We start from the raw sequence: 60,948 nt of genomic DNA on the forward strand, positions 1-60,948 counted from the left end.
GCAGCTCAGGGTTCACAAACTTTTGCACATACAACATTTGTCAAATAATTTGTTTTATCTATTTTAACAATTGATTTCTGGAAAAGAAAAATGTTGAATTGATAAACAAACATCTGTTATTTCATATAAAAAATACTGGTATTGAAAAAAATGAATTAATAATGGTTAAAATAAATAAAATTCCAAAAGGCTCAAGGGGTTCACAAACTTTCGCACGACACTGTATATGCTGCGGAAATAAATACTTGGAGATAATATTCATGAACATGGTGGCATTCTAAAAAGATTAAAACCGTTTCAACAATGTCACCATGGTAACACTGTGTTTTGGATTATTTTTTCCTGAATCAGGCAATGCAGCCTGCAGTCCACCAGATATAACCAATGCAGACATAAAAAACCCAAAGGCTTGGTATGATGACGGACAATTGATTTGGATAAAATGTGATGAAGGATATGAAGTGAAAAACTATGAAGCCACAGCCACATGTGTGAAGGGAACATGGTCCTCTGTGCCCGTCTGTGAGAGTAAGTCTGTCAGATGTTTATATTTAAAATGTAATTCTTGGATTCTCAGTAGCTACTGCAAAACAAATGTGCTTCTTTTTACAGAAAGTACAGATGCATGTGGTGAGCCCCCAAGAATCCCCAATGCAGTCATCATTGGTCTGGAGCACCAGGAATTGTATGCAGCAGATTCAGCAGTGCAGTATGAATGTGAAGATGGATATACTATAGAGTGGCCTTACAACAGCAAAGCCATACTTTGCATTGCTGGAAACTGGACTAAAGGCCCAACATGCAGTAAGTTGACATGGTGATAGAAATTAATGTCATCACGCTAAATTTATTTCCAAATGTTTTGAGAATGTCTACCAGACTCGGATGGTAAATCTGCCAGATGGAATTAGCACTGTGGAACAAGTTAATACAAGTCAACAGTTTATTAAGTAGAGGTTAACAAGCGGGACGATTATAACTTTATTATCTGTCACAGTTACAGACATTTTTCTTTGACAAGACTCAACAATGTACCAATAGTGATCAATATAATGAAAATATTCGAAAGAAGATGACGTGGAATAGAGAGATATTACCGTGGCCGAGTGGCCTTGATTCCACGACATTTGATACTAGGAGGACAGACTTTACCAGGCAAGGGAGACGCGGAGAGCAGAGGATCAGGTCTAAAACAGGTTTACTTTATTAAAGGTTGACATCAAGGTTACAAGCTAGTAGACACAGCTCCTACTATCTCACAGATGTTACCTATACATTACAAGAGATAGGCCCTTGTTTAGATCTTATCTTATCCTATATACCTAGCCTATCCTCAACTTGGGGAAAAGGGGAACCCCAACAGCAGCCATCTTTCTCGGGCGAGTGAGCGCGCCGTGAGGCCAGGCTCTATGCCTTTTATCAGGCAGTTGTGTGTGTGTGTGTCTGTGTGCGTGTGTCTACTAGTGTGTGAGTGAGAGTGTGCATGTGAGTGCATATGTATATGTGTGTGTGTGTAACAGATCTAGTGTCAGAGCTAGGCTATTTAATAATAATAATAATAATAATAATAATAATAATAATAATAATAATAATAATAATAATAATAATAATAATAATAATAATAATAATAATAATAATAATAATAATAATAATAATAATAATAATAATAATAATGGATTGGATTTATATAGCGCTTTTCAAGGCACTCAAAGACGCTTTACAGGGTTCCAGGTTCCATTCATTCACACACAGTCATACTGGTGGTGGTAAACTACCATAGTAGCCACAGCTGCCCTTATTTGCAGCAAGATGTTGCAAAGTGTCCCTATCTTCTGCTGTGTTCGCAACACCTGTTGTTATTGCTGTTTGTGTGCGGTGTGGCAACAAGGTTAACCTAAGGTTGCCTTGTGTTTCTGGTCAACACAGAGAGTTCTGTAAAATGACAATATATATATATGTTGGAAATTCCTACAAAGATTTAATAATAAATGATTGAAAATTAGATCTACCTTCCCAAATCATAGTCATTGATTTTCCAAAAACATAAGAAAGTGTTAAGGTATAACTCATCAGAAAGAAAAGGATGCAATAGATCTTGGAGCAGTGATCTGTGTTTCTCAAGTGCTATCATCTACTCTCTATTTTACAGGATCTTCCACCAACTCTGGATCAAATCATGGAGACAGTGGACCTGCATTGGCACAAAGTAAATCATTCAGATCCATTACTCCCTGTACATCACATGTCAGACTTGTTTAGTGTGTGTGTGTGTGTGTGTGTGTGTGTGTGTGTGTGTGTGTGTGTGTGTGTGTGTGTGTGTGTGTGTGTGTGTGTGTGTGTGTGTGTGTGTGTGTGTGTGTGTGTGTGTGTGTGTGTGTGTGTGTGTGTGTGTGTGTGTGTGTGTGTGTGTGTGTGTGTGTGTGTGTGTGTGTGTGTGTGTGGTGAGATACCATGACAATGTTTAATAGCCTATTTTTTCATTATTTCAGTCAGCCACTGTGGAGAACGTCCACATGTTCCAAATGGTTATGTTGTGCAAGCCGGGCGAACGTCTTTGAAATACAGATGCAATCCCAGTTACGAACTAAATGGTTCAGAAACTGTGGTGTGTTACAGCACTGGTGAATGGTCACAACTACCCACCTGCACTGGTATGAACAAGTCATTACAACTATATTTCATTATAAAAGTCTGTCAAAGATGTTACCCAAATAATTATGAGTGCAGTTTTTCTTTTCAGTTTGTAAAAAAAGTAAAAATAAGAATAGAAATCCATTTTAAAAAACACCCAAGGCCTCCATTCAGCAAACTGAGAAAGTCCAGCCCTGGCTCTGCAGAGCACATGATCCAGTCACATAATTTGCCTGCTGAAAGCACAGTCTGAATGTCGTCTCGTGCCGTCACATCCAGACAGTAGATTGCCGCTCCTTTGAAGAGGGCCCGTGAGGCAGACATACCCAGAGAATGCACAGATACCTGGTGGAGTGGTCAGGCACTCCACCAAGTATCTGTGCATTCTCACAAGCATAAGCACTTGAGACCACCCAACAAGAAAGGCGCTGCTTGGACAGTGCTTTTCCCTTCACAGAGCTGGCAAAACAGATAAACAACTGATCTGTCTGCCACATCTCCCATGTGCGGACAGTGTGGTCAATATATATGCGCGCACACAGGGCAAAGATTGTGTTGTTCAGCAGACACAAACGGGGGTGGAGAAGAAGATGACAAATTAAAGCTTCTGTCTGGCCCGCACCCAGCATTTGAATTTTCTCATCATTAGTAGGGGAAGGCGGGGCTCCACTGCCTGCTACAGTCTCATTGGCCTTGATAGGCGTGTTGATAAGGAACTGAAAGGGAACAACTGTTCCACAGTGCTACTAGTGGTAAATGTCCACAGGGATACTTTGTTTTGATTGACTCTCACTACCATCAGTGTTCAGATTAAAGCTCTGCTTAACACATCGTACATAACCTGCTTATCACCAAACTGCATACAGACTAAGTTAGCACCTGTCTGGTTGAGAAGTGGAGCATTTATGTGTCCCTCAAGGTATGGTAGGGAAGAAGAACAGCTAAAAAACAGAGTGAATATTGGAATTACATTCCTCAGGCTGTATATATAGGCTGTATCAGGCTTATGTTTGCAGTTTGCTTGTTCAGATGCCCCTGTGTGGTCTGAAAAATCATCAGTTAACGCAGGTTTACGTAGGCTTTTGACAACATAGAGATAATCCAGCACAGAATTTCTCCTGATGCCAAATAATGAGCTTTGTTCACAGAACACAACTTCCTTTTGTGATGCATTAAATGTAATGTATGTGTGATGGTTATTTTCTCTCAGGCACAGAACCAGGTGCTGGACATGGTGGAGGTAAGTCTTTGATCTGTATCAAATATTATATCTCAGAAAATGTAACTTTTACTGGGTTATTTGGAGGAGAATGTATGAGAAATTGTGTTATATTTCATCCCTTAGCCTACCGACCAGATCATTCCAAAGTTTAACCTTTAGCCATATGTCTCTTATCAATTATCTCATGGAGTGATTCAGGGATAGATTATTTGCGGTGAGGCAGAAAAAAATCTAACTGTGGGATGAAATTCGAAGTTCACTAAATCTGCTATGATAGCTTGAAATATTTGTTTCCAAAACCCATTTTGCTTTGACTTTATTTCAGTCAGCAACTGTGGTAAACCTTTATTTTTTGCAGATGCCTACTGCCGGATGGACACTAATGAACATCCAGAGTTAAAACCTGTTGGAGTAATACATATAAAAGAAGGCGAGACAGTGACGTTGGCCTGCACTGATGTGTGGATGATGGATAATTTTTCTGACGCCCAATGCACTAATCAAAGAATAAGCTTGACCAGATGTAAGTATCGCTGTTAGCTCCTTACAGTGCCTTTAAAATACCATCTGTCAGGTCACAATTTTTATTATTATTACAGTTATTGACATTCACATGCAATGCTCACTAATTAACATCTTCCATACAACATATGTGTTAACACTATCTGGACAATTTATTGGCTGTAGGTCCCTGTAAGTGTCCAAATGTTTACCATAACGTTTTAATAGGGACGTTTAGGCCAATTTTATTACCTTTGGATTGTGCCAGTTAGCTGTTTCCCTCGTTCCAGTTCTATGCTAAGCTAAGCCAAGCTAACCCTCTGGTAGTTACACATTTAACAAAGGCCTTAATACGTTGAGCATTGTGTCGGTCTTCTAGAAAGAAAATAGGTCCCAAAACGACTAACAACTCCTCTTTAAAGAGGACTCCACCTTTTTAGCATTGCACCCCTAACATTGTGGGACACAAGACCTATATGTTAAAAAATACCTTTCATCTTTGATGGTTTAAATATCATGATAGGTACATGGCTTTATGCTTTATAACTGCCACCCACATCACCCACAATGCAGTTCAACCACCACCTGTTCCTACCAGAATGCAATGAAAACAGTAAGAAGCCCTGCTCCTCATATTAACTGTTTCACCTCTTGCTGATTGTTTTCAGGTTGTAACAAGATTCAACGAAAAACTGTGAGTGTTACAGCTGATTATAATTCATATTTAACTTTTTTTATTATCATAATTTACTATAACTGTTTCTAAAACCTCTGTCTTGTAACTAGAATACTTGCTAAGGAAGGCTGCCTTTGGATTTGCTCATCACCAACTGAAAATAAATGCCAGTCTGGAAAATTTGGAGGGAAAACTGAATCATGATACCGGTTTGTTGGGATACCGGTTTGGTTTTTCAAACGTGCTTAAAGCTCAAAGCTAAAAGAAGAACTCAATCGATGAATATGGTGATAATTTGATGGACTGCTCTGAATAAAGTCTTCAAATGGAATTTCAAAATTAATCTTTGTAGAATTGTGTCTGCAATGTTTTGTGTCTAATTGTTCCCCAAAATAATTCCATCCATCCATTGGTTATTCGTACCCGCGGATCCTCTAAAGGGCCACAATAGTCCAGTTCACTATGTCCAAAAAAAGGGGTTTGTGGGAATTTTGGAAAACTATATATTTTTGATAACTTCACAAAGAAACAAATCAGAAAATACATGATTCCATTTGCATAGACACCAATATGGCGGCCACCTTGGCCTTTCAAGAATGGCGACCTTCAAACGCTTATTTCTTAATATCTTGCCTCCTAGATTACCTAGAATCATGATTCGAGTGGCTAAACATACATATACGGGGGTAAGGAATGCAATGATGTTAACTAGAAATTGGTACATTTGATCAGTTGCACACATATAGGTCAGTATCTTGGATTTTGAATGTGCATAATTGAAGATTATACGCTTACCTCCTCATCCTGATATCTAAGGGAAATAGGAACCTGAGCCAAGTAAATATCTCCACTCAAGTTGAATATACAGTGGCTTGCAAAAGTATTCATACCCCTTGAAATTTTCTACATTTTGTCACGCTACAACAACATACGTACATTTATTTTATTGGGATTTTATTTATGTGATACACCAACACTAGGCCAAAAACTTCATTTTGATCTCATCTGAACAGGGCCCCTTCCTCCAATGCATAGTCAGATAAGACCAAACGTGAAGTTTTTGGCCTGAATGCAAAATGCAATATGTGGCGGAAACTAACACTACAAACCACCCTATACACACCATCACCACAGTGAAACATGGTGGTGGCAGCATCATGCTATGGGGATGCTTTTCTTCAGCAGGTAGAGGGAAGCTGGTTAGAGTTGATGGGAAGATAGATGGAGCCAAATACAGGGCAGAAAACCTGTTAGAGTCCGCAAAAGACTTGAGACTGGGGCAGAGGTTCACCTTCCAGAAGGATAACTACCCTATACATACAACCAGATCTACTATGAAATGGTTTGAATCAAAGCATAGTCATGTGTTAGAATGGCCCAGTCAAAGTCCAGACCTAAAAACAATTGAGAATATAGAGCAAGACTTGAAAATTGCTGTTGACAGATGCTCTCCATCCAATCTGATGCTGAATCTGAACCTTGAGCTATTTTGCAAAGAAGAATGGACAAAATATATCAGTCTGTGGATGTGTAAAGCTGGTAGAGAAATACTCCAATAGATTTGCAGCTGTAATGGCAGCGATATGTGGTTCTACAAAGCATTGACTCAGGGGGCTGAATACTTACACGCCACACTTTTCAGTTTTTTATTTATAAAAAACATTTCTGTACGGCTCTGATCAATCCGAGTTTTTATACTCCACAGTATAAACAACAATTTTTATATGAATAAACCTGTGGATATTTATTAATCATGATAAACCAATTTATTGTTGAATCCCCAAAAAATGACATACAATGATTTATTCATTTATCATAATCATCAATTAAATTTCTACCAATCAACTTATCCCATAAAAGATGACTTCAGCTCTTTTAAACATGGGGTACAATAAAATTAACACTTTAAACTTAAAGAAAATAAGTAGATCAACAGTCACTGAAACCCTTTCTGTTTAAAACCATCCAGCATCTGCTTGTGTAGAGAAATTCATACAGTTAATTCCTTACACAGAAAAAAGTGTCAGACTTGGTTTTCAAAAACATTTCAAATTTGTTTGGTTTTTATAAGTTTTAATGATACTAATAAAACTTATATTAATTCACGTATTCGTTTCTTAAGAGGAAGTAGAGGATGCAAAAAAATGTTGAGGAGGCTAGGATGAAAGTTACAATGGATGGTTTAATGAAAAAGTGATGTCGGCAATTACAGCTTATGCAGGTTGTCAGGCAGACAAAACAGAAGTCAAAAAAAGCCTCGAATAACTACAGCAGTCCATATTTAACAACTTCAGTTATACATGTTATTGGATTACAATGATGTCATTCATCTTGTTCATCCAATCAGCTGGAATCTTCTTGATGGTGACCTGCCCAATGCGGAAGCGCCTACTCTGCTTGCTGATGTTCTCTAATGGCAACAGTGTTTCTAACCTATGCTCTAGTCTGCTGAGGACATTTTTACAGAGGGCCATTGTTGGAGGAAAAGTTACATCCATGGCCTGAAGGTTGTGGGAACTGCATAAGAATTTCTACAATACTGTGTTCTCTGTCTCTGCTCTATACATAACATGTTATCAATGTGCTTAATTGTTAGTTAGATTACATACGGTACATGGAGTAAATGTATTAAATGATGGGGGGTTATATTACGTCATTACACATCATTAATGTTTACTAATTAAAATTCTAACAATACCAAAAATGTTAGACCTGTCTTTTTCAGTTTTAGTCAATAATTTGACTAAATTGTAAAGACTTGTTACTTTTTCATATGAATGAATGTCGGTTAAATTCAAGTCATTGCTCAGTATGGCAGCGAACAAACTGGTGTCACCTCTTGACACTGACGCAGGAGCTCAGAAATATCCCAAGAACGCGCCCACAAAACGTTTTAGTTGTTGATTCTACTGCTAAGAAAAACAGCAGAAGGGATAAAACTCATGTGCGATCACCAAAGGATTACCTCATGAAGACGTGCCGACAGTGTTGTTGTAATTACTCAGAATTAATCATGGGAGCGACAGAAGGTACGCACTATAGCTAAAAAACTGAAAAAAATCTGTGAGTTTAGGCTATGAGGTCTTTAATTCAATCACTTTAGTTGTCAGACAATAATTGCCTTCTGTTGTGGTGGACACTGAATACTGTAGCTGCTGTACTTCTTATTACATTGTTTGGTAGATCTGTGACTTCAAGTCTGAAGAGCATCAGTGCGTGTGTTGGAGATGTTCTGCACAGGGTAAGCTGAATCCATCTGGGAGGAGAGAGACAAGGCCCTGTGAGCGCTCAATTGGCCTTGTGCTCCTCCCGTCATCTGAACAGGAACTAGAGTGACGGGCATGCACAAACTGCTAGGAAGGCTTGTGCTCTAACTAGGGAAAAACTCTACTGTGGTCATCACCTTTCCAAAAACTCAAGGGGAAAAGTGTAAGAAACTGATTAAAGTGTGTGTTTAACTGTTCTACTGTGAGCCTGCCTGTTAAAAGGGTTATGTAAGAACACATACAAATGTCTTTTGACGCATTTCTATTGGCTAATCAATTTCATCCTGCTATACACAAACATTGCTACTTCTTTATTTCCATGTTTTCTAAATGGACCGCATGTCGTAATGGTAGGAATACTGACTTTTTGCCTAAGAAATGCAGCTCTAAGCTCATGTTTTAACACTAACATTTACAGGCTACTTCTTTCAAACCCCACAGGTGGAGATTGAATTTTTAACCAACTTTGCATTAGCTTATGCCATCCAAGTGCAGCAGAAAAAATCTGCTCATCATTTCAGCTAAAAATGAAAGCTTACCTGTTGTTAACTTCTGTGTGAAATTGAAGACCAATTGTTTAATTAAGTGTAAAACAATTTTCCAGATAAATATGCTACCATTAGCACTATCTTTCCTTGTGACTAAAATATTTCCTAAGTAGGAGCAGCCATTCAGACATTTGGTGAATCAGTCCATAATAACAAAGGTTTGTGTGAAGTATACCTCCTGAAATATTCACTGCTGTGCTGATTATTGAATTAGTTTCAGGTTTCCATGAATATTACCGTATAGTAAGTGTTATTTTTGAATTTTCTTTCAAAGATTGCATTATTAAGTTGTTTTATTTATCTTATCCTTCCTCTCGTGTTAGGGTCGCCACCGACATGTTTTGGTTTTCAAATGCATAAAAGAACCACTTACATTTTGTTTATTGCATCAAGATTTCTTGACTTTGACAGGAACCTCTATTTCAACAAATTAAAAAAATTTAAAATGTTTCACTTAATTATAAAATGCTCTGGTGGAAATTATAACACTGATGGTGTTAGGGTTGTTTTCGACCCGGTTATAAAATAAGATTTAAAAAACAATAACCAGAGCCAAAACTGAAATCATAAGTGCACTGTCAGCCAACACAATGACAGTCAGCTCCTCTCCCAATCATGTGAGCTCTGGGGGGGTTCTCATTTTGACTTTTTTTGCCCTTATACCTGCATAAAAGCGAAACAAACAGACGGGCATATCCAGACATGTGGGGTCAATTCAGTATAGAGTTGGTGACTTGCAGAGTGCACATCTCCTATTTGCAGTATTCAAAAATGAGGAGCCAAGTTCTGGATAATTTTTTTGGTGAAAATGGCCACCTGATTCTAAAGATAAGAGGTGTCAGGTCTGCCGAAGCACTAAGGACAGAAAGATAAACGTATTGTGCTTTACCTGCAAGAAATATCTCTGCAAAGAACACTAAAAGTGTTACTTTTTATCACACATCTGTACACACACAAATACACATGCACACAGAGACTTTTACTCTTTTTTTTTTTTACTAGTTTTGGAACTAGTAATTGATTTCGATTGGTTTGATTTGTTGATTGGTTGTTGTTTATTTGACATTACAAATCTATATTTTGTGTTGTGACTTGTTCTGGTTTTCATTGTGTATTTGTATAATGCTGAAATAAAAGTTTTTTTGCTCTTTTCTGAAATAAATATTTATGGGTCGTAATTGGCCAGTAACACCATAGATGTTAAAAAAGTCAATAATATTAATATGAAAAAATAAATAAAACAAATTTAGTTAAGAAATGTGTTCTCATACCCCTCAGTAATAATCAGGTAACACAACAACCAAATTTCTATTTATATGATTCTCTTAAGGTTCATTTTACCATTTTTTTAATTGAAATTGAGGCGCATACTGAAAAAAAAAAGGCCCAGCCGCCTACACCAAAAATATTAAAAACAATATTTTCATGGATAAGGAAGCCTAACAAGGTAACCAAGAGATGAGAAACAAAAAGTATGATAGATAATAGTTTTTAGTGTTTTTTACAGCTGATTTCAAACACGGGTCAAAACCGACCCGCTAACACCATGGATAGTAACAGAAAGTTAACACAGGAGGAAGGTTATGTTGAATAACACTTTATTTCCAACCTAATTTTATCCAGAAGTTGCAGATTTGTTGGCAGTACAGTTGAATCTTCATGATTGTAACTCTTAATCCTGAATAATACTTCATACATGAAGTGTATTTACATTGATAAAATGTTCACTATAAATATCTAAACAGACATCCTTGCATTGCTTTGTCTATACATTATATAGAAGAGGCCTTCCACTATTACTGGATGAATCAGTAAGCATTAGTTATTCTATTGATAAACATGCTAAAGAAGTTTTTTGCCGTGAGAAGTGTCATCACACCATGGTTGGACAGGGAATTAAAGGAATATGTGGTTGAACGCAATCCAGCGAAATTAATATCAAACAGCTCTGGTTATAAATCAGATTGACAAATGTATTACAAACTAAGAAACCTTGTAACTAAGTTAAATAGAAAGAAAGGTATATTGTACCATAAAGCCAGCTGTCCTGTCTCACAAAGAAGAATAAACCCTCCATAACTTCATCAAAGGTGATTGTTTTCTCTCAACGGCTTTGCTCCAGTAATAAAGTCAGTCATGGCTGGGCATGATCCACTTTTTGTTCCGACTGACTGTTGTGATAACATAATAATCAGAATGGCTCCTTGTTGGTTTTGATTTATATTTATAAAATAAATAAATAAATTAGACTGAATTTACTTCAGTTTTAGCCTTTGGTCTGAGTGTGTTTGGTGTTTCATAATACTGACCTCTGATCAGAGCAGTGCGGGAAATCATTTTGAAATCTGGACTGTAAACAAATGAATCCTGTCCTTTGGCTTCTATTCTGTGTTAACAAACACTGACCAATGCTGCAATAGTTGTTGGAATGGAATAATGGAATAAAATATAAATTAAAGATGGGAGTTGAAACTAAAAAGCTTTAATGAACAAATGTAAAGAATGATCTTTGCTCAAGAAAGCAACAACTGTGCCAATGAGGATTAAAGCGGTAATATGTGTTTACTAAGCTACATAGTGTATATGGTTTGTAATACATCACAATGTGGAGTTTATGTTTATAATGATTACATAAGAGAACATTTATTTAGATTCATGACTGTTGTAACTGACTTTCACATGAATTTAAGAAACTTTGTGTTTTTCCATTTTCTGTATGTCAAATGTCTCTGAGATCATATATATATATATATATATATATATATATATATATATATATATATATATATATATATATATATATATATATATATATGTGTGTGTGTGTGAAAATGTATATATGTGAAAATGTTTACGATGTTTGATTGAGCAACGGCAGGATGAGTCACAATACCAATGTTTACTCCACGCTTCTAAACTTTCTGTGGAAATGCCCTCAACAATCATTAACTGGTTCTGATATGAACTGGCCTCTTTGCTCTGCTTTGACTTTAATTCCTGACAAGATGAGCACCAGATATCTTGGAATAATTCTCCTGGTTTGTCTTCCAGGAGTGCTACATGGTAAGAACGTTAGTATCATTTTACAATAAGGGTACATTAATTAGCTGATAGCTAACGTAATGCTTAATGCTAAATTAACATCATTAATGGTTAGTTAATGCATAGTTAATGCTTATAAAGCATTAAATTACTGTTAATGTTAAGTTATCAACGGATAGTTAATGTTTGGTTAATGAACTATGCTTAGTTAACTAATGGTTAGTTAACCATTAGCTAAGTTAATTCTACTGAAGCATTAACTAGCAGTTATTAACAGTTAGTTCATGCTTAATGTTTATTTAGCATTAGCTAAGCATTGATTAACAGCGTGTGCACCCTTATTGTACAGTGAATGGTAAAATATATCACCTCTCATTTAATTTGTTTGAAAAAAAAAACATTACAGTATTCTGCTAATCACTGTTTCAGCACAAAGTGCAGCTCAGTCCTGCAGTGCTCCCAGCCTGGATAGTGGGGATTTCTTTCCTAAGCAGCAATCATATTCTGATGGAGAAAGGCTTGCTTATGCCTGTGAAGAAGGACGTAAACCAGTGGTGGAGGGTGTGTTGGCAATAAGCACATGTCAAAATGGCAACTGGTTTCATGTACCACAATGTATAGGTAAGTGTTCCATTCCATGATATCTCTACTGCTTAGGTGAAAACATAGACTGAGAACCAGCACAAGTGTTTTTCACTTTAACCTGTATGTAATCTTTTTTAACTGCTTGTTTTGTTTATTATGATTTTCAAAGCCACTGGAAACTTTTTATAATAACTGATATCTATTAGATGTTTATATACAGTAAAATGTTCATACTGCTTCGATAGATTTGCAATACTTCTGGATGTAGTCTGGATGCAGTACTGGTATCCTTATGTGTGGTAAAAGAAGATGGCTGCCCATCCAGAGAGAGACAGGCTCTGTTCGAGTTATCTTTCAGTTAACATGTTAATACAAGTCAACAGTTTATTATATCTACAGGTTAACAATCGGAACAATTATAACTTCATTACTTCATTATCTGTCACAGTTACAGGCATTTTCCTTTGATAAGACTCAACAATGAACCAATCGTGATCAATATAATGAAAATAATATTTGAAAGGAAATGTTATCATAAAATATTGAAAATTAAATGTACTTTAAAATCAGTCATTGATTTTCAAAAAACACTAAAAAAAATTGTCAAGGCGTAACTCAGAATCAGAAACAAAGGATGATAGATCTTCGAAGCAGTTGGTCAGAACTACCCACCTGTACTGGTATGAACAACTCAATATATTTCATTACAAAAATCTATCAAAGTTGTTACCCAAATAATTATGAGTGCATTTTTTCTTTAACCCTCTACGTTATGCATTATGATGGCAGTTGGTAAAAAAAAACAGTAGGGGAGAACGGGGTAATCTGAGCAGTGTTGGGAGTAACGCGTTACAGGAAGTAATGCATTACTGTAATGCATTACGTTTTGCTGTAACGCAGTAATGTAAGGCATTACAGCAAAAAAAAATGGTAATATGTAACGCGGTACATAGCTCAGAAACGCGCGTTACAATGCATTTTAAACCCGAAATTGACTGGTTTGTTATTGTAGAAGCCAAATGTTATCTACAAGTGTCCGTCTGTTATGCACTGTGTGGCCATTAGGTGGCGGTCTAATCTTGCCCTATAAAGACATGACAGGAACAATGATTGACAGGTGTTTGACCTGGAAGGGCAAACGGTTTTTGACCGCAAATGTTTTGCATCGCTATGAAGCTGCACTTTGAATGTAAATATTGCACGGTGGAATAAACTTATTGTATGAAACGCAAGAAGAAGTTCGGATGAGATTATTTACAACTCAAGAAAGCAAATAGTGAAGAGAAAACTAGCGCGTCAGCCAGGTGATCTGGGTCGAACCATCTCAGTAGCTTGAAGCATCAGCTTAGCTGCTTTAATAGTTATTTTTATACAAATTGGCCAACACCGCGAGTTTCGCAGAGGAGAAAAAACCCACGCTAATGTTACTGCTAGAGGAGAAGAAAACTCGATTTGCTGCTACAATTGATTCCAAAGATGCGCTAGCCTACTGGCTTCAGTCTCACTGCCCAAGTTATTGAAAACTTTTGTAGTGTTTGGAGACTGTGCTCAACGAGCAGCGGGTGCTGCCGCGAGCCCCTCCCCGTCTAAGGGCACTCGGAGGCGGTCAGTCTCGGAGCAGCCCCTCGGAGCGAGTCCCAGCCTGCTGTCAGCGCAGAGAGGTGACACACCTCCGCGTCCAGGCTGCAAATGAATCGCGCTGTTGTTAGGTGCATCGGAGATAGTGTGCCACGAAGCTATTTATGCTGAAGCGGTATTGCTGGATTTAGGAGTTATTTAGAGATATGGCAAGCAAAATTGACGAGTAGGGAGTTGGTGTTCACTCTTTCTACGGTCACGGTGCGTCCATGCGCAGCAGTGGTGCAGCCATGCAACGCAGCATTATATATATTAATATTATCATATTATAATGATAATAATGATGATAATAATATTAATGAAGAATAGAAGAAAAATGAAATAAAAATGGTGGTGGGTAAAAAAAAATCATAAACGCCTACTGTTTATATGAGTTTTGTGGTGTAGTTCTAGTTCTAGTTCACAACTGTTGACTTACAACAAAGTGGACATCATTACAAATGGATGGAGGGGTGAATCTGATTAAATAAGTTCAACTCTCTTTCAAAATATCAGGTATTTCATGGAAATTACATAATAGCCTACAACATGGCCGCCACCATATGATGTCATAATATGCTAATTAGATGGGAAAATGTAATCCCCAGATAAACTTTAGGTCATTCTCAATATTTGTCTCATTTACACTTTGTCTCTATCTCAAACCACTTTCAATCCAGAGCCTTCTGAAATTTAAGTGTCAAAATCTAGTATTTTTAAAAATAAAACCCGGCGCCTAAAGGGTTTGCTTTGATGCAAATTATGAAATCTTAACATAACGGCGGCAATGATGGTGCGTAAAGGACAGCGCAGTTGGCAAGCTCTCCTCAGCACTAAAATTGCTGCAGCAAAAAAGTCACAATAAGAGTTGATCGCTTTGTCGATTCATGCCTCTGACACATACGTCGACTCCCAACATAATGAGTGGATGCTTTGAATTAGCAAAGGAGATATAGGCCTATATTTAGGCTACTATTGTTATTATAGAATGTCACGCAAGAGAGACGATAAACAAACATAATGGGCTGTTATCATTTAGATTAGATGGCAAGATGATAAGGCAGATTCTTTGGAACAACTAAAAAAGGCAAAAGTTGATGATGATGTGAACAACTTGTTTGTGCTTTTAAGTCGCCAGAACGCAAGAAACAAATCTTTGAGGCTCAATTTACTTTTTCAATCTACAGTAGTAGGCTCTAGCTCTATTGATATTAATATAGGCTAAATAAATACCTAAAGATACAGTATTTCTATTATAAAATGTATTGCACCATGAGCCATAACTGTGACCATTATATTATATAGCATAGGCCTACTTGTGTTAGCCTTAAGCCTAGCTCAGTCATTATGCCATACCATGTCACCTCCTGCTGTGTAATGAGCTGCAATGAACACAAGAAGATCCATTGAGAACACCAAATCCATATTTCATGTTATTTTGGTGAAAGTAATGCAAAAGTAATGTAAAAGTAGTGTAATGCCTTACAATTCAAAGACAGTAATATTGTAATGTAACTAACTACTTTGAAATGCCAGTAATAAGTAATAAATACCGCATTACGCCTTTGAAGTAACTTGCCCAACACTGAATCTGAGCCACTTTTTACATTTTCTCCCCTCTAAGGGAGCTAAAATGATTTATCACTCAAATTTACACATTTTCCATTAATTCAGGATGTTTCATTTATTTAGATTCATGACTGTTGTAACTGACTTTTACATGAATTTAAGAAACTTTGTGTTTTTCCATTTTCTGTATGTCAAATGTCTCTGAGATCCTCAGGTATATAGGCTGTATCAGGCTTATGTTTGCAGTTTGCTTGTTCTGATGCCCCTGTGTGGTCTGAAAAAAACACAGGTTTACGTATGCTTTTGACAACATAGAGATAATCCAGCACAGAATTTCTCCTGATGCCAAATAATGAGCTTTGTTCACAGAACACAACTTCCTTTTGTGATGCATTAAATGTAATGTATGTGTGATGGTTATTTTCTCTCAGGCACAGAACCAGGTGCTGGACATGGTGGAGGTAAGTCTTTGATCTGTATCAAATATTATATCTCGGAAATGTTTTACTGGGTTATTTGGGGGAGAATGTATGAGAAATTGTGTTCTATTTCATCACTTAGCCTACCGACCAGATCATTGAGTCAGAAAAAAATCTAACTGTGGGATGAAATTTGAAGTTCACTAAATCTGCTATAGCTTGAAATATTAGTTTCCAAAACCCATTTTGCTTTGACTTTATTTCAGTCAGCAACTGTGGTAAACCTTTATTTTTTGCAGATGCTTACTGCCGTGTGGACACTAATGAACATCCAGAGTTAAAACCTGTTGGAGTAAAACTTATAAAAGAAGGCGAGACAGTGACGTTGGACTGCGCTGATGTGTGGACTTATGATAATTTTTCTGACGCCCGGTGCACTAATCAAAGAATAACCTTCACCCAATGTAAGTATCGCTGTTAGCTCCTTACAGTGCCTTTAAAATACCATCTGTCAGGTCACAATTTTTATTATTATTACCAGGGCTGCTAAGTTTCCCAAAAAGTTTGGAGTGAGATTTTTTGGCCGAGGGACCCAAAACCGTCTCCCCACCCACTCATTTTTGCTAGTGTCCTGTGAGTTTACATATTGTTCATGATAAATCAGAAATAAAAGACAATTGGAAAATGTGATAACACATCAAAAATCTTATTAAAATAAACATATTCATGAATTGCAAAGTCGTAGGACAGGTTTTAATTAAACATTGGGTGTGGACATATTATAAGTGGTATCTGGGGGTCCTCCCCCAGAATTTTTTTAGCATTAAACACTTAATTTCCTGCATTCTGGTGAATTTTTATGAAGCAATGTGTGCCTTTTCTGCATTCATTTTTATGTAAAGTAAAAGAGAACATTCACGGTTTCGCTGACACAAATTTAATTGAATAGCCTACAATGCATGTGTAGTGCTTTCAAATATCTCCTGTCCTGTAGCCTATTGTTAAAACATTTGGTTAAACTGAAATAAAGGTAATTATTCTATATCATGTCTACTATTGAGGGTTGAGTGGCTGGTGGTATTTTACTAGCAGCATTAGGCTTAAGAAGAAAAAAATTAGGGAACAGTTCAACACCAATGCAAACTACTAGGCTAAAATAAAACATCTGGGTTACTTGGTGCTTTCATCTTTAATGGTTTAAAAATCATGATAGGTACATGGCTTTATACCTGCCACCCACATCACCCACAATGCAGTTCAACCACCACCTGTTCCTACCAGAATGCAATGAACAGTAAGAAGCCCTGCTCCTCATATTAACTGTTTTACCTCTTGCTGATTGTTTTCAGGTTGTAACAAGATTCAACGAAAAACTGTGAGTGTTACAGCTGATTATAATTCTTTATGTAACACATATACGTACATTTAGGATTATGCATTCATATTTAACTTTTTTTATTATCATAATATACTATAATTGTTTGTAAAACCTCTGTCTTGTAACTAGAATACTTGCTAAGGAAGGCTGCCTTCGGATTTGCTCATCATCGACTGAAAACAAATGCCAGTCTGGAAAATGTTAAGGGAAAACTGAATCACGATGACGCCGTCGGGATGCTTGAAGCTCAGAGCTAAAAGAAGAACTCAGACGATGAATATGGTGATAATTTGATGGACTGATCTGAATAAAGTCTTCAAATGGAATTTAAAAACTAATCTTTGTAGAATTGTGTCTGCAGTGTTTTTGTGTCTAAATGTTCCCAATCAGCATTCCATCTATTTTTCGTACCCGCGGATCCTTAACATTTTGATTTTAAAATGATCACAGTTACAGATCCAAAACGTTTGAGAGACATATAGTACAGGCAAGACACAAATTACAATTATGTTAAGGCCACATAATAGATTTAGTCCTCAGTAATGCACCAGTGATCTTTTTTAATATCAATTAACCTGTGGATATTTATGGTAAACCTATTTATTGTTGATTGCACACAAAAAATACTAACAATTAAATTATCATAATCATCAATTAATTTTCTACCAATCAACTAATCCCTTTAAAATGACATCAGCTGAAACACTGTTTAAAATCATCTAACATCTGCTTGTGTAGAAATTCATACAGTTCATTTTATACACAGAAAAAAAGTCAGCCTTGTTTTTCAAAACATTTCAAATTTGTTTTGTTTTATGATACCAAAAAAGTTACCTCAGTAATGTTTTCTGTTTTAGACAATAATATTGACTTGTGGTTTTTCTTATTCCTCCATAAGCTATAGTGTGTAACTTTTTCACACTAGTTGACACCAATTTGATTAAGCCTATCAGCTCCACAAAACTCTCTCTGTATTTCTCAGTATGGCAGTGAACAAACTGGTGTCCCAAGAAAGCACCCCAAAAATGTTTCAGTTGTTGATTCTACTGCTAAGAAAAACAGCAGAAGGGATAAAAATCATGCCCGATCAACAAAGGATAACCTCATGTAGACGCGCCAACACTGTTGTTGTAATTACACAGAATTACCTCATGGCGGCAACAAAAGTTACGCACTATAGCTTTAAAGACTGAACATATATGTGAGTTTAGGGTGAACAAGGTTATCAAGGTTCTTTAAAAAAAAATAATAATAATTTTACAATAATTGCCCTTTGTTGTCGTGGACATTGACTACTGTAGCTGCTTTCCTTCTTATTAAATTACTTTTTTAAGTTGGTAAAACTGTAACTTCAAGGCCCAGATTTCTGTCTGAAGAGCATCAGTGCGTGTGTTCAGAGTTGGAGATGTTCTGCACAGGGGAAGCTGAATCCAGTCCCAGCAGCGTGCCCAGGTAGGACTGCTCCCGGGGGTCCAGCATCTGATCGGGTCTCACCGGGTGGACAATGTTGGCGGGCTGGGGGGTGAGGGTGTACTTCTCCAAGAATGCCAGGTCAGTAGCAGCCTGGTAGCCAGAGCTCTGCTGCTGTCCCTGGGCCTGCATGCTCACAACGCTGTGAGTCTGGGAGGAGCTCAATTGGCCCTGTGCTCCTCCCGTCATCTGAACAGGAACTAGAGTGACGGGCATGCACAAACTGCTAGGAAGGCTTGTGCTTTGCAAGGCTGACTTAGCTTCAGCACGGTACGCCTTAGAGGGCTCCTCAAAAGGAGCGGACACCAATTTGCCCTCGCCGAGCGTACCATGGGGCTGCTCAGTAAAGCGGGTGCTGTGCACGTGGTCCACATGGTACTTGAGCTTGTCTTTTCTTTTGAAAGTGGCGCTGCAGTGCGGGCAGTTAAAAGGGCGAGCGTCCGAGTGGATCACCATGTGCTTCGTCAAGGTCTTCTTGATCCGAAATGTCTGGTTGCACTCGGGACATCTGTGGGGTTTTTCACCTGTGGCATGAAAACAAGAGAACATCAGTGTGAGAGTATTAAAGAACACTAGGTTTAGGCAGCCATTTGTTTGGCCCCCTTGTGTTGTGGTTTCTACTTAGAATGTTTGTAAGTTGCATATAACAATATTAATCAGAGGGGTTTCCTCCTGTTTTTCAAGAAAGAAAAGAAAACTAATTCAAACTTAACTTCTAAACGGGGCACCACCCAGAGTTAACTGGGAAATTGATAGCTTATCTAAAATCAGTCTCATAAATGTTATCAATTGAATTGAGAATTAAATGAATAAATATACAAAGTTACTAATATCTAGAAGGTCAATGGAGTTCAAAATGGAAGAGGATGGCAATGTTCACTCTTATGCAATATTAAAGAAACCCAACACAACTGAAGCACACATATTTTATTTACAGAGAGTAATAAAAACAAACCATCAAAAATAAACTAAATGATGACAGAAGACATTGTGTGTGTGTGTGTGTGTGTGACATAAAGCCCATGTCACTTAAGACAGTGAGTTAACGCACACACAATTATTGTTTATTCAATCCTGTATATCTAACATCTTCAACTCTTCCCAGGTGGCAACCAGGTGAATCAGATGGGCTGACACAGGGAGATACCATCTGATGGTGGCCCAGGGGTGACATGTGATTGTAGCTGAGCTTGTGTGTAGAGTAACATGTTTATGGAAGATGTGATTATGGACATAATCAATACAGGGGGAAGGAAAATGTGGTGTAGTAAATAAATGTTAACGAAAGTGTAACCTGGGTTAATTTGTAGTTGATTGATAGTTAAGTGAATGGTTTGGCTAAGGGGAGGGGCTAGGCCTTTAAAAGCCTGCAAGCATTTGTGACTGGGGGGAGTCTGAAAAGTCAGTGTGTGACGGTAGAGTTATTTTTGAAGACACCTTTTTGATCAATCTTTTTGAATCTTTGTTTTACTTTGTTTGGACGTCCGTTTTTGTAGTTTTGTCACTCCTTTTTTTTAAATAAAAGCACCTCATTACTTTGCAACTTCAGCCATTTTGTATTCATTTTTCAACCAACCCGACTCCTTGTAACAGTGTGACTGTGCTATCTTCTATACTGATTTGCTGTCTACAAGATAAACATTGGAAGTTGCCGGGTGTCTACAGACACGGTGGAGGCAAGAGCTTAGAAGAGTTTGGTGGAGTGGCCTCTGAGCTGTGTACTCCCAGAGCACATGGCTGGCAGGAGAAGCCAAGAGTAGCTCAATGATTACGCTGTCCAGCTAGTGAAAACCACGTATCGTTTTCATTCCACTTCACAATTATGCACCACTTTGTGTTGGTCTATCACATAAAATCCCAATAAAATACATTTACGTGTGTGGTTGTAACGTGACCGAATGTGGAAAAGTTCAAGGGGTATGAATACTTTTGCAGGACACTGTATTCTCAAGCACACATATATATTGATGTCCTTACCTGAGTGGGTCCTGAAGTGCATTTCTAGACTTGACTTTCCTTTAAATTCTTTCTTGCAAACCTCGCACTGATGCACAGCCGTTTTATACCTGTGAACAAATTCCTCTTTAACAGAGACAGAAACCAAGAGCATTTGCTGTACAATGAAAGGGGCTGCTGAGGGAAGTATCATCACTTTTAAAATATTAACAAAAACGAGAATGAACGTGATTTTTATAATAACATACTTCTGCCAAACTTTCTGTCCCAAATGAATGCTTCTGTAGTGGACTGTCAGATGATCATGGCGCCTGAAGCACTTGCCGCATTCTTCACACTGGTGTGCTTTCTCACCTGTAATAAACATGGTATAAGATAAAAGGTGGAGCCATTAATTGTTGAAAACGTGTTGTCAAAATCAGTGAACATCTCCTTATGATGGGCTAACAGGTTCCAGTGTTTATACACCTACCCTAAGCTCTGTAAACGGGCAAGTTGCAAGCTACGGTGGGCCCCCCTTACCTACGCCCCTTTACGTTTACATGCCCTTTGTAGACATACCCGTTTACAGAGCCTAGGCTGTGTATTAACACCAGATCTTTTTTTCAGCGCAGACACAGTACATACAGTTAGTAGATTGTGAGGCGATATTCACTGATTTTGACAAATGTATTTTGACAAGCGTTCTTCAGAATCACTAATTGCACCTTGTAAATACATACTGACGTGAAGCATTGAAAAATTCATTGTTTACTGTACTGTAACAAGAAACTAAATGTAATGTGAGTGTGACAAAACGGTTCACTGCCACAAAAGGAGAAGAAGAACCACAAATGACAATCCTACTGCTGTGTGTCTCATACTGTACCGGAGTGTGTTTTCTGATGTTTGGTCAGGTGATCATGGCGTATGAAGGTTTTCCCACATTGGTCACACTCGTAGCGCTTGTCGTCATGGTGGACTCTGAGGTGGAGCCTGCCCAAGCAACAGTTTGCTCATTACGTGCAACTCTAGCTTGAACCTTTCACACAATCACCAACACAAGACACACTGTGCATAGTTCACTGTACCTGTAGGAGCTGCCGTGACGGAAACTTTGGCCACAGATACTACAGAGGTGAGGCTTCTCTCCACTGTGGATCCTCATGTGCTCTCTCAAGGTTGTTCTTTAAGAAGAAAAGCACACCTCTCAATTAAAGGTAGAGTCAGTCAAAACACTGTTTGTCCAAATCAGTGAATATCTTCTGCATGATCTAATACCTGTATGTACTGCGTGTGCACTAAACATGTTAATACACAGCGGAAAGTCTGAAAACAGGCATGTTGCGAGCTACGGTGGGCTGCCTTTGTTTACATTCCAGTTTACAGAGCCTAGGCTGTGTATTAGCACCACATTTTTTCAGCACGCGCACAGTACTGACAGGTAGCAAATCGTGAGGAGATGGCAACTGATGAACAAAATGATTTCTTGCAGATTAGCAAGAGGAGCGTAGTGTAAATTGAGAAATTGTGGGGGAATGTTTAGGGACAGAGAGAGACGTACCTTTCCCTAACAGATTTCCCGCAAACAAAGCATGTCCACTTCCTTTTGCCTCCATGTGTACACTCAATGTGCCTCTTTCTGTTTCCAGTGTCGTTAAACTGACGGCCGCAAATTTCACAGGGAAAAGGACCTAGGAATGAGGAAAGAATAACAACTCAATAGCTGCAGACACATGGCTTTCGACTACAGTAATCATGTCAGGCTGATATCATAGTTATAGCAGTAAAACGCCATATATTGCACCTTCTGAATACTTTGTTAATAGGCTTTCCACTAGCAATAATAAATGGTGTATTTTTAAAGAGCTCATGGGAGTTTATTTTCAGTGTGCATCTCATCACCTAAATGGAACTTTTCTTGGTGCTTCAGCCTGGCAAACCTGGACTTGAAGTGTTCATCACAGAAGGAGCATTTGAAAGGCCGGTCTTGAGTGTGCAGGATCATGTGCTCCTGCAGATGAGGCCGACGGGTGAAGGTCTTCAGACAAATCTGGAGTCAGAAGGTTCACAGCAGGTCAAATCTAGAAAATCTGCCATTACATACGACAGCTGTACACATGTTGTAATGCATAAATGATTCACCTTACCTTCATAACCTTATATTTATGTGATCAAATAAAAATAGATCTTACAGCGCATTTCCAGCCTTCGCTCTTCCTTTTCCTCTTGGTGAGAAACTCTTGGACGTTGTCCGGATGAAACCTGGCAGGACAGGGAAGATACAGCACGTCATCATATAATAGAACTAGGAACTGCAGCTGTTGCCATCATGGAGAAGTATAGGAAAGTTTGCTGTACAAAAATTAATAGTTGTTTTCTATAACTAACTTAGAACATAGAAGTCACACTACAGTCTAAATGAACACATTCAGTATTTTTCCAAAATGCATCAGACTAGAAAGCTAACTTTTTACAGACGTTGCCATCATTTTTTATACCAATACTTCAGCAATGATGCACTCATGTTAAGGTGTAAAACGGTAGATGTTTAGCCATGCTAGGATAAACTAAGGTGAACATGAAAAATATAATTCTTGATAAAAACTACAAAACAACTATTGTTACATGTATGGTTATGAAAGCTACTTTGTAAAACTGTTGGCTGTGCAAAGACAATGATGTCATACAAAAGTGATCATATAATTCAAATCAATATCCAATAGTTCATTGTGTAGTCTGACCGGATGTCGCGATACTGCTATGTCTTACCTCCTGACATGCTTGGCCAGGGTTTTCTTGCTGGCATGGAGTTTGCTACAGAAGGGACACTTGTGCTCCTTCTTCTGGACGGGGGCGTCGCTGGCGTGCTTCTTCTGGTGTACGGTCAGGTTAGACTTGGTGGAGTAACACTGGAGACAGATGTCACACTGGAATGGTTTCTCTCCTGTGTGCACTCTGGTGTGACTCACATACTTCCCTTAAAATGCAGGAAACAGGGGGATATGATGGTTAGTCAAAACTTTTCAGTTTCATTACTGGTCAATATACACTTGGCACTATTTGGCCCAAATTTACAGTGTCCAGGATGTTGATTGGGGATGCTGGACTGCTTCCAACACAAACACAACCACAGCTTTTGGAGAGTTTACAGTGGCAGTAGTGACAGACCGGACGGAATTTTGCTATTATTAGCTTTTATGCTACCTCTTACTCTACAAGCAGGTGAAACAAGTTTGGTTTTTGCTGGATAAGGAAAGCAAACTGAAGAATTTATTTGGGGTTTTGATAAATTGTGGTAGGCCTTTTTTGAAATGATATAGACCAAACAATTAATTAGCCAATTGAAAAAAAAGACAGACAGAAAGAAAGAAAGAAAGAAAGAAAGAAAGAAAGAAAGAAAGAAAGAAAGAAAGAAAGAAAGAAAGAAAGAAAGAAAGAAAGAAAGAAAGAAAGAAAGAAAGAAAGAAAGAAAGAAAGAAAGAAAAACAACGGTTTATTTTGTTAAAGAGGACCTATGATGCTTTTTGGCTTTTATGACCTATAAACGTTGTTATGATGATTCATAGTCATGCTTAGCCATACTAAATTATCAAATAATTTTAATTTCAACGTATTCCCTGCTGACCGTCTGGGGTGTCTGTGCAGAGCACTAAACACTATTCTAGCCAGTCGAGAAGTCACGTGTTCAAAGCGGTCTACCCTTTGTAACTTCGTGACGTCGCATGTAACTTCGTGTCGTCACCACGCGGATGTTTCCATAGTAATGCTGTCACTTCCCTGTTCGCGTCTGCCTCGCGCCCTTATAGGTCCATGCTCGCGCTTCCCGCCACTGAAAGTGTTCCGGAAGGAAGGTAACCAATCACAACGGAGTGGGGTTTGCAGGAGGGGGGGAGGGGAGCGGAGATTGCCGAAGCACAGGCGGAGGGAGCGGAGATTGCCGAAGCACACACACTCAAGTGTTGACAGGACGTGCTGGATCGCCAAAATAAGAGAAAGAGCTTCCCGAAAATCTACATAGTTTTTTGTGATGTGATTCGTGTCAGGTTGCTCTATAGCAGTGTAAAACAAGAAATTAAGACCAGAAAAGTAGTATAATAGGTCCTCTTTAATAAAAATAGTGGCACATAGACCTATCCATTTAAAAGTGGGGTCAGCGATTCTGGAGAACGCTTGTTGTCAAAATCACATTTTGTCAAAATGAGTGAAGTACAGACAGGTAGAGGATCGTGGGGAGATATTCACTGATTTTGACAAAAAGTGATAATGACAACAAGCATTCTCCAGAATTATGGTACGATCCTTGTGTTTCACTTCCCCGTCTGTTACTGTTACCTGTCTGAAAGTATTATTTGTTTTACTACAAGCCCTCTGCAGTCGCCACTTCTAACAATACTGCTACTACTAAACACAACATTCTGGATAACGACAAAATAATCCCGACCTTACTCCGTGGTCCTCACCTGGGCGGTCAAAGGTCTTGTCACATTTGGGACACTTGAGAATCTTCTTGCCGGCGGTTTGGATGATGACTGGGGCCAGACCCTCGGGGTAGGCTGCTGGACCCTGGCTGGAGCTACGTGCTGCCGTCACACTCACTCCCCCCTCTCCGACAGCCCTCTGCAGCACGGCCCTTTGCCCTACATCTGAAGCCAGCTCACCTGCTGAGCAAACCTCCACATTCATGTCTCCTTCTTCCTCAGCCTCCTCCTCCTCCTCCTCATCCCCCACCTCTCCCTCTTCAGCTGGTTTGCATGTCTCTTTAGCGTCCAGTTTGGGAGCCTGGTTTTCCACAACCACCTTTCCGGCTTCTTCCACTCCTTCCTCATGTTGCTCTCTTGGAGACACAGTCCTCTGTTTTACCCCAGAGGTGTTGCTGTGCTCCACACTGTCTCTCTGATACTTGGTGGGCGTTCTCCTCCGGCGAGCTGACCTCCGTGTGGTGGTAGTAGGAGCGGCGGCCGTCTTCTCTTCTTTCTGGTCCGAGGCTTGACGCAGTACTACATCAGTGTGACTCTGGGCTAAGTGTTCCTGCAGGAGGTCTTTGGAGCTGGGCCGTAGACTGCGCTTGTCATACTGAACATCCGACCGGCTCTGGCTGTCCGTGGTGTCACCTGCTGGCGAGTCGCTGGAGGTCACTTCCTCCACCTCAGTAGTAGAGGACCCTCTGATCTCACCCTGTGCCTGGACCGCACACACTGGCTGGCTGTTGCTGCCCGCCTCCTCACAGAGCAGTTTGAATATGTCCATCATGTCCAGGAACCGGGCGGCTTCGGTCAGAGCCGGGAGGTCGGACTCGGCGACGACACACTCGGAGGTGTACAGCAAGCCGAGCAGGCGCTGGAAGACGCAGTCCTCCACGTGGTCCAGGGTGACGTGCGCCGCCGCCGGGTTCTTGGACAGCTCGGCGTGGAAGTAGCTGCTCCCGTGGGCCAACACCGCCTTGTGGGCCCTGTACAGCTTCCCCCCCACGGACACGGACACGTCGCAGAACCTCTGTCGGGCCCGGTCCTCGTTCAGGAACTTGAGCAGGTTGTGGCTGTGCTGCGTCATAGCCAGGTGCCGGCTGCTGCTGCTGCTCTGCGATGGTGTTGACCCGGTGAGGTGAGGCTTAGAGTCTGGTGGTGGGGCGCTGCTAGGGCCAAGCAAAGTGCCCGGCTGTGCAGCACACACATTGCTGCTGCCACTGCTCCTGACCTGCCTCCTGCGTTTGGGCCGCGGAGGATTATCATTGCACGGCTTCGTCTTCATCGGTGCGTCTGTTCTGTTTTGGTTACCAGGGTTCACTCCTGAAAAGCGAGAGGAATAGAAACAGCGCTCAGATTCATCCTGCAATTGGTGCCAAATGAACTGTCCTAATTAATTGGTAAGGGTTCAGCTTTAAGAGGAGTGTGATGTTCAAGAGGCTAGGCCAATGGCTATGCGTTTAACTGAAGGTTACCTGACTGTAACAACACAAAGTAGTTTTTAAAGCATTCAGACAACATGAAGGGGACATTGTGGTTGAAAGATATAGAATACAATTGAAAACTGCGCATGAGACGATGTTTTGAATCATATACTTCTCCAGTTCTCCCATTCAAAAAATAAGCAGTTTGCTATGAAAACTGAACACATTAGATTACATATTCGGAAAGCTAGTAGCCGTACTAATATCCTGAATTATTCCAGTACATTTGTGAGCTCGCTCTCCACCTCAAGGACCCCTACCATGGAGACCCCTACCTACCATTATATTATGCTATCGGTGTGACGGGCGGGCCCCTCCGAGGAGAGTGTTGACAAACGACCTTTACTGCTACCCCGGAAATACACGTTTAAATCGGGACATTAGAAAGAACATCTTACCATGGAGATACGGGCCGAGTTTAAAGAGCAATGAATTTGAGCATTTGAGCTGGCATAATTCATTTGAAAAATAAAGGAATGATTGATAATTTCCTGGTCGGACGTCGCAACAGACCGTTCCCCCATGTATACATGGCACGCAACGTCATTTCCGGTTAGCCACTCTCTCTCTCTCTCTTTCTCTCTATCTCTCTCTCTCTCTCTCTCTGTCTGTCCCTCTCTCTCACACACACACACACACACACATTCTAAAATACGGTACATGTGTGTGTGTGTGTGTGTGTGTGTGTGTGTGTGTGTGTGTGTGTGTGTGTGTGTGTGTGTGTGTGTGTGTGTGTGTGTGTGTGTGTGTGTGTGTGTGTGTGTGTGTGTGTGTGTGTGTGTGTGTGTGTGTGTGTGTGTGTGTTAGAAGGCTATATATTGTGTATAGAGCATAGGAATGGCCCTGTGAATAAACAAAAATAATAATTACTGATAACATTACTGTATAAGCACTAAGCTGTCTTGGCAACATATTTTTCTGGTGACATAGACCTATTATAATGGCTAATTAATATGGTATTGTTTTTTTTTATAGGTTGATTTGGCATATTTCCCATCAGACATTTTGGTGGTTTTTATCTTTACCTGTCTGCCAGCTAACCGTGACATTGTCAAGAACATCTGCATCCACATTACTATTAGAGCGCCAGATACCATTCCCCCCTGTGCTTAATATACACATTGTTCAAATTCATACTGTTGACTTGTGTCTCTCCATCACATTCTAGGATATAACATACTGTGTGTTGTGGTAAAACTTGAGCCACAGCAACAGTACAACAAGGCCCACTAAAAAAAAACATTAAGGACATTACTGAGCAGCTTGCATGCCAGATGGACTCTTCAGAGAAATTACATGACGTCAGTGGCGATTTAATGACAGAGATACTCCCAAGATTAGAACCTCTGGCTTTAAGGTTGGGCCTTGATCCAGCCAACTGCTGCAGCCAAACAACACCATATGAGGAAGCACTCTGCAGTACACGTGTGCATGTTTCAGTTTTTTTTTTTGTTGTATTTTCCTCTGCAGATTACTGATATTGTAATAAAAAAAACTAACTGAATTACAGTGTGTGCATCTGCCCAGATAAGGTTCACTATTGGCTAGAAATCTCTCACTTCCCATTGTTTTTATCAGGTGGGCGCTCAGTTGTCACTTAGGCTATATAAGTGTGCATCAGAGTTCTGATAAGGAAGATGCGTCGAATCTCTTAAACTAGCCTCCTGGATGACCCCCTCCCTTGCCAACACATGAGACATCTTAAGTGCATTAGCTTAATCCCCCTCTATCTGGCCTCCAAGCGTTTCAGTGAACACACACACACACACACATGCACAGCAGAGAAGATCTGAAGATGGAGCTGAACACACAACTATTCCCCACGTGTATTTGACTTACAATGAAGATATTTTTCAACATCTAAACATTTGGAGGACTTGTTTAGGACAATGTGGAGATTCCGTGTGCATGTGTGGGTGTTATTATGGCTGCTTTATGCAGGTAATGTTGGATACAGCATGTAATGTATGTTAGAATCAGAGATGGATGTTATTGTTCTGATGTTTATCATATCTTTTACATGTGCTATACATGTGTTGTTTCAATAAGGAAATAATTGGCATATTTGTTCTGATCGTCATCCTAGCTGATCATTGTCCTTTTGTTTGCTTGTTATATTTTTGTTTATTCATTCTGTAGGTTCATTACACAGATATATGTGACTGTGTGCCCAACCTCACTCACACTTGGCTTTTTTACTAGCATTCATTGTGATTTTCAATTGTTTTAAGAAATAATAATGTATTGTAATCGTCTCTCCAGGAACTTTCTGCGATGAGTTGATTGATGGATGTGAACAGCAGCCATGCCAGAATGGTGGCGTATGTGAGATCCACGGTGATGGTTACAGATGCCTTTGCTCCCAGCAAAGCCTCAATGGGCGCCTGTATGGGGGGGAGAATTGCACAACTGAGCTGTCAGGCTGTGACGACCACCAATGCGAGAACGGAGGAATATGCTCTCCTTTGCTTGTCAACGATCAGCACACCTACAAATGCATCTGCCTTGCTGGCTTTACAGGCCCTAAATGCCAGACCCCTACTGTCTTCTCGTTTGAGTCCAGAGGCTACATGTACATAGAGACGCAGCTTCTAGACCCAGAGGCTCCTCTTAATGTGACATTCAGCTTCAGGACAGACAGATGGGTCGGCACACTCTTGCAGCGCAGAGTGGACGACCTGCTCCTCAGCATTGAGCTGACAGAAGGCCATCTCTGCCTCCGCAGCCTGAGAGGTCAAGGCTCCAGTACGCTGGTGCAGGAGCTTCCAGAGTTTGTGTCCAACCACAAGTGGCACACGGTGGTAGCATCGCTGGGCGGAGTGGTCAGCCTCATCCGCCTGCTCTGCACTGAAGCAAGCTGCACCAGAGAATCCAAGGCTAAAGTCCAGCTGCTGGAGCAAGCCTCCGCTTCCCCTGAGAACGGGACACTTCGTCAAAGCCTGTTCATAGGAGCCATAGGGGGGAACTGGAGTTTGGACACAGCAGTGGATGAAGCAGACTACCCGCCTGCTTTCGTGGGCTGCTTCAGGGATGTGCTTGTGGACTCACATCTGGTGTTGCCTGGTGCCGCGCCAGAAGATCCAGACGGCCAAGCCAACCTCACCCTGGGCTGCAGCGACAAAGACAAGTGTGATGACGGCCCTTGTCAGAACCGAGGGCGCTGCGTTAGCCAGGGCTGGAGGAGATACATGTGCGAGTGCCACAGGCCATATGAGGGATATGACTGTGCACAGGGTAAGGCGCACACACACACACACACAAACACACACACACAAAAACAAACACCACTGTATGCCATTCAAAATAGACAGACATAGTTTACATTTGTAGAATAGAGGGGTTTTGATCAACAAGGGTTAACTGAGGATTCGTAATAACTGATTCATGGTGTGTGTAAATGACATACTGCTTTGCGAGGGTAGTTCTAATTGCCATAATGTGTTTACAATTATATGTGTGGAGTATGTTATTTATAAAGTTTATAATTGTAGCATTTAAATGACATAAAATAACATGCTGGGAAAAAAAGAAAAAGAAAAAAAAATAGGTCAGGTCAAGTTCAGCCTGAGTCACGTTTCAGCCGAAATCTCCCAGTGGTCAGTTATAAAGAGAAAAGGATGAAACAGTTAGTCTGTAGACTTTAAAGGAGCTTACAGGGCTAGTAGAAATAGCACAGAGTAAGCTTCACAGTTAGGACGCATTCAACAACACTTGTTGCAAGGATTAAAAAAACGTGGGTTTCAGTGGCTCACCTTGAACACCTTTACTTTGCCAAACCAAAGAGTCTTATGGGCTCATGCCATGCGTGCCTTTTTAAATGAACACAAGGCACTCTTCATTGTCAACTCAACGTTGGCATCAGTACATGACCTCAGTTGACTGCCAAAAAGTCTTTTTTAAAGGTATTGAATAGCTTCTGGTACATCATTGAGAACTGCTCAAACATCTAAACCAATATTACAACACTTATACTAAACATGCTTATATTTGACTGTTAAAGCTTCATTTTAAAGTTGGGTCATGTACAGGGCTTTTCTCGGCTCTCTCAGTGGAAGAAACAAATGAGATGCAATCTCTCGCTCGCATCTTCGGTCTCTTTGCCCAGTGTGCCCACCTAAAATTTCTACCGGCCCACCCTAATCTAACTGTCTAGAACCGGGCCTGATAAAAGTTAACTCTCCAAAAAGTCATGCTATCCCTTTACGATGTACTTTTCATCAGGACTTGCTGACCGTAGTGTTTTTTTCCTCTCTCTTCCATGTATCAGAGTATATCACCGCAAGGTTTGGAAACCAAGACTTGGAGAGTTATGCTAAATTTTCATTGGACGATGACCCAGGTGACACTGTGACTATATCCATGTTCATTCGCACCAGACAGTCCAGCGGCCTGCTCCTCATCCTGGCCAACAGCACCAGCCAGTACCTCCGCCTGTGGCTGGAAGAGGGCAGGGTCAAAGTGCAGGTCAACAACTTTGAGACCACAGTGGGTCGGGTGGTGGTCAGCGACGGACATTTCCATCTGGTGACTGTGAAGCTGGAGGGAATGGAAGCCATCTTGTTGCAGTCAGCCCAGAAGCAGGGCTCTATGCATATTAGGCCCATCCATGCCCATCCAGGGGATCTGGTCTTCACTGGGGGGCTACCAGAGTCAAGGGCCTCTGCCTCGTTTGGTGGCTACTTCAGGGGATGTGTCCAGGATCTGAGGATCAACAGCAAACGACTGCAGTTCTATCCCATTGAACCTCCGGTGGAATCTTACCACCTCGAGCAGCTTGTCAACGTTGCACAAGGATGCAGCAGCAACAATGCCTGTGCTGTGAGTTATGTCAAGGCTGATCATTATATTGTCTTTGAGGAAAGACTCTGCAGGTGAATAGGGTACAATTTTTTACTTATAGATTTCATCGTGAAACTTTGCCAGTTGATTACTTACATAAAACAAGTATTTGTATAGGTACATTTGAATCTATTTAAAAACCTAAATACTAGAAGTTGGATTAAGCCAGGGTTAAAATCTTAATTACATTATCCACACATATTAGTGTCCAGTTCTTACAGAACAGATTTTTTTATACAGCCTTTTTTTTCCATTTTATGAATTCAGCATATGTATAGTTCATAAAAAGGCATTCTCTGCATGTTTTTGCAAACAAATGTATCATAGATCAGACAATTAACAACATATTAACAAATGCATCTGTGATAACCTTCAGAATAGTGCTAAGAATGATTATGGAAAGTTTTTTTGATGTAAAATCTTTAGAAGTTGAGGTTCTTGGTTCAGATTATTGAAGAAAAAAACTAATGTTGATATAATGGCTGTAAAGATGGTTGTATAGGAGAATATACAGACCAAAAAGACAAGGATTATTAAAATGAACACTTCAATGTACATTTTGGACCTTTTCTTTATACTTGTATGAAAGAAGACATGTTATTGAAGCAAAATAGAGGAAAGCTCATAATATAACTGACAGGAGGCTATGCTTTATTAATTTGGGCTGTTTTCTTTTTCATCATTAGGTCAACCCCTGTCTCAACGGGGGAGTGTGTTTCTCCATGTGGGACGATTTCATCTGCAACTGCCCCCCCAACACTGCCGGGCAGCGCTGTGAGGAAGTGAAATGGTGTGAGCTGTCTCCCTGCCCTGCCACAGCTGTCTGTCAGCCCCACTCTCAGGGCTTTGAGTGTGAGTGTCCTGAGATGACTAGGCTACTATTCCAAGACAGAACATTGTCCACCAAATAAATGTCTGTGAGATCAAAAACACAGAAAATAGGAAATGCTATGAATAGTATGTTGTGTACATCCACCGTGGCTATCCCCGACACATTCAAACATTGTCAAAAAAATAGCTCTGTAATAGATAAATAAATAAGCCTTTTCATGATACTAGCCCATGATCTTGGCTTGTATCCACTGAGGGGACTGTCTCTCAGTGGTGCAGGCTCTGATTAATTACAGCCTGGCTAATTACAGAAGGGAGCAGACTTGAATCCTTCTAAAACGTGCTAATCCCAAATCAGATTAGGTCTACCGCCACATGCCATGTGGAAGTTTAGAGTGTGATGACAAGTCTTCAGATGTCACAAGTTCACAGAGAAAAAAGGAGGGAAGCCGTTAATCCAGAGTGGCTTCCGGTCCGAGGCTTAATATGCAGTTAGTTTAGTCTGTTGTGCCCTTGAACAGACAGAACCAACAATTCTGCTCTAAACTGGCCTGTTTTAACCTCCCACGAGGAATTTTTAAGGGTTGATGAAGGAGTCTCATTTTTCCTCTGATGATTAAAAATCAACTGTACCAGCAAACAGGGCATCAGCGGAAAGCATGCTATTTATTAGCACCTTTGCTAGGCCACAATTTTTCCTGGGAACTCATTCAAAACGTTTTACAGCAGGCAGACCACAACATCCCATGTTTCCCTTTGCTCCACTATTGTCATATTATCATTATTAATCTTAGTCACATGTTAAAACATTAACTGTTCCATTTGCTTCCTAAACAAATGGGCAGCGGTGTCGTAAAACATTGCAGCTTTTGTCCATAGGTGCCGCTAGATTCTACAAAACTTAAAGCTCCTCGTAGCTACTTTAGGTAACCAGAAGACTTGTGTCTTAAGATTTATGTACTTTGACTGATGGGAACAAACATAAACACGCTATGTTTTGTTGAAGTTGGAACAGTTTTGCTAAATTCCCGTTTCTGTATTTGTGTTTTTGTATGATGTAAGTAGTATGCACATGAGCAATGTTTGTATCAACGTGTAAACATGTTGCTTATTTTGCCAACTTCCAATCAAGTCCGGTTGAACCAGACTAACAGTCCTTCAGGACAGCTTGTGTAAAGATACTTTTTAAGGTTTCAAACCATATTCCCAGAGGCTTAAATGTTCAGACAGGGTAGTAATAGTAAGAAAGGGCACTATGTGTGGAATATCTAAAGGAATGGGAAAACTATAGTGACTTGCAACATTAAGTTTAAGTTCATAAGTCTCCTCCCTTTCTCTTCTCCAGGTTTGTCTAACGTGACTTTTCGTCTCGAAAGCAGCATCTTGCACTACCGGAGCAACGGTAAGATTAAGCGCAGCCTTGGCAGTGTCTCCCTCAGCTTCCGCACCAGACAGTCTGCTGCCACCTTACTGCACGCACAGAGGGACTCTGACTACCTCACCGTCTCCCTCCTGGACTCTCATGTGGTCATGGAGCTCCAGGCTGGGGCGGACCAGGGTTCAGACAAGGTGACAGTCCAAAGCCAGGTTCCAGTCAGCGATGGAGAGTGGCACGCTGTGGAGATCAGCATGGAGAACCAGACAATCCCGAACTCCAGGTGGATCATGGCTGTGGATGGAGGCATGGAGGAGCTAAGCATAAGCATGTCCAAAGCAGCAGCAGCAGCAGAGGGGGACCTGGGTTTTCTTAGGGAGGGAGCTGACATCTTGCTGGGGGGACTGAGCCTGGACACTGGGGTGAACCTGTCTGGCTGTCTTGGCCCAGTTGAGATTGGAGGCCTTCCTCTCCCATTCTACCTGGACACAGAGTTGAACCTGCCCAGACCTCAGGAGGAGCAGTTTTCAAGGGTTAACGGCGACCGTGCCCCACGATACGGCTGCTGGGGGGTCAGTGTGTGTGAACGCAACCCTTGTGAGAACGAGGGAGTGTGTGAGGACCTGTTTGACCTTCATCGCTGCACGTGTCCTGAAGAGTGGACAGGGCCGCTGTGTGGGAACCCAGCAGACACCTGCGTCTCAAGTCCTTGTATCTACGGCAACTGCACCAACCTGCCAGAGGGTTTCAAGTGTGCGTGCGATCTGGGCTACAGCGGTGAACAGTGCGATGTGGTAGACGATATGTGCGAAAACAACAATTGCAGCAAAGGTGCCACGTGCCTCAAAGGTTTCCAGAACTACGCGTGCCTCTGCCCTCAGAATATGACAGGCCAATACTGCGAGTGAGTTTCCTCCACAGTTCATTCATGCCTCCATGGCACCAAAATTAAACACCTTGTAATTTGGGGAGTTAATTGCATGACAGTGAGCATCTAAAAAGAGTTGTACTGATTTATAAACTGGTCTCTTACAGTCAGAAGGTTCCTGAAATCCCATGGTACATTGAGATCAGTCCGTAAGTGCATTTACTCTCGAAATAAACCCAATCAAAATGTTTTACTACACCAAGTGAATGTTAAACCCACCAGTGCCAAAGGGGAGGGCACTGCTTTTTGTATGTGTGTCATTGATTTGTGTTGTTTTTCTTTTGTCCGTTCAGACTCCCTCAGTTGCCTGTGTCCCTATGTATGGGTACAAGATGGAACTACAGCTGCTTTAATGGAGGGAAATGCTCTGAAGCTGACGGCGCCTGTTACTGCCTGCCTGGTTTCACAGGACAGTGGTAGGACATGCATAATGTATATACTGTAGATGTGATTTATTTATTTATTTTATTTGTTTTTTTTACGTTAAGTGAATCCTAAAGGTGCGAACACACTGCACACCGCCGCGCGGCGAGTTTACATAGAAAGTAAATGTATTTTGCGCGCCGCCGCGCGAATGGGCGGCGAGCGGTTCACGCGGCGCGGCCGCCGCAGAGGTTGAAAATATTGAACTTTTTGTCGCCGGCCGCGCCGCGATAGCCAATCAGCGTTGAGCTCCACCCGACGTCACTCGCTTCGGGACGACTGACAGAGGAAATTAAGATGGATGAAAACATAATAGTCACAGTTTGCTCCCATAAGTTCTGTGAATAGCCTGTGTCTGTTGCCTGCTGTGTACAGCTATCAGTTTTGCTTTATGAACCAAGTTAGCACCAGTTAGCTTGGGTAAAGCACCATCAGCACAGCAGACTGGTGCTCTCAGCACCGGTTAGCACCAGCGCCAGCATATCCCCAGAGTAGGAGAAGGCTACTCTGGTCGGGCGGCGGGCGGCGGACACAATATGACCCAATATGATCACACGGCGCGGAACCTGCGATTCGCGCGGCCAACCGCCGCGCCGCGGAGTGCAGTGTGTTCGTACCTTAAGAATGGATTTGTTTTTCAATGTAGTATAATTGCCATTACATTGGATTGTAAATACCACTACACATGAAAATCTTAGCAGGAACATTTGACAAAACCCTGCCATGTGCTAAAAACTGCTATAGTCAATACTTTTTAACATATTATTGAATCAAGCTGCCACGTGAAATATCAAAAGTGTAGCTTGAATTGACAAACTCACCAAATTAGCTCTGAATTCCCATCTCAGTTCTAAAGAGCATAGATTGTTTTTCAGCTCATTGTAGTGACGTTATGGCCCACAACTTTATCACTTTGGTTCGCTCTTATTGCTGCAGTTCAATGTCAGTAAATTGATCAGTAGGCCAAATGAAGTTCAAGTCCAAATTCCAAATGAATCCATGTTAATCCGGTCTCTGCTGCCCCCGAGTATATCTTAGTTTCCCATTTGGATTTTATTTAACCCTTTCTTTGGCATATAGAGCACAATACCAGTCCCCTTTCCCTTTAACAACTATTAGAAGGGTCCACCGCCATTATGCCTTTTATATACTATCTATGGCCTTAACCCTGGTGGCAGATAAAAGCTCAAAATTCTATATAGGCACTTCAGTCTGTAATCTAGCCCCAACATTTAAAGATATGTTCAACATGGTGCTTTGTCTCGTCTTTGTTCCATAATCCTACTGTGCTTATTTTTCCTTTCAGGTGTGAGAGGGATGTGGACGAATGTGCCTCGAGCCCATGTATGCACGGAGGCTTCTGTTTCAACGACGTCAACAGATTTGAGTGTGTGTGTGATTTAAATTACTCAGGGATTAACTGCCAAAGAGACATCAATGACTTCTACATATACATCTTCCTGGGCACGTGGCAGCATTTCTTCCAGCTGCTGTCATACTTTGTGATGAGCTTCGACGATGAGCCAGAAATTGACTGGGGACTCTACTAATGATTAGGCCCCTCATTTCACAAACTTGGTCTAGATATAGGGTTGCGCTGGGGTTTATTGGAACATATTTGACCAATTCAACAACCAATAATCACGTAGTGGGTGATGTACTTGCAAACAACACATCTGCAGGCAGCAGGTATGTGACGCTTTATACCAAAAGGTGGAGGGAGCCGAAAACATCTGTTGGGGATTTCATCTTTTTCTGAACAGACAGCTTCTTCAGAGTGTTTGATAGTGTGTCTTCTTTCATTTTTCTCACTTCCTGTGGGAGGGTACATGTCCACATTTAGACAGTACAAGCAAATGTATCCACCTGCGTAGTCTCAGTGGTGAAGGGAAGCTCTTTTGGCCTTTTGTCATTCAGACTGATAAAAACAAGCGCGTTAAGAACGCTTGATGTTGTCAAAATCACTTTTTGTCAAAATCAGTGAATATCTCCTCACAATCCACTAGCTGTTTGTGCGCTGAAAAAAAAATCCAGTGTTAATACACAGCCTATGCTCTGTAAGCGACTAAGCGGGCATGTTGCTATTTTCACAAAGGATGGACAGGTAGCAGATTGTGAGGAGATTTACACTGATTTTGACAAAAAGGGATTTGGACGAGCGTTCTCCAGAATCGCTTACTCCACCTTTAAACTTGCTGCAGACAAAGTGGAACACAGTATTCTCAGCAACCAGTGGTTTATATTCCAAAACTTGTTCCCAATGTGCACTCAGTCAGATTCCTTTCTTTCTGATCTCAGCTCTGTAAAGGGTTGACCTTGGACCAGAACAGACAGGGAACAGATGCAAAAGATAGTGTTCTGACAATGTCAGTGATAGAAATGTGTCTGGCATGAACAGATTTATTTGTTAATGAATATGACTTGTTGCACCATAATACAGTATCATGTTATCTGGTTTTCATACTGAAAGCCACATTAGCGAGTTTGTCTCGTGCCTTAAATGTCCACTTTTCATCTGGAGCACAGCTTTTCAATGAGTGTGTTTTATAACACATGCAGTTATAATCTCCTGGATGTAAATAAAATACCTATCTATAGCTAGTAAATTGTGTCTTTACAAATACTGTATGTGTGTCCCTTATAAATTGATATTTCTGCATGCAGTGCATACAGTACCTGATGTGTACAATGAACCCATAAAAACAAACTGGGAAATGTTTGAAACTGTCTTTTTCTTCTTTTTTTAACTCACCTTTACCAAATTGTTTTATAGAACAAACAAATATAGACAAACAAATACATTCCAGTCAAGTTTCTTTACAAACAAGAAGAGCCACAGCTTCTATTCAGTCAGCTTGGGAGTTATGGAGCAAACAAATGTCCAACAGTGCAAAATTAAACTTCAAAATGTGCAAGTAAGATATTTTAACAGATTTTTATTTTAACAGATTACAGAAAAACACCTAAGCACAGACCGTGACCCATTAGGCAGTCCATTCAGTAAGGCACTGCAGGTGCACTGTACAAACTCCAAGTCAAGGTCTAACATGTGCAACAACAAATTATTCATTTTTAAATAACACTATTAAATATTGATCATACAGTTACTATACAAGGATATTGACATACCACAGACATTGCACCTGATATAAGACTGACTCTCCTCTCCTGGGCTCAGCCATATACACTCACAGTGCTGTACGGCTGTTACCGAGCTGCAAATAAACCCCTACACAGACACCTGTGTCAGAAGCAGCACATATTATTGCCAATACAAGTGTAAAGATCATCATCAGCCCTGTTCATGGAGCTTACAGTCACAGAGCTCTTTGTAGATCCTCTTGCGTATCTTTGGTATGTCCTTTTGTGTGAACCTCAGAGGTTTTGCCAGGGCAAGGCATCGACAATACTGTAAATGACAACGACAAAGCATTATTATGTTACTGAGTGAACAGTTGAAATTGCACAAAATATGCATTATTGAATTTGTGTATATTAAGCTTGAGAAGCATGTTGGTACCTCCAAGACAAAGACTCCACAGTCATTTTCATTGGTCTGTTGTGGGATTTGCTGTGACGGACAGCAGGGGGAGACAAGGCATTGTATTAAGTTAGTATGTTAGGAAAAACTCCAGCAGGTGATGCTATGGCCTATTACGGATTAGCTTTGCTCTGTTTTGTGCCACTTTCTGTTGTATTTGTATTCTATCGTTGCAGGCTTTAAAACGGACACCACGTACCTTATCAAACGACACGGCCCAACCGTTTTCAAAAGCTGTCTGCTTCTTCTCCTTTGCCTCTGCCATCAAGTATTTCACGATGTTCTATTAAGAGCAAAGCATAAAGAAAGGAAAATATAAAAACAGTTGTACAAGGTATTTCAAATAAGAACCTAGGAAAAGCTGCCGAAATGTGTATGTGTATTGTAAAGAGTGAGTGACAAAGAAATACATGCAAAATGCTGTTACCCTTGCGAGCTTATGGAGTGGGTCGCCCTGAGAGTCATAAATGCATATCTTCTTTTGGACGATGTCAGCCGTCACCAGACACCAGTGAACCTCCAGGTGGATGGGCACCAAAAGAAAAGTCTTTGAAAACAAATCCACCTGTGCAGGAGAAGACTGGGTTAGAGCCACTCACTTTGCTCTCTTGTCATTTCTTCAAGTTGACTTAAAAAGGTTATTCTTTCACTTTTTCTGGGTGCATTATTTTATATAACAATCCTTGATAAATGATCTGAGAGCTCACCTGCTTTGTCCATCTCTTAACACCGTCATACCCTTTGGTCATGAGCTGCCTGTGGAAGAAGCTGTTTAGGAAATGGACCTAAGAGTGGAGACATAAGGGTTCAGATTTTGGAGAGAAAAAAATGCAGTTACAAGACTAAAATCATTATGCAAATTCAATGTGTTTTTAAATTATTTAAAAACATTGGCTAATCATTGGATTACAATAAAACAGAGGGCTGGTTTTCACATTTTCAAAATTGTTAGTCTTCAAGAAATAGGTCATAGAAGGGTTTTCTCCCATTGGCAATATTTGAAAAACTCTAGTAGGATGGAACTTAACCCATCTTATTTTCCAATAATAAAAAAGAGAATAGAAAAAAAAACTTGCTCCACAATTTGAGTGTGCTACCTACATACATAGCATTTGAGATTACCTTTTTATGGGCAGATTCCATAATCAAGTCTCCATACATGTTAATGACCTTAAAGAAAAAAAACAAAATACATACATTCAGTTAGTATAAGCATACAAAGGTTTTATTTCTATCACATAGATGTTTTAAACTGTGATTGCTGGTGTGTTGGATGGTAGCTGACCTGGTCATTGAGCCAGTTCTGGTCTGCCAGTGTAGACAAGTCATCCATGTTCAGTGTGTGTCTCCTATAGACCACCCGGAAGGGGGGAACGGCTTTCTGAACGGCAGCAGTTCTGTATTTGATGACCTCTAAGTAGATTATGTCTTTCCTGAATATGAAGGAAAAATACAATACGATGGGTCCAGCTATAAAATTATTATTACACATCAAAGCATTGTACTCATTTAAAAGATGACAATTTTTTTTTTTTTTAAGTTTCATTTTCAAGCCAAGAGAGCAAACAAAGAAGAATGACATGACTCAAAAGTGATTCTATGTTGGATTAAGATTCTAAAAAAAGGCAAAGATTTTACCTGTCACTTAAATCGCAATTAAACCTCCTCTTCACATGTGTCCACACATCTCTATTATGTAGTGGGATGTAACTTCCATATTTCCTGTAGAAGTCATCTAGGAATTCTAAAGAAGGGACGGAACACTGTCAACTCAAAACAGCTGGGGAAAAACAAATACTGGAAAGAAAAATGATAGTGTGAGGTGAAAGAAAAGGATGTACCGTGGATGTCCTTCTTCAGCTGCTTGAGGCTGACATCAGTCTTTTTACTGGCTAGAGTATGATCATCAGCATGTCCTTTTGTAGCTTGGCCCTGACGTGGAGAGACAGAGGTGAGCTGTCCTGATGATAGGCCGTCAGCCTCCAGCCTTCGAGCTGGTTCCCTTGGCTCTTTAGAATGTGTAGTTATCAACCCACGCTCACCACTGTCTGGACTCAACGGGGGTTTGACACTGTTAGGGAGTTTTAAAGGGTCGCTCGTTGCACTTGAATGTACCAAGGTATCCTTATCCTGAGGCTTTTGACTGTCGTTACCCGCAGAAACATTTGTGTCCGTCGATGTGTGTTCTGACAGACTGACAGGTTCGCACAACTTCACTTGAAAATGTTCTCGGCTCGGCGTGTGGTACGTCGGAAGTTTGCGTTGATTTTTCTGCAATTGCGTCGCCAACTTCACACCGAGGCAGGGGCTGGCGCTGATCACGCCACCGCGACCACCAGCTCGTTTCCTCGCTTTTAACATCCCAAGGCGGCATTTTTCTCTCCGCCTCCTCCACATCCACATTTGCAATCTACAATACAAGCGTCTCCGGGCTCGCAGGGGGAGACGAGACACTCCCTTGAATGAAGACATGAATCCCTTCTTTCCCTTGAGGTGTTTGGCTGTGCTCGGGTGGCAATGTGTTCGGTGCATCTGGGTGGGACTGACTGCGATGGAGGGTCACATGGGTATTTCGTCTTCCTCTTACTGACTTTAAGTAGGAAAGGCGGGTGCAGTCGTTGGATGCCGACGTTATCTGTAGGCGAACTCACACTCCCGACAGGATCTTCATCCCCAACATCTGCTGCAAAACAGAAAGGATTTGTTATCATGTGCAGGGCTCCCTAACGTTTTCATCTCACTATTGGAATAACAGCAGTTCACTATGCAGTGGTGGATACAAAGGGTTAAGTCATCTGGTCTTTAGATGAACTATTAAAATGATGTTAGAATTATACTGGTACTACTCCTACTTTTAGATATTTACCTAAAGGTTTAAATGCGGGTCTTTGATTTTTAAGTTTTGCTACTTTTACAAAAGTCAAGGAAGGATCTCTCTCCTCCGTCCAGCAGCTACACAAAACCCAGTCACGTGTGCACAGGTGATTAAATGACATCCGTTTTCACGAATCTTAAAGTATAATTCAAAGTAGCCTATGTGAGACCAACTAATAGGCGAACCGAATCATTTCAACCCCACGCTACATAAGAGAGCACGAGTGTCCTACGCAGGTGAAGTCAACGAACATTAGTGTTTGGTTTCATCCAGGCTCTTAAAACACACATGGCTCACTGTTTCTACTACTGACACGTGTTTCCAAGCAAAGACCTTTGCTATATCAGTGACCATTGTCGGGTTTACTGACAACAACAAACAGTCAGGTGCTCGCCACAACCGCTCTGCCTTACCGTTTAACCGCCGTGTGTCCTCGTTGAAACTTCACTACCTGGATGATGTCTGCCTGCCGGAAAATTAACGTAATTTTATTTTTGTTTTATTGATTGAAGCCACGACTACTCGCTGTTTTCCCCTCTCCATCCGCAGTGCATAAGGCATTCATGTGTACAAAAAACGATAAACATTTAACCATGCATTTAACACCGAGAGTCGCGTGTGGAATGCGTCACTGTCGCGCCGACCAATCAGAATTCTTACTGAGGGAGGTTTTGTAGATTCGGGATAATTTAAGCTTTTCTTTCTTTGTAATTAATAGGGTTGAGATTTCGAAGGACCAACAGTGGCAGCATTTAATTTAACAAATGTGCCTTTGTTCACCCTATTGTTTGCCTTCAATCTTACACCCTGTCAGGACAGCACAATGATTGCTTACTTCAGCAAAGATCCTAACTCTTAACAATGTCAAATTGATATCCCTATTTTATTTGAACTGGGGTTTTCCTTATAGTAAGAACACATATTAGGCATCTTCTTAGGGTTAAGTCTGGCTATGCACAATTCAAAATGAAATGTGTAAGCAGAGAAACCCTTCTATCTATTATGTAACAACTGACATCTCATGGTCTTTCCTGTTGAACTGGCAAATAAAGCCGGATTGAGTGATAAGATTAATTCAGCTTGTGTACAGAAACATGGCACTAACAGTGGGATACTCTTATTGATATCAGTTTTAAAGGTCCACTTTCAGGTGTCCTAATATTTACTTAGCCCTTATGAAATGTGATGAAAATTATTATAATATAAAAAAAATCTTTTAGGGAAAGAATAACAACCATTGGAAAACATTGTCAACTCAAATAGCATAAAAAACAAACAGAAAATGAATCATATAGATGAGGAGAAAGCGATAGAAAAAAACGTATGTAATTTGTCATTAATTTATTGTTGAGGGGGTAAAAGGTATTTTTACTATTAATAAGCTCATCGGTATCTCTGTTTTCTTCCCAGTCTTAGCCTTGTGCGACAAAAGTGTATTGTGCATATGATCTCATACAGAGCAAATATGTGGACGGCAAATGTTAGTGTCCCTGTCCCTAAACTAAGTGCCCCCTGTTTCCAAATATTCTCTTCGCTGAACTGTCACTGAATCCGTGCCAGCAGTGGAACCATGCTCTGTAGCTGACTGCTCCCTCTGACCTCTGTGGAGTGAGACAGCTGCTTACACAACATGGGTGTTTAAACATTAAGCTTTTTTTTTTTTACACATTTTGTATGATATTTAATGCAAGAAAAAAAAATGCAGATCTCTCACCATAAAACCCAGTGCTCCCTGACCCATTTAAACTAAATTAAAACTTAGTCAATTTACATTTGTTTTGGCAGCCATTCATTAAAAAAAAAGGTACGACCCATGTGTGACGCAGCAGTCAGGAGGGATGATCGTAGTGTTTAACTTGGCTGATTTACTATCTGAAGTACAAGATATATAAGCTACAACATACGCCAGGCTGCACAAACTCTCCTTACCTTTATATGCTCGACTGCTCTGACACCTTTTGCTGTGCGCATCTCTCACAGAAATGAATCTCCTGGGCATCACAGTGGTCCTGGTCCTACTTGTGGGGGTATGGGCTCAGGTCAATGTGCTAAGACCTGAGTGTGACTCCCCCGAGGCAGAGGAGGCTGCTATAGTAGCTCAGGATTACCTCAATGGCCAGCACACTCATGGCTACAAGTATGCACTGAACAGGATCGAAGACATCAAGGTCTATACTAAGGTAAGTCAGCAGGTGTGGAGTCTGTGTGTTCACAGGCAAAAGAAAATCCAGTTTTTTTTTTCAACTTTGAGGCAGGAAGATGGGATGCAGTTCATAATAAAATACTCAATTAATTTCCTCAAGGCCACTGGATAACTGAACATGAAATAATTGACTTTGAACTGTGAAATGAAAGAGCAACTTTTAATGAACATCACGTAGACACAACAGTAAATAATGAAAATATGTAACACGTCATATAAAAATAAGCCAAGCTTAAATATATAGGAAAATCCTGCATAAGTTTAACTTTCATTCTTTTCATTGTGTTATTTTTTTGGTCAGCACATTTAAACTATTCCCTTTTTTCAGTGTCATTTGAAACAACAAATGCATCGTAATCCAGTCAAATATGAGTCTAGAACATCTTCCTTAAGGGCTTTTGTCTTTGGTGATCATAAAACACATAGAAGAATGCCAAATAATTTTTCATGCAGTAAGAAAACCAACTAAAAACTAAAGCAAAGTCAAAATAAATATTTGTTTCTTCCTCTACTTAGCCTGATGGAGACAACGTATATGTCCTGGAAGTTGAACTGCTGGAGACCGACTGTCATGTGTTGGATCCCACGCCTCTTGCCAACTGCACTGTCAGATCCAAAGTATTGACGGTGAGACTGCATACCATTAGTACACAGAAGCTCTTATTCTAGAGACTCAGGAATTCAACCCAAAGACTGTTGAGCAAGTTGGACTGATTCTTTGTCTCCAATCAGGCAGTGGAAGGAGACTGTGATGTGGTGCTGAAGAAGGTTGGCGGAGTACTGACGGTCACAGCATTCAAGTGTAAATCAGAAGGTAATACTTTCCTATTGCACCCTTAGCCATATGCACACAGACACTCACATACAATCGTACATGCCATTCAAATGACACCTCACAAACAAAACCTCCATGTGTTCTTTGATGACACATAGAGTCAACAGAGGACCTGTGCTTGGGCTGTCCAACCCTCCTTCCTCTCAATGATACCACAGCACTGGACTTTGTCCATGCCTCGCTGGCAACCTTCAACAACATGACAGCAAACACGACATTCTCTCTTCTGGAGGTTGGAAGGATGTCATCACAGGTGTGCCTATAAGCATAATCTGTTAAGGTTCATTTTTTACAAGTGTTAGTGCACCTTCACATTTTAATGTGTTTTTCAGTACATCAATACTTCTCAATATCTTGTTTCAGGTTGTGACTGGTGGGCCAATCTATTTAGCAGAATATGTTGTTGTTGAGGCTAATTGCACTGAAGATGCTTGCGTGCCCCTGAATGACCCCATGGCTGTAAGTACAAAAGCATCAGTTTAGTTCTCAACAAAAACATTTTTTGAGGCTGTGCTTGTAAGCTAATGGAAGAAGATAGGGAAATGCTAAACCTGGTCACAAAAGCTCCCCTTAAAAGAGAAGGGAAAATCTTGTTTTTCTTTTGTCTACCAGGCACGTGGTATTTGTTCAGCCAGAGGTTCAAACATTGATCACATTGTGGACTGCACGATGTTTTCCACTATGGTAAAATACTGTATTTAACTTCTCCAAGTTATTTTTGATGGCCAACAATAATTCAATAAACGTTACATTTAAATGGGTGATTTTTGCCTAAGCTTATCTTGATCCATATACCTTTTCAGATGCCTGTTTTGGATGCCAACATCAATGTACCTGCTGACAGCAATGCAACTGCAGCTCCTGTCTTGCCCCCGATGGTCCATGTGCATACAGGCAGCCTATCACCAAAGCATGGTCTGAAACACCACAAACTGACTACTGTCCATGACCCTCAGCTAAGTGGCCTACTGTCTGCAGAATCAGCAGAGTCAGCTGAAGATGTACCTGTAGCCCCTGCAGTGGTCAATGCTGCAGCAGCTTCTGAACCAGCTGCTGATCCAGCTGCAGATCCTGCTCCAGCTGCTGATCCAGCTGCAGATCCTGCTCCAGCCGCCGACACTTCATCTGTGTCAGATGCCTCCGATTCCTCGTCCAGTAAAGAGGTCCCCGTTGTGGTGTTTAAGAGAGATGTTCTTGCAGTGGTGGACGGCCCGGCCCCTGTAGCTGAAACAGGGCCAATTCCTCCTGTCCCAGTTTGCCCAGGACGAATCAGATTCTTCTAAGTGTTCTGGTCTCACCGACTATATTTCAGCTACACTGGTGCTAGAGTGATTTATGACTTTAATTGATAAATTAAAATGTCCTGTAATAGGTAGATGTAACACCTAAATGCTTCCTACAAACGAGAAGTTATCCATTATTTTAATTTGCCAAATCACACCAGAGTATAATGCATTGCAAAAAAAACTCTTGAACTTTGTCAAATCTACTATAAAGATTTGCATTTGATGGTGCTGAATAAAACTCAAGTCAAAGCTTCTTTTTTTTTCTCTCCATGCATTCATTCCATTTATTGAAACATTACATTAAGATAGCAGTCAAAGGACAAGAGTTATCCAAGGACATTTAACAGGTTTGATGAGGACACGTCGATAACCTCCATAGAAATCCTTGAACAAACATGGTACTATACTAAAATGCATTTACGCATTCATTCCACATCTTTCAGGGTCACTGCAAAACAAAGTTCTGTTTGCCAACTGTGTTGACTCCAATGCCAATGACATTCCTTTGAACCCATTGACATTTCCATTCAAGTTTGCCAATTAAGAGCAAAACTATTTTGCTCAAGACAAGACAGTTCAACATTTTAAACAATGCTTAGGCAATTGTTTAAACATTTTAACATTCAAAAGTACGGGCATTAACTGCCTGACCTTTTGGATGTTATATTTAAAACAATTTACATTTGTTTGGTATTCTGGTAGTGAATCTAAAATGCAAAATTAAAAATTAAGGATGGTAAAATGGAAATAGAAAGCCTTTAAAAGTTGTAAATGGGGGCGCTCGTGGCCCAGTGGTCAGAGCATAGCCCCCCGTGCCAAGGCCCCGCATTCGAATCCCGCCCGGGTCAGTTCTCTGCATGTCTTCCCCTCTCTGCCCCACTTCAACTCTGTCTATCCAAAACCTACCTAAAAGCAAAAATGCTAAAATAAATAAAGTTTGTAATATTTTAATATAATTTAGATTAAAATAAATGCATAACTCTAAACTTAAACAAATTCAGGGACAACCACAACATTATTTCAGGAGGCCACCTGATGAATGGGTAAATTCGAGTAAATGTATTTACATGAAAGGGGCAATGTTCAGGAAGAACCATGTTAGGCCAAATAAGTTCAATAAGGGCAATGTACCTTTTGATCTCAATAGCGATATAAGGCCAGGAAGTGCAGCGTAAACTTTGGAATGAGTCAGAAAGAAAAAAAAGTCATCTGCCCATGCCACAAGAGATTAAGAATTAACATTTTATCAACCACTTTCCAAGTTTTGTAAACCAGCATTTAGCCAAAAAAGCCCCAGAAAAAAAAAAAAAAAAGTTTAGGTTTCAATTGTTTATTTACATCGAAGGCAACTCATGTCAGTTTCAGATTTTCCCCTTGGGTGAATGGTTTGTTCGGTCCTGCAAAAATAAATAAATTTTAGTTCAAAAGACTGTTAAAAAAAATATACATACACACACAATATATCATACCATTTGCTTGTTCGTCAGCTGCAGAGCTCCATTGTTGAAACGCCTCCCCTGGAACCTGAGGATGAATCCTTTGTCTGGAGCTCATAGGGATCATGGGTTTCCAGAAGTCTTTTAATGACTCAAGGGCACCAAAAGAGGTTTTTTTTAGCAAATGCTCAAGATGAAGGCCATCTGAAGAATGGAAACGCAATGGAAAACCTTCCGATTTGTCGACCGGCCCTCGCCTATACTTGCCATTATCAGTTAAGGGATTGGAGATTCCTGTCCTGAGCAGTTGGGGATTTTCCTGTTCGGGATTCAAATTCTCAGGATGTAGGAAGTCTATATCATGAACCAGGTCTCTTAAAGGCAGTGGAGACTCATCAAAACCATGTGGCTCCCTACCAGGTGGGCCATGCTGTAGCAGCACATACTTTTTTGGTACAGAATGGGCATTCACATTCTGCTCATGTTGGGCGGATATCTTTGAGCCACTCACAGAGGGCTGTATGGTGTTTTGATCTGCTGACTTGTTATAAGTTGGTGCTTGAGCATCTTGAAGCATGGAGTAAGGAACCAGAAGATCATCCAGTTTACGTCGGACGGTGGGATGTGCTGACCCTGTATTGTCACTGAATGTTCTTAAAGATGGCAGTGGTTCATAGTCACGTTGCTGTTGTTGCTGCTGCTGCTTTGCTCTATGCAGCAGATATTGGCTAAGATAAGACATAAACTTAGACCAAGATTTATTATCCTTTTCCCCAACGGTCAAATTGCTGTTTTGCTGCTCTTGGAGCTTTAAATTATCTTGCTCTAATTTCACCACTGGATTTACTTGTTTATTAGCTGGATCCTGAGGTTCAGATGGAACATTGTAGTGAGTTGGAAAATAACTTTCTGGTAATTTTTGCAACTCCTCTTTTAGAGATAGATTTGGCCAATTATGATCTTTTAAATTGGGTACAGATTTACGGTAAATTGATTGTTTAGGGTTTGAATGCTCCCTGGAATGAATTTCAGATTGTGAAGCAGGGTGGCCATCTGGTGGCATGAGATATTGCTGCCTTTCATTTCCAGATGGTAAGGTCTGGGGTGAAATCGGTAAAGAAGCTTGAATTGTCACTGCCTCAGTTTGGGTTTGAGGAGCTTGAATTTTCATTGCTTCAGTTTGTGTTTGAGGAAGATTAGCAGAAGCCATGCTATTGCCAAACCCAGAATATGCCAATGATGGGATGAATGGCAGTCCTGGAGGTGCCTCAGTTTGGGTTTGAGGAGCTTGAATTTTCATTGCTTCAGTTTGAGGAAGATTAGCAGAAGCCATGCTATTGCCTAACCCAGAATATGCCAATGATGGGATGAATGGCAGTCCTGGAGGTGTATCTTTACCATCAAGTCCCATAGGTACAATATGATGGACATGTTGATGAAAAGCAATTTGTGGACAGCAATTAGAAAATCCAGATTGGCAATATTGAGGGCATTGCACAGGTGGCATATTTAACAAACCTTGGTGAGGGCCTTGCTCAATCTGTTGTGGTTTCTGCATGGAGTTAATAGGAGACAATGGTAAAGGCTGATGTGGGTAGAAGTATGGGTTAAAAGGGTGAGGCACCTGGCCCTCTGAGGGTTTGACAGATGAGGGCCTGTAAGGTTTGTGTACTTGTCCCTTAGGAGTTTCATTTGTTGGGGTATTTGGAACAGCAGTTGGCTTCTCAGCTGGTATATTGTCAGGCACTGGGTAGAGGGGGAAGGGCTTGAAAGATGGGTATACTTTGGTCTGTGATGACTCTTTGCTCTCTGGAGCATGAGGAGGTTGCTTTACTTGGCCATTTGGAGGTAATTTAGGGGTTAGCTGTGTCGGTGGCACCGGTACCTGATAAGGACCCTCAGGCCAAAATGGGTACACTGGACGTTGCATTTCCTCAGAAATTCCTGGCCTTGGTAACACAGGTTTTTGAGGCAATTGTTTTTCTGGATATGATGGATACACAGGTTTAACTTGGGGAACTTTAGAAGCTGTTGACTGTGGTTGCAGAGGGTAAAAAGGCACTGGATACAGTGGTTTGGGATCTTGGCCATCAGGCTTGCTTACAGGTTCTAGAGGTTTCTGTATAGGCCAATATGGGTGGTTAGAGGGATGGAAAGGATGTTCCTTAGTAGTTCTGACAACTAGAGGATATTTAGAAGGTAAAGGTTGTTTCTCTTGGCCATAAGGTACTTCGGGTTGGGCTGGCCAGGGGTGAACTGGTGAAGGGATATATTCCTGTGGCACTTCTTCCTCAGAGTTTAAGGGTAGCTTTGGGTGAGGGACTATTTGTTGGAATTGACGTTCATCAGCTGCCTTTGTTACAGGAGAGTGGGGTGGATGTACAGTAGGGGCAGGTTTAGTGTCTGCATTTGCAGGGTACGGGTTAAAGAAATTGGGGTTCCAAGGGAAGTAAGGTAACTGAGGTTCATCAATATCCTTGGGTCCCTGATTTGGTTTCTTGTTGGGAATGAATGGCTGCAGCACTTGTCCATCAGGGTTCAAGGGTAGTTTTGGATTAGGGACCGTTTGTTGGAATTGACGTTCATCAGCTGCCTTCGTTACAGGAGATTGGGGATGTACAGTAGGGGCAGGTTTAGTGTCTGGATTTGCAGGGTACGGGTTAAAGAAATTGGGGTTCCAAGGGAAGTAAGGTAACTGAGGTTCATCAATATCCTTGGGTCCCTGATTTGGTTTCTTGTTGGGAATGAATGGCTGCGGCACTTGTCCATCAGGGTTCAAGGGTAGTTTTGGATAAGGGACCGTTTGTTGGAATTGACGTTCATCAGCTGCCTTTGTTACAGGAGAGTAGGGTGGATGTACAGTAGGGGCAGGTTTAGTGTCTGGATTTGCAGGGTACGGGTTAAAGAAATTGGGGTTCCAAGGGAAGTAAGGTAACTGAGGTTCATCAATATCCTTGGGTCCCTGATTTGGTTTCTTGTTGGGAATGAATGGCTGCGGCACTTGTCCCTCAGGGTTCAAGGGTAGCTTTGGATGAGGGACCGTTTGTTGGAATTTACGTCCATCAGCTGCCTTAGTTACAGGACGTTGGGGTGGATGTACAGTAGGTGAAGTAGGGTTCAAAGGGAAGTAAGGTATCCGAGGTTCATCAATATCATATTGTCCCTGATATGGTTTGTTAGGTACCTCTGGATTCGGAGAAAAATCTGGTACCCGGGGAATAGCATATTGTGAAGGATGTGTGGGCGCATGCATCCCTTCGCTTGGTCTTTGCAAATTTTGAACCTTTCCTGGAATTTTTGTGAGTTCAGTTTGAGCTGATGAAAGCAATGGACAGGAAATTTTTGTTTCTCCATCTCCAGCCAATTCAAAGGTGTACATTCCATCCTGAAACAAAACGTGAGTGGGTTACAAAATGTATTTATTTTAAAAGGAGAAAGTCAAGATTCTGATTTTAACCATACCTTTGCCTCCAGGCAGGGTGCATAGTGAACAGAAATGACTACACCCTCGGGATGTTCAACTACACTGAACCCACATCTGGGTGAGGCATTCATCAATGGCTCCCAGTTACCAGTCACTGTATAAATAAACACATTACTGCCAAGCACACTTTATAGAAACAGTGAACATCTACAGCTATGGTCGTTCATAAAAAAGGTCCTTGGATAAGTTTGTTTTCCAGTAAAATGTAATCTCACCCCAGTAAATATTTTTGTTATCTCAAAGAAACTTCTCGCTGCATCCATTTAAACATGGGATAGCAAAGCACAGATCTTACCTAAAAGTAATCCAATATGAATGCAACCCTGACAACTAAATGGATGTAGCTAAAATGAGATTACATCCGTGTTTCGACAATCATAATGTATACAGAGCAGTCCAGAAGACATGCGATGCCTTTAGTCAGTGACTGAAATATTCAAATGAAACTTACATTTTACTTTTATTTTAGCAACAGGGAGAGTCCATTCCAATTTCACAACCATCCCCCCAGTATGGCAGGTGACCATTGGAGGGTTAGATGAAGACTTCCCTACCAGAGGGCATGACATCCTCACTGGTAACCCCAACCAAATCAATGGGAGAATATAGCTGTCCTCCTGAAACCAGAAAAAAATGTTAGAAGCATACATGATTCAAATGTACCTTGCTTCCACACCAAAATATCCTACCTCATGAGTGACAAAACAACCATCATATGGTGCAACTAATTCCATATCTCTCCCTGTTGATTTGACAGTGTAACCACAGCTTGGTGGCAACTTGGACAGAGGCAGAGGAGACAGTCGACTCCCTATGCAATTAAATGAAAGGGGGGGATTTAAAAAATAAAAGACTACACTGCATGTTTTGTAAAAATGATGTGTACTGAAACCTTACCCCTGTCCACAAAGAGCAATGATCCACGGGTAGAAGAAGTTTGGACTTGAAGCTTCATGGAGTCTCCGGTACATTTAACTTTGGGGTCCATTTCCAGGATTTTGTCAACTGCCCCATTGTCTGGCTTCACCAGCGATAAGTCTTCAATCTGCCCCTGGGGTTGCTCGGACCGACTCCAACCTTTTAAAAACAGTCTTTATAAGTTTAAATAAGTAGGCCACCATCATTTAAATGTTCTAAGACTAATTCCATTACAAGCCTAAAAAAACACAGGTTAACAAGACACGCATTTGGGGGGGGGGGGGGGGGGGGTAAAAATTCTGATTGACTACTGAATGATTGATTTTGTGCAGGATTGTTGTAGCGTACAAATGTCAACTTTACTTACCCATGTCTGCTTGGTACTCTGTATCAACATCCATTAAGATCCCTGTAGACTTTCTACCTTTGAGTTGAGCACTTTGTGGAGAATGTTGCCCAATTAAGAATCTTCCATGATGCAGTTCTCTTCCTTTAGATCTACCTTGATCAAGTGACGAGTTTGCCGTTAATGTGTCCGGTTCCTTAAGCCTCGGCAGTATTGAGCAATGGGAAAATGAACTAGCAATCAAAAATAGTCCTAAACGTGTTAAGAACGTAGTTTCCCCACTGCCTCTATTCGCCATAGGAGCTAAGGAAAGACACCGCAAAGGGAGATTGCCTCAGGAGGAGTGTGCTGCAAAATCAAAGCTCTCCTGTTAAGGTGGACAGTTGTAAAGACTGAGCACGTGAGGTTTGGTGATAATTACGACGAGTCAAACACTTACCCTGAAGCAGATGTTGCCAATTGCGCAATTAAGGCCGCGAAGGATACGGCAGTGTCATTCAACTTACAAGTGAAAATATCTGTTGCCTTTTATTCCGCTTCTTGAGCGACAAACAATTTGGACATAAATATAAAAATCACACGTAGACCTGGATAGGCGGGATAAGGGTGGTTTGATGTATTCCTCTTCTTTTCCTTATACTATGATTGTAACAACAACAACAAAATAAGCAGTTCCTTATTGCCTATTTTGACTTAGGGACTTGTCCTCTATGCACAAATGCTTTCAATAAAAAATATTTGAAACAGAAAAGTGAAAATATCTGTAGGTGAGGTTCTCCCTCGCCAACTTTCTGTCACTTAATGGGGTAGGAGATTACGGAGAATGCTGGTTGACAAATTACTTTGTCAAAATCAGCAAAAGTCTCCTCACATTATACCTGTCCGTAGCCTACTGTGTGTGCGCTGAAAAAAAATCTGGCCCTAATATATACATAGCCTAGGCTCTGTAAACTGGTAGGCCTATGTAAACAAAGGGAATGTAAACATTGGGCCTGCTTTTTTTCAGCAGATCAAATTACATTTACCTATATGGTATGCCTTAAGCCATATGAATTTGAATTTACTTAAGTCTACATCTGTTAAACTATTTCCTTTAGCCACTGGATACTATTTTTCACAAAGACTTCATCAAAATAATTTTCTTATAGTATAGGCCTAACGTAGTCAAAGGTAATGGTATGGTAGGCCTATGTGTGTGTGTCCACTAGCCTAAGTCATTACGCTATAGGGGAAATTAAAATTAGAAAATTAAAAACTATATGGGTTTCACTTTTTCTTTATTTGGTCAATGAATGAGACACTAGTTTATTACTTTGGTGTCATCTACAAAGTCATATTATGTTATTAGATATCCTAGTAAAAGGTTTATTTCTTTACATTAATTCTAAATTATAATTCTAAAATAAGTCTTACTCCTGCCTAATTGTGCTTTTACTTAACCTGAGGGGGGTGATTGCAATGTCTGACACTAGGGTAGAGCACTGATACTTACTCTCATTAAAAGAAAACTGAGTAGGCCTACATTAGGCTATAATCACTAATGTATTGCATCAATAATACAGTACATGTGTACTGAATACATCAATTTCATTTATAGACAACTTCTGAAATCAACATACTAGTTTGTACTTACAAGGCAACAGACTGGACATATGGGCTTTACCTCTGGTTGGAATAACTTTTATTTGATCCGTCTGTAAACAAAATGTCTTGTCAATTCATGGCATTTTATATAGCAGATTTTGTGGCAGAGGGAATTTCCAACTAAAAAAAAAAAAAAAAAAGACAAACTACTCCCAACTTATTTTTCTGTCGTTTAATTCTGTACAATTTCCACAAATTCTGGAGATTAATAATGCCAAAATATCCCTTAGGAAAGTGCCATTAAAAGTTAACTCTTGCTGGGGCAGCAGTTAAAAATCCAACTCTTTGTAGCAACAGATCAGATCAATTTTTATGGCACGGTATACAGTTATTCTCAGAAAAGTTTCACAAGACAACTTACAAATGTTCTTATTCCAACCAACACCATTTTCAATATGTTAAGTGTACACAGCATAATTTATTTTATTTTAAATATACTTCTAAGTACCTCACTATGACAATTTGTGAATACACCTTTGATGACTAAAGCACAAGGCAAATAATTCCAAGGTGTTGGGAGCCCAACAGCTTGGGTTGACAGTCAAAATGCATTCATACTGTAGTAAAATGACATTGCCGGTTCATTAGTTAATGGACATGAAGTTAGCGACAAATCAATTAGTGATGTAGTGTTTAAGCATATAGGTAAGCAGTTAAATGGTTTACAGTCATCTGAAGTTGTCTTAAAGTTTTACAGTCAACAGGTGATGCCAACAATCATTGATCAGAATAAACTGAAGTAATTCTGATTATCCTCGTATTGACAATTGGTCCAAAGGGGAGGGGAGCAAAATGTATTTCACATAACGTGTGTAGTGATTTACAGAAAGATTTACAAAGAGCAAGATGACAATGAACTGTCACGGAGATGGAATGTCCACTGAGACTCTTAAATGTGGTGAAGAATCATGAGAATATTTGAGACCTCAGCAATGCTGACCTTACACTACACTCAAACAACAGCCCACAACCACATCATTAACTTGTAAGACCACATTCAGGTACAACAGCAAAAGCATTTGATGGAGGCTAGAAGTTGTTGTGTTTTAGGGTGGAGAAATGGTACACACATACAGGACTTAAGTCAGAGAACATTTGTTATTTCTTTAATGGAGACTTGAAGACGGAGGCAGATTAGAAGATGGTTTTGGCTGGAATATTTTGCTGGGACAGAGAAGGGACAGGCCTGGGATCAGAATGCGAAAGAGTTTATGCATGCAACTTTTAAATGCCCACATGCTGATGAGAGAGAAAAAAACTGGCATCTTTTAATAATGCTCACAAAGCATAACTATGCAAACTGTCACCACTGTTACATGTGTACTTCCCTTTGGAAAATTAGCCAGTTGCTAGTGAAAGTTATATAAGGCAAGCCCAAATTAGTGTTACACTTTGCAAACTCTTCTGCACTCATTTGGTTAATAAACATGTCATAAAACATACCATTATTGTAGTGCCAAAATGATGAGAAGTACAATGTTAAAGTGGGGAAGGTTTATATATAGAGAGAATTACAAAAAAAAGGAGTGTGGGGGGGGGGGGGAGTAGAGCAAACAAAAAAGCTGTGTATGAAAGTATACTAGGAGGAAGTAACATTATATGCCATATAATCCTGGAAGTAGTGTCAACACAATGTAGTGATTGGGAGTGAGCTGCTTAGTTGATGGATGGGTGGAGAGGTTGCTTAATATCCAGACCTCCTCAGGTACTCAGCCATTGCATGTGCTTTAATGTTAAGATTTCCACCATGGACCGCCTCCTTACCCATGACTAAAACCAATACTGGAGCACACAAGGAAAAAAAGAGAAATGAACACAATTGAAGAGTCTCCCCCCCCCCCCCCCCTCACCGACAGAATGAAGGGGGGGGAACAACAGGTGACACAGTATCTTACCACTCTTCAATGCTATTAAAAGGTTCCAAGACAATTTACTGCTCGCAGGAGAAATCTTAACAGCAACATTTCTTTTCTCTTCTTTTTGTCCCTCAATTTTTATCTAAGTGAGCTTGAAAACATTAAAACCCTGAATCCCTCAAGTATTTTGCCATCGAGAAAGCCTTCTTATTCAGTCCGCCTCCATGGACCCCTTCTTTGCCCATTACAAGAACCAAAACTGAAAGAGAAGAGACGGGAAAAAGGGACAGTTCAGAAACATTCTTAGTGAGAAGTAGTGTCACCAGAAAATGTGTACTCCAGCGATAAGTGCAGTAAATAATTCTGACAATTGACACAATGTAGCACCCATACTTTTCCTTTCCCACGATGAGACACTGGACCTTGGACTGATGACTGCCAAATTATGAGAATCCAGTGTCCAAAAATCAATGAGTTAACAAGTGAGCTATTTTCCATGTTAAATATTACCACTGTAGGCCTTTTTTTTTTTCTTTTTCAAAGAAATGCAATGATAAGATGGTGGAAAATCAATGTACTTGATTGATCAGGACATCCTCTGTTGAATTCTGCTTTTAAAACAGAAAACTAAAGAAGGCATCTTAACGGCAATAAAATATTGCAAAGAAAAAAATAAGGAGGTTGCAGCACTCAATGGACAGACTCTTTCTACTAAATACAGACATAACTTTAAAGATACAGGCCAGGGACCTATTGAGATGAACTATCTTTCATACAGGTATGTGTAAAGAATCTTTCACTGCACCTGTTCAAATAATTATATGGAGCACTTCATATTGACACAAGTACATTATATAAGGGAGTAAGATGAGAGGTGGAAATCTAACAGAAAAGGGAGTAGTGTTGGGAAAATGAAAAGATAGAGTTTTGTTTTGATTGCAATCAGTGTTTTCCACATGCAAATTAGGCAACACACTTTAAGTTTTTAAGTTATCCCTAATACAGTTTTATGTGAGAATTGATTAAAAAAAAAGCTTCCGTTAACTCGTAAGATACACTGGTTATCATTATTCAAATACATAATATATACAGGTCCTTCTCATATAATTAGCATATTGTGATAAAGTTGATTATTTTCCATAATGTAATGATAATTGAACTTTCATATATTTTAGATTCATTGCACAACAACTGAAATATTTCAGGTCTTTTGTTGTTTTAATACATACAGCTCATGAAAACCCCAAATTCCTAAACGAGCTCTTAACCTAATCATCTGAATCAACTAATTAACTCTAAACACCTGCAAAAGATTCCTGAGGCTTTTAAAAACTCCCAGCCTGGTTCATTACTCAAAACCGCAATCATGGGTAAGACTGCCGACCTGACTGCTGTCCAGAAGGCCATCATTGACACCCTCAAGCAAGAGGGTAAGACACAGAAAGAAATTTCTGAGCGAATAGGCTGTTCCCAGAGTGCTGTATCAAGGCACCTCAGTGGGAAGTCTGTGGGAAGGAAAAAGTGTGGCAGAAAACGCTGCACAACCAGAAGAGGTGACCGGACCCTGAGGAGGATTGTGGAGAAGGGCCGATTCCAGACCTTGGGGGACCTGCGGAAGCAGTGGACTGAGTCTGGAGTAGAAACATCCAGAGCCACCGTGCACAGGCGTGTGCAGGAAATGGGCTACAGGTGCCACATTCCCCAGGTCAAGCCACTTTTGAACCAGAAACAACGGCAGAAGCGCCTGACCTGGGCTACAGAGAAGCAGCACTGGACTGTTGCTCAGTGGTCCAAAGTACTTTTTTCGGATGAAAGCAAATTTTGAATGTCATTCGGAAATCAAGGTGCCAGGGTCTGGAGGAAGACTGGGGAGAAGGAAATGCCAAAATGCCTGAAGTCCAGTGTCAAGTACCCACAGTCAGTGATGGTCTGGGGTGCCATGTCAGCTGCTGGTGTTGGTCCACTGTGTTTTATCAAAGGCAGGGTCAATGCAGCTAGCTATCAGGAGATTTTGGAGCACTTCATGCTTCCATCTGCTGAAAAGCTTTATGGAGATGAAGATTTAATTTTTCAACAAGACCTGGCACCTGCTCACAGTGCCAAAACCACTGGTAAATGGTTTACTGACCATGGTATTACTGTGCTCAATTGGCCTGCCAACTCTCCTGACCTGAACCCTAGAGAATCTGTGGGATATTGTGAAGAGGAAGTTGAGAGACACCAGACCCAACACTGTGGATGAGCTTAAGGCCGCTATCGAAGCATCCTGGGCCTCCATAACACCTCAGCAGTGCCACAGGCTGATTGCCTCCATGCCACGCCACATTGAAGCAGTCATTTCTGCGAAAGGATTCCCGACCAAGTATTGAGTGCATAACTGAACATAATTATTTGAAGGTTGACTTTTTTGTATTAAAAACACTTTTCTTTTATTGGTCGGATGAAATATGCTAATTTTTTGAGATAGGAATTTGGGGTTTTCATGAGCTGTATGCCAAAATCATCAGTATTAAAACAAAAAAAGACCTGAAATATTTCAGTTGGTGTGCAATGAATCTAAAATATATGAAAGTTCAATTATTATCATTACATTATGGAAAATAATCAACTTTATCACAATATGCTAATTATATGAGAAGGACCTGTATATGGATTATTCAAATACATAATTTTTATGGATTTCGGCACTAGTTCAGCACTGAACTAAAGTGCCGAAATCCAAAGATTAATAATCTCTGTGATCATTTTAAATTGCAATTGTAACCATTTTAATCACAACTGTCCATAGATTTTCATTCTGCACTTATATAACTGACATGATTTCCATCAGGTAGCTCTCATACCCATGTGATGTCTTCACAACAGAAAATAATATGGTGCATTAACCTATGAAAACAGCAAGTTAATAGCTGCGATGAAGTGAAAGCGTTTTGAAACTAAATATTGACCTTTTCCAGCTCTTCCCAAAGAGACATTGTATGTAGGTTCTCCTCCTTGGCTCTTTGTCCTGATGTCCATTGTCCAGTCCCCGTCATCGTGGATGCTGTCTCTCAGGACGGAACACTTCTTTGAGCCTAGAGTCAGACCGCTGGTGTAAAAGGTCTCCCTATCTTTACCGATGAGGGTATCAATTTCTTGAGCCTGAAAAACACACATAGGTTAAGGGTTAAAAAACGTTCCAGTTCCATGACTAGCAGAATTCTTACATTTATTTTTTTAAATAATCGAGTAGGAAAAAGGCACAATATTAATAAGCACGTACATAACCTTATGTCCACTAAAGAGGACATGAATTCCCCCATAAGATCAAATGGCACTGCTTTTTTTAATAAAGGTATAAACAGGTCCCTACTACTGTGGCTACATTATCATTTCAATGTATAGCCTAGCCTATATGCGACCATGACTAACTTGTATACCATTATAAAGTAATTGAAGTGCCAAATCAAAGACATCCTTCCACATTTGTTTTCATAAAATTAAATTGATTCATATTTTTTTTAAATCACAAACTGAGATTAGTCAAGGAATCAATAAGTCAATTAACTGAAAAGTATTCCAATAGCAAATTCATTGGTAAGGTGATTCATCAAGCTACAATTCCAATAATTTGCCGGCTTCAGCTTCTCAAACTATTAAAACAAATGCATACACAGAATGTTTTTAATGAACATTTGGCTCTGTGAAGTTGACAGACAATAATTCACCGATTGTTGACAATCTTTATAGGGATTCGTTATTTAAAAAAATAAAAAAATAAATGAATTGCAAAAAAATATACATATAATAAATTGGTGCCCCATTCTTTAATTCTACCATTTATAAAAGCTGCTATCCTGGCTCCAGTTCGGAAATAAAGATTTCAAGAGTATGTTTGTGAAAAGAATTGCCAAACTTGGCAATCCGTTGACACACCACACGACACCAGTAAGACCATTTCTGGACCTGATCACATCCCTTGCCTGCAGTGAGCAGCGGAAGTCAAGTGACGTCTGTGCACCGGAATAGCGTCCATTCCTCTCAATGAATAAAAAATAAATAAATAAAAACACATTGTCATTCTAAGCAGATATTATACATTTACAAATATGCTACTAGGTATCTCGAGTTGACCACAATGGATATTCTTAGAAGGCTGACCCAGCGGTCCCTCAGGGTCAGCCTTTTTCAACCTCAGGTAGCTGGTAAAGCAGCAGCTTAACGTTAGCTAATCAAAGCGGCCGTGCACACAAAAGCATGCACGTTTTCCTGATCCAGACTCCGTCTACTCGCTGTTTTTGAATTAGCGTTTGGTTAATTTAGCACAGTGTTGACATTCGGAGCGGGGCTTGTCCACGGCGACTAATTGCATCGTGTCTTTGTGGTACGTGCACGCCATAATGAATGAGGTCTTATCTGACCCACACGCGGTCTAATCCCGCAGTGTTTCCTTAGCAGGACATAGCCGAGACAGGCCACCGATGAACGCGCTAGCCTTCTGAGCTAGCGCGGTAACGTTAGCTTGCTAGTCATTTAGACCCAGCGAGGTAACGGTTTTAGCGCTGTTCAGTCTGGTGAGCGTCTGTGTGGGTGCTACATAGCAACGCTGACAAACAGGACCAGACTTTCGCTCCAGTTACCTCATTTGGACCTCTTACCGTGATATTGTTGAAGGTACCACCGGCATGTGCTGCCCAAACATATTTGGCGTCCGTATACCCAACAATGGCGCTATCCTGACAGCTGCCATCGGCCATCAGGTTTTCCACGTAGCTTTGCCAAGACATGTTCAAGAAAATGAATGCTTTATAAAAATTCCCTACAGTTTTGGGAGGACGGTTGCCAAATTAGACACAGCCAAATCAGATGGAAGCCTTCAGACGAATTTAGAGTCTCCAATCTATACCCGCACTCCGACGTTCACCAACGTCTAGGCTGGGGCAGCAAAGAAAGCCAGGTCAGTGAGGCAGCGGCTGGGTGTAGTCCGTATCAGATCACTCCGCACAATGAGCTCCCGGCGCTTTTATGGCAGCAGGCGGCGGAATAAAGAGGGACTTATCAGCTCAGCCAAGAGTCAACTGTCTGAGGGAATGCCGGGGTGCACAGAAAGGCGGACTGAGATTTACTAATCGTTTAGTAATTCATTATTTTATTCATTGTAGAGATAATTACAAAGACGGTCCCTCACATCATACAGTTCACTTTGTGTCGCTAAGGATGTAGCAATTACCGTTAGTGGTGCTGGTGCATAGCCTACAGCTAACAATATGCCGCGAGATGCACGTGGCTGATAGATTCTAAAATCATTTGATCACTTTAATAAACCAAGCACCAACATTT

General features: G+C 40.6%; 5 protein-coding genes across 7 annotated transcripts; 2 read left to right on the forward strand and 3 right to left on the reverse strand.

Annotated features, from left to right (window-relative positions):
- Positions 1-17,277: 17,277 nt before the first annotated feature.
- Positions 17,278-27,332, reverse strand: zbtb41 (zinc finger and BTB domain containing 41). 2 transcript variants are annotated; one of them, XM_080033496.1, is made up of 11 exons: positions 27,208-27,332; positions 25,323-26,648; positions 23,632-23,839; positions 23,055-23,124; positions 22,765-22,912; positions 22,424-22,553; positions 21,951-22,046; positions 21,749-21,855; positions 21,129-21,234; positions 20,902-20,990; positions 17,278-19,448 (listed from the first exon to the last, which is right to left on the reverse strand). In XM_080033496.1, exons 2-11 carry the CDS (start codon positions 26,608-26,610, stop codon positions 18,835-18,837), a joined length of 2,856 nt encoding a protein of 951 aa, XP_079889622.1. In that variant the 5' UTR covers positions 26,611-26,648; positions 27,208-27,332; the 3' UTR covers positions 17,278-18,834. The 2 variants fall into 2 exon arrangements, with proteins under 2 accessions (XP_079889622.1, XP_079889621.1); XM_080033495.1 differs by having other exon boundaries at positions 27,089-27,316.
- Positions 27,333-28,698: 1,366 nt separating this feature from the next.
- On the forward strand, positions 28,699-36,755 carry LOC307255427 (protein crumbs homolog 1-like; the record flags this gene model as incomplete). The annotated part of the gene is made up of 8 exons (XM_080034109.1): positions 28,699-28,750; positions 29,072-30,043; positions 31,077-31,627; positions 32,335-32,500; positions 33,825-34,758; positions 34,890-34,931; positions 35,076-35,198; positions 36,512-36,755. The coding sequence occupies 8 exons, from the start codon at positions 28,699-28,701 to the stop codon at positions 36,753-36,755; spliced, it is 3,084 nt and encodes a 1,027-aa protein (XP_079890235.1).
- A 1,497-nt stretch (positions 36,756-38,252) lies between these two features.
- LOC307255236 (sentrin-specific protease 5-like) lies at positions 38,253-42,155 on the reverse strand. 2 transcript variants are annotated; one of them, XM_080033889.1, is made up of 10 exons: positions 42,035-42,155; positions 40,588-41,426; positions 40,385-40,490; positions 40,032-40,179; positions 39,869-39,916; positions 39,454-39,531; positions 39,174-39,311; positions 38,946-39,029; positions 38,726-38,776; positions 38,253-38,614 (listed from the first exon to the last, which is right to left on the reverse strand). In XM_080033889.1, exons 2-10 carry the CDS (start codon positions 41,276-41,278, stop codon positions 38,498-38,500), a joined length of 1,461 nt encoding a protein of 486 aa, XP_079890015.1. In that variant the 5' UTR covers positions 41,279-41,426; positions 42,035-42,155; the 3' UTR covers positions 38,253-38,497. The 2 variants fall into 2 exon arrangements, with proteins under 2 accessions (XP_079890015.1, XP_079890014.1); XM_080033888.1 differs by having other exon boundaries at positions 40,588-41,429; positions 42,035-42,153.
- A 1,448-nt stretch (positions 42,156-43,603) lies between these two features.
- ahsg2 (alpha-2-HS-glycoprotein 2) lies at positions 43,604-45,942 on the forward strand (the record flags this gene model as incomplete). The annotated part of the gene is made up of 7 exons (XM_080034111.1): positions 43,604-43,801; positions 44,341-44,451; positions 44,557-44,638; positions 44,758-44,912; positions 45,023-45,118; positions 45,272-45,343; positions 45,463-45,942. The coding sequence occupies 7 exons, from the start codon at positions 43,604-43,606 to the stop codon at positions 45,940-45,942; spliced, it is 1,194 nt and encodes a 397-aa protein (XP_079890237.1).
- Positions 45,943-55,563: 9,621 nt separating this feature from the next.
- LOC307256022 (profilin-2-like) lies at positions 55,564-60,570 on the reverse strand. Its single transcript, XM_080034883.1, has 3 exons — positions 60,267-60,570; positions 58,578-58,770; positions 55,564-55,888 (listed from the first exon to the last, which is right to left on the reverse strand). The coding sequence occupies exons 1-3, from the start codon at positions 60,393-60,395 to the stop codon at positions 55,791-55,793; spliced, it is 420 nt and encodes a 139-aa protein (XP_079891009.1). The 5' UTR covers positions 60,396-60,570; the 3' UTR covers positions 55,564-55,790.
- Positions 60,571-60,948: the final 378 nt, after the last annotated feature.

Source organism: Ammodytes marinus, assembly GCF_949987685.1.
Source record: "Ammodytes marinus genome assembly, chromosome: 9".
NCBI lineage: Eukaryota > Metazoa > Chordata > Actinopteri > Uranoscopiformes > Ammodytidae > Ammodytes > Ammodytes marinus.

What these genes read in the sequence shown, in the direction of transcription:
- zbtb41 (XM_080033496.1), bottom strand. Translation starts at nt 26,610, where the DNA reads ATGAAGACGAAGCCGTGCAATGATAATCCTCCGCGGCCCAAACGCAGG. An exon ending in CTGGCCAAGCATGTCAGGAG is followed by an intron (nt 23,125 to 23,631) that starts GTAAGACATAGC and finishes CTGTCCTGCCAG; the next exon opens with GTTTCATCCGGACAACGTCC. An exon ending in CGTCACGGCAGCTCCTACAG is followed by an intron (nt 21,856 to 21,950) that starts GTACAGTGAACT and finishes TTGCTTGGGCAG; the next exon opens with GCTCCACCTCAGAGTCCACC.
- LOC307255236 (XM_080033889.1), bottom strand. Translation starts at nt 41,278, where the DNA reads ATGCACCGAACACATTGCCACCCGAGCACAGCCAAACACCTCAAGGGA. An exon ending in GCTGAAGAAGGACATCCACG is followed by an intron (nt 40,491 to 40,587) that starts GTACATCCTTTT and finishes TCCCTTCTTTAG; the next exon opens with AATTCCTAGATGACTTCTAC. An exon ending in CACTCCATAAGCTCGCAAGG is followed by an intron (nt 39,030 to 39,173) that starts GTAACAGCATTT and finishes TGCTCTTAATAG; the next exon opens with AACATCGTGAAATACTTGAT.
- LOC307256022 (XM_080034883.1), bottom strand. Translation starts at nt 60,395, where the DNA reads ATGTCTTGGCAAAGCTACGTGGAAAACCTGATGGCCGATGGCAGCTGT. An exon ending in GTACCTTCAACAATATCACG is followed by an intron (nt 58,771 to 60,266) that starts GTAAGAGGTCCA and finishes TGTGTTTTTCAG; the next exon opens with GCTCAAGAAATTGATACCCT. An exon ending in TTTGGGAAGAGCTGGAAAAG is followed by an intron (nt 55,889 to 58,577) that starts GTCAATATTTAG and finishes CTTCTCTTTCAG; the next exon opens with TTTTGGTTCTTGTAATGGGC.